The 57465-nt window shown below is 62.3% G+C and overlaps 5 protein-coding genes and 1 non-coding gene across 13 annotated transcripts; 5 read left to right on the forward strand and 1 right to left on the reverse strand.

The window, feature by feature from the left end:
* The first annotated feature begins 529 nt into the window (after positions 1-529).
* On the forward strand, positions 530-6726 carry Grin3b (glutamate ionotropic receptor NMDA type subunit 3B). Its single transcript, XM_021641850.2, has 9 exons — positions 530-1302; positions 2719-3311; positions 3707-4739; positions 5308-5453; positions 5533-5648; positions 5741-5892; positions 5994-6158; positions 6232-6296; positions 6409-6726. Exons 1-9 carry the CDS (start codon positions 604-606, stop codon positions 6707-6709), a joined length of 3270 nt encoding a protein of 1089 aa, XP_021497525.2. The 5' UTR covers positions 530-603; the 3' UTR covers positions 6710-6726.
* On the reverse strand, positions 6723-14123 carry Tmem259 (transmembrane protein 259). Of its 2 annotated transcripts, XM_021641849.2 has the most exons (11): positions 13770-14123; positions 9400-9654; positions 9222-9321; positions 9039-9149; positions 8420-8542; positions 8251-8351; positions 8111-8168; positions 7952-8035; positions 7746-7878; positions 7527-7626; positions 6723-7431 (listed from the first exon to the last, which is right to left on the reverse strand). In XM_021641849.2, the coding sequence occupies exons 1-11, from the start codon at positions 13989-13991 to the stop codon at positions 7003-7005; spliced, it is 1716 nt and encodes a 571-aa protein (XP_021497524.1). In that variant the 5' UTR covers positions 13992-14123; the 3' UTR covers positions 6723-7002. The 2 variants fall into 2 exon arrangements, with proteins under 2 accessions (XP_021497524.1, XP_060227083.1); XM_060371100.1 differs by having other exon boundaries at positions 7952-8168.
* Positions 14124-14995: 872 nt separating this feature from the next.
* On the forward strand, positions 14996-15102 carry LOC132648877 (U6 spliceosomal RNA). The gene has a single exon (XR_009587263.1). It is a non-coding gene; the product is annotated as a U6 spliceosomal RNA (small nuclear RNA).
* A 407-nt stretch (positions 15103-15509) lies between these two features.
* On the forward strand, positions 15510-21794 carry Cnn2 (calponin 2). Its single transcript, XM_021641809.2, has 7 exons — positions 15510-15664; positions 18103-18224; positions 19051-19117; positions 19211-19348; positions 19790-19906; positions 20007-20153; positions 20819-21794. Exons 1-7 carry the CDS (start codon positions 15602-15604, stop codon positions 21083-21085), a joined length of 921 nt encoding a protein of 306 aa, XP_021497484.1. The 5' UTR covers positions 15510-15601; the 3' UTR covers positions 21086-21794.
* Positions 21795-22638: 844 nt separating this feature from the next.
* Positions 22639-40908, forward strand: Abca7 (ATP binding cassette subfamily A member 7). Of its 3 annotated transcripts, none has more exons than XM_021641858.2 (47): positions 22641-22777; positions 23654-23726; positions 23809-23902; positions 24055-24196; positions 24285-24394; positions 24504-24568; positions 24831-24911; positions 25607-25817; positions 25913-26052; positions 26916-27032; positions 27138-27305; positions 27466-27695; positions 27976-28152; positions 28376-28598; positions 28701-28922; positions 28996-29197; positions 29632-29742; positions 30179-30350; positions 30551-30682; positions 30782-30921; positions 31055-31192; positions 31403-31590; positions 31666-31723; positions 31854-32131; positions 32308-32344; positions 32517-32609; positions 32689-32840; positions 33003-33127; positions 33206-33298; positions 33728-34015; positions 34119-34151; positions 34266-34443; positions 34523-34692; positions 35232-35409; positions 35505-35620; positions 36217-36361; positions 36457-36580; positions 36877-37006; positions 37080-37200; positions 37279-37341; positions 38190-38296; positions 38497-38638; positions 38729-38863; positions 39075-39178; positions 39312-39404; positions 40291-40531; positions 40648-40908. In XM_021641858.2, exons 2-47 carry the CDS (start codon positions 23661-23663, stop codon positions 40798-40800), a joined length of 6486 nt encoding a protein of 2161 aa, XP_021497533.1. In that variant the 5' UTR covers positions 22641-22777; positions 23654-23660; the 3' UTR covers positions 40801-40908. The 3 variants fall into 3 exon arrangements, with proteins under 3 accessions (XP_021497535.1, XP_021497533.1, XP_021497534.1); XM_021641859.2 differs by lacking the exon at positions 22641-22777 and adding an exon at positions 22820-23286; XM_021641860.2 differs by lacking the exon at positions 37279-37341 and having other exon boundaries at positions 22639-22777.
* A 359-nt stretch (positions 40909-41267) lies between these two features.
* Arhgap45 (Rho GTPase activating protein 45) lies at positions 41268-55529 on the forward strand. 5 transcript variants are annotated; one of them, XM_060371097.1, is made up of 23 exons: positions 41268-41420; positions 42980-43304; positions 45535-45678; positions 45787-45871; positions 45958-46030; positions 46169-46232; positions 46309-46446; positions 46530-46594; positions 46723-46833; positions 46919-46999; positions 49101-49289; positions 49997-50134; positions 50546-50736; positions 50829-50953; positions 51054-51131; positions 51225-51329; positions 51420-51592; positions 51918-52106; positions 52174-52311; positions 52781-53007; positions 53083-53293; positions 54385-54472; positions 54767-55529. In XM_060371097.1, exons 1-23 carry the CDS (start codon positions 41283-41285, stop codon positions 55081-55083), a joined length of 3393 nt encoding a protein of 1130 aa, XP_060227080.1. In that variant the 5' UTR covers positions 41268-41282; the 3' UTR covers positions 55084-55529. The 5 variants fall into 5 exon arrangements, with proteins under 5 accessions (XP_060227080.1, XP_060227081.1, XP_021497594.1 ...); XM_060371098.1 differs by lacking the exon at positions 41268-41420 and adding an exon at positions 41932-42148; XM_021641919.2 differs by lacking the exon at positions 41268-41420 and adding an exon at positions 41933-42151.
* The last annotated feature ends 1936 nt before the right edge of the window (positions 55530-57465 follow it).

Below are 57465 nucleotides of genomic sequence, written 5' to 3' on the forward strand. Positions count from 1 at the left end.
AGAGAACACAATTTTGGTTCCAAGCTGAGTGGCTTATATCCAGCTCCAATGGTCCTTGAGAGCACTGTTCTCAAACTCACGGACACACACAAAACAAACAATTTAAGCCCAGCACTCTGGAGCCAGAGGGTAGGTCTCTGCGAGTTCAAGGTCAGCCTGGTCTAATAAATAAGTTCACCAGTCAGGGCTAGGTAATGAAATCCTGTCTACAAAGAATACTACTACTGCTGCTAATAATAACAAAAATATTTAAAAAATATTTAAATAAATATTGGTTTTTTGAGGCAGGGTTTCTCTGTGTAGCCCTGGCTGTCCTGGAACTGGCTCTGTAGACCAGGCTGGCCTCCAACTCAGAGATCCATCTGCCTCTGCCTCCCTCCCAAGTGCTGGGATCAAAGGCATATGCCACCACCGCCTGTCACTAACACATATTTTAAAAGAGAATGAAAGCCAAGGAGATGGCTCAGTGGATAAAGACACTTGCTGCCAAATCCGATGACCCCATTTTGATCCTCAAGGCCCACAGGGAGAACAGATCCCCAAAAGCCGTCCTCAGGCGGGCTGTGGAACTCACCTTCCCCCACAAACACAAGACAGAAATACATGTGCTGGTTGGCTGCTTTGTTTTTTAAGTTTGTGATTCAAGATTGTTGCCAGGGCTGGAGGACAGGAGATCAGCCTTACAGATTTCCGGCAGCCTCAGTTTCTCCCTGGCTGGCTAGAGGCTGCTCTGGGAGCTCCATCCTGGCCTGGGCGGTGGAAGCATCACCCAACCCTGCCCAGCGAACCCAGGCAGCGGCCCAGCTCCTCCTTCCGTGGACGCCGGCGCCCGGGACCCACAGAGGGACTGGAGCGGGGCTGGCCTGGATGTTCCCTCCTTCCCCCAGGATGGAGCGTGTGTGGACGCTGTGGCTCGGGCTGGCGCTGGGGTTCCCGGTGGCGAGCGCCCACCCTCAGCCCTGCGGGGTCCCCGCGCCCGCCGGGGGCTCCGTGCGCCTGGCCGCGCTCCTGCCCCGCGCGCCAGCCGCCCGCGCCCGCGTCCTGGCCGCTCTGGCCACCCCTGCTCCTCGGCTGCCGAACAACTGGAGTCTGGAACTGGTGACGGTCGCGTCCCCCGAGCGGGACCCCGCGTCGCTGGCCCGGGGTCTGTGTCAGGTCCTGGCACCGCCCGGCGTGGTGGCCTCGATAGCCTTTCCCGAGGCGCGGCCGGAGCTGCGGCTGCTGCAGTTCCTGGCGGCCGCCACCGAGACCCCGGTGCTGAGCGTCCTGCGGAGGGAGGCGCGCGCGCCCCTCGGAGCCCCGGTACGCGGGAGTGCGGGGTGGGGGAGGGCCTGGGGCGCGGTGAGGCGAGCCCCACTTCTCCAACCCCGGGCCGGCGCGTTCCTCCCTGGGACGTGCGCCGCTCTCCTCTCCCCGGGCTTGGAGAGTGTGGGAAATCCTTCCAGGAGCCCAGCCAGCCTTTCCCTCCCGTCAGGCAACTCCCTTCCCACAGCTCTGTGGCGGCCTCCAGCCCTGGGGCGAGCAGGTCATCCCCACCTCCGCATGTCAGTCCCCCGGATGTCTTTTTGTTGTTGAGGATGATGTTTCAAGACAGTTGCTCACTGTGTAGACCAGGCTAGCCCTGAACACACAGAGATCCACCTGCCTCTGCGTTCCTAGTGCTGAAATTAAAGGCATGTGTCATTACACCCTATTGGGTTGTTTCCTGATACGGGGTCTCATGTATCTGCTGTTGGCCCTGGCCAACCCACCCCGTACCAAGGCAGGCCAGCAAAAGGGCCTCATCCAGAGATACCCACCTGCAGTCTGGCTCCCAGGTCCCTGGGTCACGGGGGACCTCTTGTCCTCCTCTCAGGGAGCCCCTAGCCCCTTAGGACTGTCAGTGACCCTGGTTCTCGGTAGATCTGCTGGAAGCCTCCAGACCTAACCTGACAATGACCCCTGCCTGCTTCCTGGTCTGGGAACTGCGCCTGTGTGTGCTGCAGCCTTTGAGCCAGCCCTGTCTCCTCTGGGACTGGCCTGGCCTCCCCACACAGAGCTGTGGCACGCTCAGTACCATGTCCCTGCCAGGCAGCACCCTATGGGGCTTAGGTGTCTTGGGCTGCCTTGTATTCCAAATACACAACACAACCTCCTGAGAACTTTCTGAGTGTGCTGGGCACCAAAGGACTCCTGGGGAGGTGGGGTGGGACTAGGCCAAGACGGAAGGAGAGAGGGGGTGGGAAAGAGAGAGAGAGAGAGAGAGCAACGTGGAAGAACCAGAGGAGCTGGGTTTTGAAGAATGTCTAGGAGTTGATTTACCTGCAGAGACTTGGTAGTGTAGCTGGTGAAATGCTACATGCAAACAAAAGAAGACAAGGGAGGGCTCAAGGCTCATTTGGCACAGCACAAGTCCATCCTGCCCAAGTCCTGCACCCCATCCGAGCGCATCCTACACGGGAAGCAGCTGTGCATGCTGGCCACCCCAGCACTCTGGAGGTAGAGGCAAGAGTATCACGAATTCAAGGCTGTCCAGCCTGAGCTATGCAGATCTCTCTCTCTCTCTCAAAAATAAAAAATCAAAAAGAGGGTCCTGGGGAGCTACGGAAGGACTTAGAACTGGGGTAAGCTGAAGGGGGGCAAGATAATGGCCAGCTTTCAAGACGCTCCCTTGACGGGCTCGGTGGATGGGCTGTGGATGCAAAGATGGACAGCCCTGACCGGACCACCTCTCCCCAGACCCCGTTCCATCTGCAGCTGGACTGGGCCAGCCCCCTGGAGACCATCCTGGACGTGCTGGTGTCCCTGCTACAGGCGCATGCCTGGGAAGACATCGCTCTCGTCCTCTGCCGCGTCCGGGACCCTGCTGGCCTCGTGACACTGTGGACTAGCCGTGCTGGCCAACCCCCGAAGTTTGTGTTGGACCTGGCCCGGCTGGACGGTGGGAATGGCAGTCTTCGGGCTGGCCTGGCCCTGCTGGGGGCTCCGGAGGGAAGGGAAGGCCCGGCGCCTGCGGCCGTCCTCCTGGGTTGCAGCGCTGCCCACGCTCGGGAGGTCCTAGAGGCCGCACCGCCGGGTACCCAGTGGCTGCTGGGCACACCACTCTCTGCCGAGGCCCTGCCCACAGCTGGCCTGCCGCCTGGCGTGCTGGCGCTGGGAGAAAGCGAGCGCCCCTCCCTGGAAGCCGCCGTTCGCGACACGGTGGAGCTAGTGGCTCGGGCACTCAGCCGCATGGCCCTTGTGCACCCAGAGCGCGTCCTGCTTCCAGATGGGGTCAACTGTGAGGCCCTGAAAGCCGTGGGGCCCAAGTCGCCGGGGCACACCTTGGCTGGGTGAGTAGGGCCCAGCCTGGGGGGAGGCCTCCAACCCACAGCCTCGCATTGTCCCCTGTGTGTCCGGGAATCTGAGGGCTGGGTGCCCCCGGAGGAACCTAGAGGACTGGATGGCTCTCCCCTCATCCCCAAGCCTGGCTCTCCCACGGGTTCCAGGCAGGTGCTTGCTGGGCGAGGGGCAGGTCTCTCAGAGTCAAGACAATTCTGTTTTTGCTGTTGGTTTTTTGTTTTGTTTTTCGAGGCAGGGTTTCTCTGTGTAGCCCCAGCTGTCCTCACTTTGAGGACCAGGCTGGCTTCGAAATCAACGATCCTCCCGCCTCTGCCTCCCTGAGTGCTGGGGTTGAAGGGGTGCGCCTCCTCGCTGGCTGACAGGTCTTGTCCCCTGTACTCCACAGGTTCCTGGGCAACACGTCCTTCCAGGGCCACACAGGGGCTGTGCGGGTGGCAGGATCTTCTCAGGTGCACGTGTCTCGGCATTTCCGGGTGTGGAGCCTGCGCCGGGACCCGCGGGGGGCCCCAGCCTGGGCAACGGTGGGCAGCTGGCGGGACGGACGGCTGGACTTCCGGCCGGGGGCGGCTGCCGGCCGAGTGCCGTCCCCGCCCGGTCCCCAAGCCCGGCCGAAGCTGCGGGTGGTAACCCTCGTGGAGCACCCGTTTGTATTCACCAGGGAATCCGACGAGGACGGGCAGTGCCCGGCTGGGCAGCTGTGCCTAGACCCGGGCACCAACGACTCGGCCAGGCTGGACGCGCTGTTCGCGGCGCTGGCCAACGGCTCGGCGCCCCGCCCGCTGCGGAGGTGCTGCTACGGCTACTGCATCGACCTGCTGGAGCGGCTGGCGGAGGACCTGGCCTTCGACTTTGAGCTGTATATCGTGGGCGACGGCAAGTACGGGGCACTGCGCGACGGGCGCTGGACCGGCCTGGTGGGCGACCTGCTGGCCGGCCGGGCGCAGATGGCGGTGACCAGCTTCAGCATCAACTCGGCGCGCTCGCGGGTGGTGGACTTCACCAGCCCCTTCTTCTCCACCAGCCTGGGCATCATGGTCCGTGCGCGGGACACGGCCTCGCCCATCGGGGCCTTCATGTGGCCCCTGCACTGGTCCATGTGGGTGGGCGTCTTCGCCGCCCTGCACCTCACGGCGCTCTTCCTCACCCTGTACGAGTGGCGCAGCCCCTACGGGCTCACGCCGCGCGGCCGCAACCGCGGCACGGTCTTCTCCTACTCGTCCGCGCTCAACCTGTGCTACGCCATCCTCTTCGGGCGCACGGTCTCCAGCAAGACCCCCAAGTGCCCCACCGGGCGCTTCCTCATGAACCTCTGGGCCATTTTCTGTCTCCTGGTGCTGTCCAGCTACACAGCCAACCTGGCGGCCGTTATGGTGGGCGACAAGACCTTCGAGGAGCTGTCCGGGATCCACGACCCCAAGGTGGGGGCTGGGAGAGCTCAGGCGCAGGGCCGCAGGGGGTGGGGGGGGCTGGCTCAAGGGACAGGGCCGCGGGCGGGCGTGGTGTGTGTGTGGGGTGAGCTGGCTCAGGGGACAGGGCCGCGTCCTGCGCGCTCCCTTCCCCGAAGGCTCCTACGCCAAAGCGTGGTGCTGGGAGCAGAAGCCGGGCTTAGGCATGCTGGGCGCCCCTGCCTCAGTCCTGCCCTCGCCTCCATTCCTGAGGAACTCCCTCGGCAGTCAAGGCTGCCATCCCACAGTGGTGAGGCCGGGGTCGGCCCGCCCCTGCCTCCCTGGTGCTGGGGTGACCCGCACCGCCACAGCCCCGCCTCCCGCTGCAGGGGCGACAGGCGCGCGTCTGGGTTCCCCGACTTTCAGCTTTCAGGACTGCGGCGCACCAGCCCGTTAGGAGGTGCCCCCACCCAGCCTTGCCGCTGGGCGCTGCCTGCTGTTGTGGCCCCTCGGCGGCTGCCCGGGAGGCCGGGCTGTGGGCGGGAGCGGGCGCCGCGGCGTCGGTGCGCGGTCCCCGCCGCTGAGAGCCCCCTCCCCGCAGCTGCACCACCCCTCCCAAGGCTTCCGCTTCGGCACGGTGTGGGAGAGCAGCGCCGAGGCCTACATCAAGGCCAGCTTCCCCGAGATGTACGCGCACATGCGGCGCCACAGCGCGCCCACCACGCCGCACGGGGTGGCCATGCTCACGTGAGTGCGCGCGGGGCGCCGGGGGTGGGGGCACTGGGCGCTCCGGCCCCGCTGACCGCCCAGCCGCTCGGCCCCGCAGGAGCGAGCCGCCCAAGCTCAATGCCTTCATCATGGACAAGTCGCTGCTGGACTACGAGGTGTCCATCGATGCGGACTGCAGGCTGCTCACCGTGGGCAAACCGTTCGCCATCGAGGGTGAGCGCGCGCGGTGGGGCCTGGGGCGGGGGGTGAGCGCGCGGGGTGCGGGGCCCCCGCCGCTGCAGCGGGCCGCTCGCCCTCTTCTGCAGGCTACGGCATAGGGCTGCCCCAGAACTCGCCGCTCACCTCCAACCTGTCCGAGTTCATCAGCCGGTACAAGTCCTCGGGCTTCATCGACCTGCTCCACGACAAGTGGTACAAGATGGTGCCGTGCGGGAAGCGGGCGATCGCCGTGACGGAGGTGAGCGGAGTCGCGGGCGAGGGGCGCTCGCCGTGACGGAGGTGAGCGGGCGGGGGCGCGGGCGCCCACCCCCGGCTGGGCCTGACGCCGCGGCCTCGCAGACGCTGCAGATGGGCGTGGACCACTTCTCGGGGCTCTTCGTGCTGCTGTGCCTCGGGCTGGGCAGCGCGCTCCTCAGCTCGCTGGGCGAGCACGTCTTCTTCCGCCTGGTGCTGCCGCGCATCCGCCGGGGCCACAGGCTGCAGTATTGGCTGCACACGAGCCAGGTGAGGAGGCGGGCGGCGGCGGGGAGCGGGCGGGCGCCCCCGGGCACCCCGAGACACGTGTCTGTGCCCCCAGAAGATCCACCGGGCCCTCAACACCGAGCCGCCCGCGGGGCCGCAGGAGGGAGCGGAGGAGCGCAGGTGAGCAGCGGCGGGGGGAGTGGGGAGGCTGGCAAGGGGCCGGGAGGGGGGCAGGCGGGAGATGGGAGGGGACCGGCGGGACCGACAGGCACGCACTGCCCCTCTGTCGCAGCGGCCCGGAGGAGCAGCCCCGCGCGGCCGAGGGCGCGGCACGCTGGCGGCGGGCGCGGCGCGCGCTGGAGCGGGAGCGGCGCGTGCGCTTCGGGCCGGAGCCCGGCGAGGCGGGCCCCCCGCTCTGCCCCAACGGGCCGGGGCCGCAGGCCGAGCTGCGGGAGCTGGAGCGGCGCATCGAGGCGGCGCGGGAGAGGCTGCGCAGCGCGCTGCTGCGGCGTGGGGAGCTGCGGGCCCGGCTGGGCGACGGGGCACGCCTGCGGCCGCTGCGCCTGCTGCGAGCACCGCCCGCGGGGAGCTGAGAGCCACAGGCCGCGCTGTCCACGACAGTTTATTCTATATACAAACACGACTCTGTACACTGCAATTAAATAGCGTGGACCGTGCGCCCCGCGTCCTGAGCCAGCTGCGTCCGGGCGCGGCGCTCGGCCCCGTGCGGGCGCCGTGTGAAGGCACTGGGGAACACCAGGCGGCCGGGCCTCGCCCGCCGCCCGCCCCGGCCGCCTCCAGAACCTCGGCCGCCGGCCCCCTCCCTGCAGACCACAGCTCGCCCCGGCCCCGCCGCGGTTCCGCCGGGAGCCAGGCTCGACGTGGCTCAGGACCCCGCGGGCGCGGGCGCATCCTCCGGAGGGGGTCCGGGGTCGGGGCGCGCGCTGTCGGGGGCGCCAGGGGCCGCCGGCCGCCGCTCCAGCAGGGAGGCGCTCAGCCCCGACAGGAAGGACGCGTCCGAGATGATGGCGGCAGTCTCGGCCACCCAGCCCAGGTCGCTGCCGGACACCGCGGCGGCCGCGCCCAGCGAGCCGGGCCCGGGGGCCCCGCCGGCGGGCGCGGAGCCGGGGCCCAGCGCGAGGGGTGGGCCGGGCTCGGGGGCCGTGGGGGAGCCGGAGTTGTTGTTCAGGTCGTCGGGCAGCGCCGTGGGGGTCCCGGGGCCCAGCGGCGGCGGCTGCAGCAGCATCTCCTGGATGCGGATCTGCTGCAGGATGGCGGGCAGCTCGTAGTGATGGAAGAAGTAGATCATGGAATGCTGCGGGCGGCAGGGGCGGAGGGCCCCGGTCAGGCCCGCGACTGCAGCCAGGCCCGCCCCCCGGGGACGGCGGGTGGGGGTCGGGGCGGCCTCACCTGGATGAAGAGCCACGAGGTGACCAGGGCCAGGCTGCTGTACTGCCCGTTGAAGCGGTAGTGGTAGGCGTAGAAGGCGAAGTGGTACAGGTAGAAGAACCTGCGCAGAGAAGCCACCCTGCCACACGGCCCGCCCCGCCCCTGCGGGCGTGGACCCCGCCCCTCCTCCCCGCCCCTCACTGTCCCCGGCCCTGCCTCCACCCCGCCCCTCCTCCCCACCTCAGCCAGTGCCTCTTGCTGGTGTTGGTGTGGCAGCAGATGGCGTCGTACTGGTCGGCCAGCCACACGATGAGGATGATGTAGAAGGCCGTGGTGGTGTCGTTGAAGAACTCGGACATGATGGCTTCCATCCCTGCGGGGACACGCGGGGTTGGCGCGGGCGGGGCGGGGCGGGGCGGGGGCGGGGGCGCGGTGGGGGTCCTCACCGACGAGGGCCAGGATGACGGTCAGCAGGGGCGCTGCGGGGAAGGCGATGGCCATGTTCATCTCCAGCATCTGCAGCAGGTCCACTGCGGGCACAGGGCGGCCGCCCATGAGGGCCTGGGGAGAGCCCAGCCCCCCCCCCCCGGCCGGCCGGGACTCACCGATGAAGACGAAGATCTGGTGGTGCGAGTAGCGCAGCAGCATGGACACGCTGAGGGTCTGCGGGCGGACGGGGCAGGTCAGGGCGGGGCCCGGAGCCGCCCGAAGGCCCCTCCCGAGCCGGCCCCTCCCCCTCACTCACGAAGATGACCATGATGACGAAGGCCGCCAGGTAGGAGGTGCGCGCCATCCACATGCTGACAAAGCGGTAGTGCTCCCCGGACACCACGTTCCGCAGGAAGCCTGCGGGAGGGAGCTGTGAGCGCCCAGGCCCCCGCTCCCCCCTCCCCCCTCCTCTCCCCGGGCCGCACCCTTGTTCTCCTCATTCTCCGCCAGGCCCTTCACGCTGGACATGAGGATGTCGTCGTAGCCCAGGAACTCATCCAGCAGCAGGCGGCTGAAGCGGTCCCCGAAGCACTGGTCCCGCGTGGGGTCTGACAACGGAGGACAGTCAATATGGGTCACTGTAGTGAGAGCTGTGTAACCTCGGCCTCTTTAAAACCCCCAAAAATGTCATGGAAAGACGCTTCCATTTTAATCTCAGGTACGGGGACATGAGGCTGCTTCATAGCAGCGACTGTGGTTTGCCTCTTGGTTGAGCGAGGCGTGGTTTCTGAGGAATAAATGCCAGGACCCCCGGATGCAGTCTGTCAAGTAGTATTGTGGGGAAAATGGAATAAGAAATTAGATATCCTGACTGACAGTGACGGTCAAACTCGCCCCAAGGAACTTGACGGCCCTAATCAGCAGGAAGTAGCCTAATGATAATCCGCCCCTCTCTCTCCTAGCGAGTGTGCGGGGGTCAAGGGTGGAAGAGAGAAGATGGATCCCACAGAGTAGTAAAGTACCTGACTCCCGGGCACGGGGCCAGGAAGCCCTGTGCAGCCGCCTGTTCTTAGCCCCAGACCGCCAGGGTGCGGGCTGCCTCACCTAGGGTGACCACCATGACCGGAATGCTCAGGCGCTGGCGCGTGGCCTGTGACAGCCTCAGGAAGCCGTATTCCAGCGAGTACTCCACGATGTACTCATCCTGCGGCCACACTGCAGACAGGCAGAGCGGTCAGCTGGCCCCCCCTGGCATGGCCTCGCCACCCTCCCTACCTGGCCGCACACCTTTTGTTGGTGTCTCGGGGAAAGGGAAGTCCTGGCTGTCGTTCAGGGCATCGGCGCCACCTGGTGGCTCCAACACTTTGGGCTCAATGTCCAGCTCGAACTGCAGGCAGAGAAGCAAGCTGTCAGTGAGACCCCGGGGGGCGCGTGACCCCGGCCTGGGTGCCCAGCACCCGCTCACCTTGATGGAGCTATTGGTGAACATCTCCACGGTCAGTTCCTCCTCCAGCTCCAGGCCCCCTGGCTCCAGCTCCAGGCCACTTAGGCCCCCGTCACAGAACTGCAGGATCACGGGTGCCCGGCTGGAGTTGTGGCGCACCTCCACCCGCAGGACGCCCTCACGCGGCCACCGATCTCGAACATGCTCCAAGCAATTGATGGGTGACCGGGAGAAGACAATGTGTATGTAGGCCAGCACAAAAAGCACAAACAGGGCCTGGGGGTGGGGTGGGGGCAGTCAGCAGGGCGGAGGGACTCTCCCTTCCCAGCCAGGAGAGGCTCTGGCTGCCTGAGCCTCCTTGGGAGGTAGCCGGCCTAGGGTCCTCTCTGCAAAGGAACCCTATACCTCTGCCCTCCTGCAGTCTCAGGCCCACCAGGTGCCTCAACTCAAGGCTGCCTTTGGGGACCCCGGCCTCACTGCAGCTCACTGACGGAGCCCCTGACCTCACCGGCTAAGAATAGCTACTGTCCCCAGCAAGGCACCCTCTGCCCTGCTCCTGGGACTGACAGGAGTCACAAGGACACAGCTGACCTGCCCTGGTGGGGCCCAGGCACGTCAGCAGGACCAGGCTACCCTGCCTGGAAAAGCCAATGGCTGCTTGTGCTGGTGACCCTGCACCCAGGAGCCCCTGGGCATGCTGGGAACATGGGTGGTTCACCCCTGGGGTAGCTCCTGGCATGGAAAGAATGGAGGGCAAGAGCTCCACTCAACACCCTGCAGGGTTCAGGGTGCCCTGCTGGGACTGACCCCGCTACAGATGTTCAAGTACATTTAAGAAAGGAAAAAAAAAAATACACGGGCCATCCAGACGGCTCACTGGGTGAAGGGGCTTGCCACTAAGCCTGACAACCTGGGTTTGATCCCCAGGATGGACACATAAGGTGGAAGAAGGAATCTGACAGCAGAAGCTGTCCTCTGACCTTTCCACACACACAGCGGGCGCGTACGCCCATATATATACACACTCACACACAGAATAAACGAAATGCTTTTTTTCCCCTTTGAGACAGGGTTTCTCTGTGCAGCTTTGGCTGTCCTGGACTCACGCTGTAGACCAGGCTGGCCTCGAACCCAGAGATCCACCTGGCTTTGCCTCCCTGAGTGCTGGGATTAAAGGAGTGCGTCATCACAGATTATTTAATATTACTTATTAACCTCAAATACCCCTACGCTGGAGGAGAGTGGCTCAAGGAGTCCCAGCCCCCGAGAACTCCTCCTCCTCTTTCCCTACTCAGTGTGGGGGGTGAGTTTGGTCCTTAACTCAGTAGTTCTCAACCTGTGGGTCGCAACCCCTTTCATGTGAGGGGGTCACCTAAGACCACCGGAAGACAGATATTTACATTACAATTCATGACAGTAGCGAAATCAGTTACAAGGTAGCAACAAAAATGTTGTGGTTGGGGTCACCACAACATGAGACACTGTAGCAAGTGGTCACAGCAAAGGCAGAGAACCGCTGCCCATGTCGCTGCGCCCAGGGATGTGCTCAGCACCTGCTGCACACCCCAGGGTGGCTCATGGGAAGACAGGGATTTTACATTACAGTTCATGACAGTAGCGAAATTACAGTTACAAAGTAGCAACAAAACTGTTGTGGTTGGGGTCACCACAACGTGAGGGACTGTATCAAATGGTCACAGCCTCAGGAGGGCTGAGAACCGGCTGCTCTAACCCATGTCCGGTGCAGGCCAGGGATGTTGCTGTCACCTGCTGCAAACCCAGGATGTCTCACGTGGGCTGAAGGGGACCCCAGCACTCTGTGGAGCTGCCTAGCCCACTTCCTCTCTGGCCCCACACACATAGCTCCCCACCACATACTTGCTGGCCAGCACAGGTCCTGGCAGTCTGCAGGCCCATGATAACCAGGGCCCTGGTGCTGACAAGGTGCCAGCTGCCCAACAGGGGGTAGAGGGAAGGGATCATCAGGGCCAGGATGGTCTCTGACTGCCCTGCAGGCCTAAAGTGTGCTTTCAACTTGCTATACTCTTTAGGGATGACGAGACTGGACTCCCAGACCACGCTCCTGAGAGAGCAGCCGCAGCAAGCACCACAGCACCCTCCCCACCCCGCTGTGCCTGCTGCCCAGGTGACCTCTGCTGTCTGGTGACACAGCTTGGTCACTACTAGTGACCTGGGAGGATGCAGAGCAGGCTTGGAAGGCCTGAGACCAGGCCTGGACTGAGACCAGGCTAGTCTGGAGCTGGACATTCCTGAAGCCAACACCCACCCCTGTGAGCTGGGAGGCTCCCCCTGGGCAAGAAATGGATTTCTGTATCAGGTGTAGTGAAGGCTGACCACCCCAGGCTAAGACCAGAGCAGCCACTCCTGCCAGTCAAGGCCAAGAGCAGGGAGGAGGGCTGTGTCCCAGGCTCTCCCTCTACCCATTGGGCATCTAGAATCAGAGGGAGGTGGTCACTGGACAAGAGGACATACCCTGGGTCCTCTGTCCCCAGTGTGGCTGCTTTGGCTGGTCCACAAGTCCCCCGATGTTACCCAGCATCCCACTCAAGCCCTAGGGCACTGCTCTCATCTGCCCACTAGCTGTCATAGACTCAGGGCTTAGTCACTCTGGCCTGGTGGGGGCTGCTGGAAATCAACACCTGTAGACACCTCAATGCCACGACCTCGGCTTCTCAGGTCACCCTGTACCCTGTAGGCAGGGGTGTCTCACTGTCACCCCAGCCACCTGTGCGATGAGAAGACATGCCTGCGGTGGCTGCAGATACCAGCCTCAGCCGGGAGATCCCCACCCACCCGACAGTGCCACACAGCACCCTCTGTGGGCAGCTCTCCACTCAGTGCAGGGACCTAGCTGGTGCCACCACTCCTCCTTGCTGACACCCGCCCCCGTCTTGGGGTCTAAAGAACCAGATTGTGACAACCCTCTATCACGCGGTCGCCCACTTGCTAGTTTCTTACTTAGTCCAGGCACCTGGGGACTCACACTCTAGGTCTATCTAGTTTCAATCCTCGAGGCTGCGAAGCCCGCAGAGGGGACACCAAGTCCAGCAGTTCTTCCCCAGGCTTCTGTAGGAGCGGACACGCAGGAGGGGGTGGGGACAGGGTGCACAGTGCTCCAGTCATAGCAGGGCTTGGCTGTCAGGCACAGCCCCTCTAGGAAGGTTGGGCAGAAGCTGTGCAGGCAGGATGAGCAGGAAACACAGCATAAGGGCTCCCCAAAACCTCAGCAGCCCCAGAAACCGGCTGCTGTATGGCCTGTTTGTCCTGATTAAGAAAGGGCACTGGGGTCAACTGTCATCCAGCACATCTGATCAGACACATCTGGCTCCCACAGTCGAGGGCGGCCACTCAAGACGCTAAGGGTGTGGAAGGCAGAAGGAGCACTGGCTCCTCTGCAGACCACAGACTGGAGACTGAGGGGACCCCCACATCTGTCATGCGCCCATGCCTGAGATACCTCTATGAGACCCTTAAAACCATCAGCTTTGGGGCAGTGCTAGGAGCCAGTCCCAAATTCACCCACGCCATGGGAAAAGGCAGTGTCTCCAACATCAGCACACCTGCCACCCTGCTGTACCCCAACACCAGATGGCAGCCAGCTCCTGAGAGAGCTGTCATGGGCAAGGGTCCCAGCGAGAGACAGCCTGGTGCCCATTCCTCTGGAGCAGTCTTTGTGACTGAGAACCCAGCGCCTCCCAGGAGCACAACAGCCAGGGCAAGTGCTGGCTATGGGAGCTTCTCAAAGACTTACGCAGGCATGAGGACCCTGGCCAACCTGGGCACTGGCTATGACTTTGTGGCTAACCCTTGTGAGGTGACCTCACCAAAGAGCCACAAAAGGCCTGGCAAGAGTCTGAGAACCATGAAGTGACAGAGATGGGCTTAGAGAACTGTCTGCAGGCGAGGCTCAGGGTACGGTGGTGTGGGAGTGACTAGGAGAGACTCTCCCCAGATGAGAATCAGGGTGGGATGGGAATGACAGGTGGGGGTGGGCCTCTGCTATAGGAGACTGTCTACACTGGAACCTCAGGAGGGGATGGAAGTGACCATAGTGTTTGCAGTGGAGGTGCAGGGTAAAATGAGAGTGACAGGTAGGAGGGTGGACCTGGAGTCCAGGATACTGTCCCAGGAGGATCCTGGGCTCTGGTCTCTGGTCTTCGGTGGAAAATTACGGGGCCTAGGCTCCCAGGCTGCAGAGTCAGAGGTCAAAGAACAGGAGGCGGGGCCTGAGAGTTGAGGAAGTGGGGACCAGAGGGTGCCATCAGTGAGACTGGCATCAGGGTACGCGGGCGTCAGGGACCAAGTGGTGAAGCTGTGGGAGTGGGCGGGAGGATGACAGCTGGGGTCAGAGGTCAGGGGTCAGAGGTCACCTTGAGCAGAACGAAGAACTCAAAAAGGCGGCGGAAGGCGGGTGGGAAAAGGCGCGAGTAGGTGACGGCCATCTTGAAGAACAGCGCGTGGAAGAGCCGGTCGCGCACGTTGATGAGCGGGTTAGGGTTGAGGTTGGGGCCGCGCGGGCCGCGCACGGGCGCCGCGCCGCCGCCGCCGCCCCCGTTGGGCCCCGGCCCCGGGGCCGCCGCGTGCTCCGACATCACCGCCCCGTGTCACCCCGGCGGCCGCCGGCTGCCCCCGCCGCGTCCCGGCCGCCGGATACCCCCCGCAGCCCCCGGCCGCCGCCGCCGCCGCCTGCGCCTCCGCTAGCGTCCGTCCGGCCAGCGACGCCGGCGAGAGCGCCGGGCCAGAGCGCCGCCCGTGCGCGGGGCACGCTGGGATCGCCATGGCCGCCCCAGGAGGCCGGGCTTTTGGGCCTGAGGCTGGGAACCACAAGAGGTGGGCGGAGCCTGGCCACTAATCACAAACTTCGCTCGGAGTCACGTGGAGTCCAATTTACTGCTCGGCTCATTTGCATAGGGCTTCCCACCTACTGAGGCACGGCCGGGGGGTGGAGCCGCGTGTCGCGTAAAGTCCCTTTAATTTGCGTAGGGCTCCAGGTTAGCCGCGAGCGGGCTGAGGGGCGTGGTCTCAGCACCAGGCTATTTTGCATTAAAGTTTCCCTCAGCCGTGGCAGCCCGGACTCGGGGGCTGGGCGACGTTGGCCGACATTTGCATAGCGCTTCCTATTAGCGGAAGATGAAAGGGGGCAGAGACTCAGGCCCGTAAGTCTATTTGCATAGGGCTTCCCAATGGCCACAGCCTCGCCGAGGGGCGGGGCCGATGCGGATATTAGCATAGGGCTCCCGGAAGCCCACCTTGCGCGGGAGTTCCACGGGCATAGCTTATTAGCATAGAGTTTCACCTGAGCACCGACAGCGCGGGAGTCCACGCTGAGGGGCGGAGCCTCGTGGCGCCCGTGTATTTGCATATAGCTTCCCAGAAGGCTCCGCCGGGCGCGCGCTCCTCTCAGACGGCTCTATTAATTAATCTGTGAGCGCTTACTTGCACAAATAACTACAGTCACCGCCGATTCCTAGCGTGATCTTTTCGTTTCTGGCGCCCGACGGCGTTATTTCGCATGCACAAACCGACTCCGACCCCTCTACGTGAAAAGTGGTTCGGTCCTGCCACTTTAAATACCGGCCGAGCGAGGTTGGCGTTTGTGCTCGCTTCGGCAGCACATATACTAAAATTGGAACGATACAGAGAAGATTAGCATGGCCCCTGCGCAAGGATGACACGCAAATTCGTGAAGCGTTCCATATTTTGCGCCCTCAGCCGGGAACACGCACGCCTGCCCGCCAGGAGGGGGCGCCGGGTCCCTGCGGCCGCGAGCCGCAGTGTGGACGCCGGGACCTGAACTCGGGACCTCGGCAGGGCCAGCCGTGTCTCCCGCCCCCCGGGACCGGCGTCGCGGGGACAGGGTTGGAAGGAGGCAGTCTGTCGTTGTTTGATTATTTTTCTTTTCCCACCGCTTCAGAGTTCCCGGGCTGAGCCCCGGGGCAGCCGGAGCGGGCGTCGGGCCCCCTCGGGGGCGCTGGGAGCCGGACGCGGCGGCCGGGCGGAGGCTCGGGGACCTGCCCGGCGCGCGGGCGGGGGTCCCGGGCGGCTGCGGCCGCAGGAATCCGGCGCCTCCGCGCCTTATAAGGGCATTGGCTCGGGCAGCCAATCGGCGGCGGGGGCGGCGCTCGGCCTGGCCCGGGCCGTCGCCCCCGCCGGTCCCACCGCCGGTGCCTCCGTCCGCCCGTCCCGCGCCGGCTCCCGCGCCATGAGCTGCACGCAGTTCAACAAGGGCCCTTCCTACGGGCTCTCGGCCGAGGTCAAGAACCGGGTGAGTGCGCGCAGGGCGCGGGCCTCGAACGCGCGGACCGCCGCCGAAGCGGGGCCAGGGTGGCTGGGCTGCGCCCTGACGGCGGGGGGGGGGGGCCCAGAGGGTGCTCCGGGTGCTCCGAGGAGCGGCGGGGGGCCCGGGGGTGCTCCGGGGAGCGGCGGGGTCCGGGGTGGCCCCCGCGTCCTCCGCATCCCGGGGGGCTCTCCTCCAGCCTGGTCCCTGGACCTCTCGCACCCCTTGGGGGGTCTCCCCGCGCCCTGAGCTCCCCGAGGGACGTAGGTAATACAGGCCGCGCGTAGAGTAAGCGAGCGGGCGGGCGGGCGAGCTGGGGGTGCGGGAGGACCCGGCTCCCCGGCTCCCCACCCCCCTACCCCCACCCCAGTTACCTGCCCAAACTTCCCTTTTCCCCCAGCCGCTGAGGTTGGGGACAGGAGGGGCGGGGCCGGCGGCTTCCTTCACAGGGTGTGGCCCCCTGGCAGGACTTAAACCGGCCAGGCGCCGATTTTAGGGAGATGGACATTTCTGGAGGGCCACACAGCCCTCCACAGCCTGACCCCAGACTCAGGGGAGCTCGGGCCTGACGCTCGGAAACCTTCCAGGTGGATCTGCCACCACACACACCCACCTGGCACCTGGGAATGCAGACCTCAGAGTCAGCAAGCCGGGCAACCTGCCTGGGCACGCTGAGCTGCCAGTGGCCCGAGAGGCAGAGCTGCTTCCCTGCACTCTTAGGAGTCACCAGTATTGCCCTCCTAAGTCGCTGTCTGAGTTCCCACCCGCCTTGCCCTGTGCCTGCAGGGCTGGCTGGGCGCCTCCCTGGAACAGAGAAAACAAGACACAGATAGATCTCAGGAAAGCCCCCAGGATGGAGCGGTTAGGAGCTGGGGGTGTAGCTGGGGGACAGGTCCGTGTGAGCGACACCGGGGACCAGGGCTCAGGTTCCCTCCGAGGAGCTGGGGAACGCAGAATGGCCTCGACCAGCCCGCAGGGGTCACAGAAGGCTTGCATCTTCCGCTGGGAGGGGAGACCCGGAGATCCTTCTGCCCGACCTGCGTGCCTCAGTTTACCCCCGGCTGACCCATATCCGGTGGGGGTTCGTTCAGTCCCGTTGAGGAGCCTGACCACTGGGGAACAGCTGGTCCTGATTTAGACCCGGGAGGCCACCACATTCCTGGTAGTTTGTGGCCGGGCGGGCAGGAATGCGCTGAAGGGCAGTGGGGGAGGGAGGTGGCCGCAGTGGGCAGGACTGGGCCCAGTCCTCCTCCTTGGTCCTCAGAGCTGCTAGGGATGTAGCCCAGCTGAACCAGGCACCCTGCTCTCCTCCCCCCGCCCCCCGTCCTGGCTCATTCCTGCAGGACAGGGTGGCTCCTGGGTGTGGGAGCAGCTGGCCATGGCGGCCTCCTCCTTTGTCCACCCTGCACCCAGCTAATCCTACTTCAAAGGGTTTAAAAAGACAGGAATGGGGAAGAGGGCTCCCGTCAGCAGACCCTTAGACACAAATCCCAGATGGGCCCAGGCGAGGTAGGGAAACGGGCTGGAGGTGGCGGTGCATGCCTTTAATCCCAAGCACTCGGGGTTAGGGTATAGGTTAAAAAGAAGTAATCTACAAACCCTAATAAATACAGGAGGCATAATTAAAAAAAATAATAAAAAGCCGGGTGGGGTGCACGGCTCAGCCTGTGATCCCAGCACTCAGCAGGCAGAAGCAGGTGGATCTCTGGGTTCGAGGCCAGCCTGGTCTATAGAGTGAGTTCCGGGACAGCCAGGGCTACACAGAGAAACCCTGCCTCAGGGGGTGGGGTTGGGGGACTGAGGCTTGGAGAGCTGAGAGTCGACTGTGGTTCTCCGTGTGGCAGGGGCAGCTCTCCTGGGTCCTCCTAGTCCCCCGGGAAGGATGGAGAAGGACCCATTCTCCCTATGAGAGGGTCTGCCGCAGGAGTGCTAAGGGCTCCCAGTGTGGCCTGGGATGCTGCCCGCCGCAGGGGCGGGCAGGTATGAGCCCGTGGGAAGTTAGTGAGTCGGGAGCATCTGGGGCTTTAACCCAGTCAGGTGAGGACAGGCCTCCGGGGGAGGCCCACCAGCTGGAATATTGCTCGGCCATGAAAAGGAACGAGCCTCCAGCACTACAGTGCGTGGAGAGCCTTCTGGGCGGTGTCCTCAGAGAGGAGAGAAGCCCTCCGCTTACAGAAAGTGCCCAGAGTGAGGGGTGGGGGTGGAGGAATGGGGCGAGCGCAGCAGTGGGCAGAGAGTGCTGACCCCGCATGCTCCTCACGGTGCGGTGCATGGCCTCTGCGCTGGCTGGGGAGGAGGAGGCAGGTGGTCAGGGAGCTCTTCAGCCGCCTGTTCCTCCTCTTCCGCCGTCCCTGGCCTCGAGCCTCAGAAAGCTGCTGCGGGGCCTTCAGCACCCCGTCTCAGCACTATGCTCTCTGCTCCTCCAGCTCCTGTCCAAATATGACCCCCAGAAGGAAGCCGAGCTCCGAGGCTGGATAGAGGGACTCACAGGCCTCTCCATTGGCCCCGACTTCCAGAAGGGTCTGAAAGATGGGGTCATCCTCTGCACGTGAGTGTTGACAAGCACACGGACCTCAGCCTGAGCTCTCCGCGCTGTAGAGCTGTTGTGGGTCTCTGCTTTCTGTTTTTCTTTTTCTTGCCTTTTGTTTTTCGTTCTCTCAGCTTATTGTGATGTCTCGATATTTTATTTTAGGGTTTACTTTATTTTTTATTTTTTTAAATAAGATTTATTATGGATACAGCATTCAGCCTGCACGTGTGCCTGTGTACCTGATCTCACTGTAGATGGTTGTGAGCCACCATGTATGTGGGTGCTGGGAATTGAACTCGGGACCTTTGGAAGAACAGCCAGTGCTCTTAAGCTCGGAGCCAGTTTATTTTTATTTATGTTTTTGCCTGTGTGCCCGTGTTTATGCGCACAGGAGTGCATTTCCTGCAGAGGCCAGAAGAGGGGGCTCTGATCCCCTATAGCTGGCCATGAGCCGCCTGATGTGGATGCTGGGAAATGAACCCAGGGGCCTGGAACATGCACCCTTAAGTTCTGAGCCCTCTGCTCAGCCCCTCATTGCCCTTTCTCGCCCCATGTCTCTCTGTCCCTGTCTGGTGTTTCTTTACAGTATTGTATTCTCTCTACGCCCTGGCTGTGAGCATTCTCTTTCCTTCTGGAAATTTCTCCATGTCATTTGGACACAGTTGTGCACATGAAAAAAATATAATCAAAATTCCCCAGTTTTCTTAAAACTCCATGGTTCAAGATTACATTCTTAGCATCCATGGTCAGCAGATTTGTTTGGCGGGTGAGGGGAAACTGAGGCTGGGAAGCGGCAGTGAGGTTGCCCAGGACACCAATGGGGTCATGGGTCATCTCTTCCCAGACTCATGAACAAGCTGCAGCCGGGCTCTGTCCCCAAGATCAATCGTTCTATGCAGAACTGGCACCAGGTGAGTAGCTGACAGGCGGAGGGTGGGAACAGCCCGCCCAGCCCCTGTGGGGTCTGTGGTCCCCGCTCACCACCCTGCCCCTGTCGCCCCCAGCTGGAAAACCTCTCCAACTTCATCAAGGCCATGGTCAGCTACGGCATGAACCCCGTGGACCTGTTTGAGGCCAACGACCTGTTCGAGAGTGGGAATATGACGCAGGTGCAGGTGTCTCTGCTTGCCCTGGCGGGAAAGGTGAGTTCCGGCCGGGCCGCCTAGCATCACGCAGTCCAGAGGCGCACAGCGAACCAGACACACCCAGGTCGCTCCGGCCGGGCTATGGTGCTGCACGCCTTTAATCCCAGCACTCGGGAGGCAGAGGCAGGCGGATCTCCGTGAGTTCGAGGTCAGCCTGGTCTACCGAGCGAGTTCCAGGTCAGCCAAGGCTACACAGAGAAACCCTGTCTTGAAAAAAACAAAACAAAACAAAACAAGCATCAGTGCACCTGATGCAAGAGGAGAATTTGGTGTGGAGAATCTGCTGGGGAGGCCGGGGGCCCAGCACTTAAGGCTGAAGGGCACAGCAAGGCTGCTGCATGTAAAGAGGCGTGGGCTGTTCAGGAAGAAGGGGGGACAACAGAAGTCTCTTCTGTGGACCTGGATTGAGGGCCTCGGCTCCCCTCATCCTTGACGTAGGCCAAGACCAAAGGACTGCAGAGTGGTGTGGACATCGGGGTCAAATACTCGGAGAAACAGGAGAGGAACTTTGATGACGCCACCATGAAGGCCGGCCAGTGCGTCATCGGGCTGCAGGTGGGTGCCACGGCAGCCTGGACCCTGATCCCCTGATCTCCAGGGAGGCTCCAGAGCCTGGGAGGGGGGCACACCCTAATCCCCCCACTGCTTCCCTCAGATGGGCACCAACAAATGTGCCAGCCAGTCCGGCATGACGGCCTACGGCACCAGGCGACATCTCTATGACCCCAAGAACCACATCTTACCACCCATGGACCACTGCACCATCAGCCTCCAGATGGGCACCAATAAGTGTGCCAGCCAGGTGGGTCCTGCCCCGGACACCCGGGCTGTGGCCCGAACTGTGCATGCTTGTAGAAGTGGCAGCCCTGCTCTGTACCTCAGTTTCCCCCAAATGTCAACCCCCCCCCATAGTCTCACTTTTTTATTACGTTGTGGGTATGTCCATGAGGTTTTGGGGAAGTCTCTGTTCCTGGTGAAAGAGCTTCCTAGCTGGCAAGGAGAATGTGGGACATTGAGGCTTAGAAATGGACAATATAAATCTGTTTTATTTTTGTGCAGAGGACTCCTGACTATGTAGCTCAGGGTATCTTTGAGCTAGCACCAGGCCTCCCGCCACAGCCTCCCGAGTGCCAGGGTATCTGGAGCCCCCCAGCAAGGCTCAGTGTCTAGAGCGTTCTCCTAGCGTGGGTGAGACCCTGCCTTCTGTCCTTGGCATTCACACACGTCATCCTCAGAAAGTGGGGGCAGGAGGATCAGGAGTTCAGTCACCCTCGACTACACAGAGAGTTTGAGGCTAGCCTGTGCTACACGAGAGCCCCAGACTCAAAAGAAACAAAAGAAGGTTTTCACTGAAGCTTTGGAAGCCCTTTTGGGAATTCCCTTTGGGGGGCATACTGAGGGAATGCAGGGTTCCCCTCCTGAGCCCCACTTTACCTCTCCGCGCTGATGCCCGTCTTCCGTCCCCAGGTGGGCATGACGGCTCCGGGGACCAGGAGGCACATCTACGACACCAAGCTGGGCACTGACAAGTGCGACAACTCTTCCATGTCCCTGCAGATGGGCTACGCGCAGGGCGCCACCCAGAGCGGCCAGGTCTTCGGGCTGGGGCGCCAGATCTATGACCCCAAGTACTGCCCGCAGGGCCCAGCCGCCGACGGGGCTCCGACCACCAGTGACAGCAGGGCTGAGGCCCCCGAGTACCTGGCCTACTGCCCGGAGGAGGCCGGCTACTGAGCACCCAGGGGCTAGCTCCTTGCCTCAGCATCCTGCGTGGGGTTTGGGGCTTTTGTTGTTGTCTGTTTCTGTGTTTTCATTGTGTTGTTTTTTTGAAACTGGGCCTTACTTTGTAGCCCTCTCTGGCCTGGAACTCGCTGCAATCCTCCTGCCTCAGCTTCCCGAGGGCTGGGATGACAGGCTCCCCCCTACACACACACCCATCGTGCCTTGCTTCTTTCCCAGGATTGATTCAGCAGGCAGGGAACATGGGGGTCCTTGCTGGGGTAGCCAGCAGGCTGTGGGAGAGGGTGGCCCCAAACAGTTTCCTGTTTCTTCATCTCTTCCGCATGAGCTTGTGGTTTGCGGACCCGTGGAAACTGCAGGTAGTGTCAACGAAATAAAACAAGGGGTTTTGTGTTTTGTTTGTCCCCATGCGGGGTGGGGGGAGGCATGGGTGTGCACCGGGCCTTTAACCATACCGCAGGCATACTGAGGGGCTGCATTTGCTTTCCCAAGACCCTCAGACCCCACCCCCCAGTGCCCAGTGAGGAAATTGAGGCAGGCCAGACCCAACCACACCTGCAGCCCTTCCTGGTTCCTGCTCTCGCTTCCGCTGCCCGTCCGCCTCCAAAAGTGCTGCACGTGACCCACAGGGGCCCCTGAGCTGCCAGATAATGTGAAATTCTGTGGACCAAAACCAATAAAAACCTCTGTTTCTAAGAGTAAAGGGTATTCCTGACGGTGGGGGGGGGCTGTTTAGAAGCAGGGGAAAGCTCTGCACAAAAGTCAGGGGGCAGGAGGGGCAACGGAGGCCCGGTTGGATGAGTGACCCGAGGTCAGGACTAGGGTGGAGGAAGAGGCTGAGTCTCCCTCACCAGCCTTCTTCAAATTCCTATACATACCCAAACCCCGACTCTAAAGCCCTCTTTCCAACTCTCCCCCTTCCCGGGACCTTCAGAGGTATGGATCTGCACGCCCCTTCCTCTGCGCTCACTGCAGTTTGCGCTCACTGCAGTTTCATGAAATAAATCAGACTTTTTTTTTCTTTTCCCGAGAGTTGGAAACATCCGGGAAGTCTGCTCAAAATTCGGGCAACTATTGATTCTAAGCTTAGAATATTGGGCCACCATCCGACTCTGAAATCACCTAGACCCGAGGATACTGTCAAAATGAACGAAGAAACGGACGCCGTGGGACCTCCATTCTGGGGATGGGACGGGTGGTAGAAGTCTGCCTGGCGCCTGGAAATGGGCATGAGGCCCTAGCCAGGTCCGCCCTGCCCACCTAAGGAGGCCCCACATGAAGGACGGCAAGAACAGACTCCGGGAGTCCTTGCGGGGAGGAGACGGGAATGTCCTGCCGTGCGGACCCGCCGCTCCGAGGTGTAAACTCACGGGGTGGGGATCTCCCGTTATCCCCCACGAGTCGTGACGTCCCCGTGAGCCAACGTGATGCAGCAAGAAACCGCGCGGTCCCTTTAAGGAACCCGGCTCGGCGCGCCCGGCTGTGGGCCCGCCTCCTCCAATAGCAAAGCCTCGCGAGTGGCAGCTGCACTATCCAATAGTAGCGTCAGGGGCGGGGCCTGGCGGCCCAGCACTGGGTCGCGAAGGGCGTCGTCCGCGGTTGACCCGGGCTCCTCTTAAAGGGCCCGCGTCCTCCCGCCGCTGCCGGGCGGAGCGAAGGTGGATGGAGTTGGGGGGCCTCGGAATGGTGAGGAGGACCCCGAGAGGGTGGAAGGTGGAGCTTGGAGGACTGGGGGCGCCGCGGGGTGAGGGTGGGCGGAGTCACATTCCCCGATAATTAGGGGTTTCGGGCAAGCCCCTGTCCTCCCTCACCCTTCCTTCCCACTCCCGCGAGTGTGGGAAAAAAATGGATCACCGCTTCTCCCTACCCTGAGAACCATCTGGTCGCCTCGGGGGACCCTCGCCACCCAGCACCCGAAGCTCCCCACTTTCCAAATGAGACCGGGCTCCCCCCCCAAAAAAAAATCCCCAATCCCACTGTGAAAAAGAAGGAAGGCTCCGAGTGCGCCAATTCCCGTGTGGACGGAGAGACTTCGGCAACCTGCGCTGTCAGCCTCATCGGAACCACGAGGGGGGCCACGGACAGCTCTGGGGGGATAGGCGGGCTGGCCCGCCCGGACCCCGCCGGGGGTCCTCTGACCTCTTCCTTTGGCACCGGAGGGCCGGTCCTCGGTCGCCTCCGGTTTCCTTGGGAGCGTGAGTTTGCCCCTTTCTGGGCCTCAGTTTCCCTCTCTGTAGAAATGGGGGCCTGGCGGGAGGACAGGAGACGAGGCTCGCCGCGGGTCACCGGGGGCTAACGGACCCGAGAGCGGGTCCCGGAAGAGGCCAGTGGTGCAGCCGCGGCCCCGGGGCTCAAGCCAAGCTCCGCCCCCAGAAGGCCCGCGGGGTCTCGGGGACCCCGGCCTGCAGCCTTCCGGGAGCGAGGCCGTCCCGGCCAATGAGCCGCGCGGACGGCTGCGCGCAGGGCTCCCATTGGTGGCTCCCGAGGGCGCGCCTTCAGGGCGCCCGAGCTTTGCGGGGCCCGGGCCCGCCGCAGCCCACCCCTGCCCTGTCCTCTCCGCAGAGTCACCATGGCCCTCTGCACACAGCTGATGCTCCTCCTGTGGAAAAACTACACCTACCGACGGAGACAACCGGTAACGCCCGGATGTGCAGGCGCGGGGCGGTGCCCGGCGCCCGGCACGCCCCCCCACCGTCTCTACACCCTCTGCCCCCCAGGTCCAGCTTCTAGTGGAGCTGCTGTGGCCCCTTTTCCTCTTCTTCATCCTGGTAGCGGTCCGCCACTCCCACCCGCCACTGGAGCACCACGAATGTGAGAGCCAGCGGGTGTGGTGGGAGGGGCGCGCCTGTCCTGCGCTGCCTGGAGCTGAGCCGTGGGGCGGGAGGCCTCACCCTTCCCCGGCTGATCGCGCAAGTGAGGGCGACTCCGAGCAGATGCCCTGCCCCCCCTCCCCCATCCCACAGGCCACTTTCCAAATAAGCCATTACCGTCGGCGGGCCCGATGCCTTGGCTGCAGGGCCTCGTGTGCAATGTCAACAACTCCTGCTTTCGACACCCGACGCCGGGCGAGGAGCCGGGGGTCCTGAGCAACTTTAAGGATTCCCTGTGAGTAAACGGGGCGGGGGGGGGGGCTGGCCGGCCAGGAAGGTGGGCACTCGTAAGGCCCCGCCTCCCTTCCCTCCTCTGCACCCAGGATCTCCAGGCTCCTCGCCGACGCCCGCACAGTGCTGGGGGGCCGCAGCATCCGGGACATGCTGGCTGCCCTGGGGAAACTGATGCCCCTGCTCAGCGTCGGAGGCGGAGGTTGGAGAGCCGGAAGAGGGAGCCCTTGGCTCGGCTGTGACTCGGGCAGGGGTCGGGGAGGGGCCACCCAGGCTGAGCTCCGCCCAACGTTAGCATCTTTGCCCCTCAGCCTGGCCACGGGAGAGTAACCAAACTTCGGTGACCACGAAGCTCCTGGAGAAGATCCTGCAGCGGGTGAGGAGGGGCTGGCGTGCGGAGGGCTCCCATTCCCCATTTGTGAAAGGGGGTGGGAGGGACTCGCTGGGGCCCCGTGGGTGGGGCGCTCACACACCAGGCAGAATGAAGCCGCGCCGCTCAGGTCTAGCTCCTCTGGCCTCAGCACTCAGGAGGCGAATGAAGGAGGCTCAGGCGTCCAAGGTCATCCTTAGCCTGAGGACTACTGAGCAGCCCCCCCCCCCCTCCCCGGCCTCCGCCACCCTTGCTGTCTTCTCCACAGGCGGCCCCGGAACCCGTGCTGGGTCAAGCCGAGGATCCCATGAAGAAGTTCTTGGATGCTAGCCGAGATCTTACCCAGGAGGTGAGAGGCCCCAGCCAGCCTCTACCCTGGCCAGGAAGCAATAAGTAAACGGGGAATGGGAGGGGACCCAACAGGAGCTCCTGACTGGGCCCCTGCCCTGGTTCAGACTCCAAGCTGGAAAAAGCTGTGTGTGGTGGCGCATCCCTGTCATCCCTCCGGAGGTTAGGTGGGAGAACTGGGACGGTGAGGCTAGCCTGGGCTACCGAGCGAGCCATTCTCTCAAGCGAAACAACAAAAACAAACCAAGACAACGAACAAAAGGGCTGGTTCCGTGGCTCAGTGGGCAGAGGGCTCGTGGCTAAGTTGGATCAATTGCCTAGCATGCCTAACTCCTCATAAACCAGGATGGTGACACACTCCTGTCCTTCCAATGCTTGGGGGGTAGAGGCAGGTCATCCTTGGCTACATAGCAAGTAAGGCCAGCCAGCCACCTGAAACCCTGTTTAACAAACAAAAAGACCCAAAGCCAGGTGTGGTAGTGCACGCCTGTGATCCCAGCGGTCGAGAGCAGAGGCAGGCAGATCTCTGAGTTCAAGGCCAGCCTATTCTACAAAGTGAGTCCAGGACAGCCAAGGCTACACAGAGAAACCATGTCTTGAAAAAACAAGACCAAACAAACAAACAAACAACCCCCCCAAAAAAGAAAACCCAAATAAACAAAGGGTGGTTTGCAGCCCTTGGTGACCTTTCCACAGCTCCTGACGCTGCCCAGCCTGATGGAGCTCCGGGCTTTGCTGCGGAGGTCCCGAGGGTCGGCTGGTTCTCTGGAGCTGGTTTCTGAGGTCCTCTGCGGTAGCAAGGGGCCCAGCAGACCTGGGGGCCTCTCCCTCAACTGGTACGACGTCAACCAGCTCAATGAGTTCATGGGGCCAGAGGTGGCACCTGCCTTGCCTGACAACAGCCTCAGTGAGTCAGGACAGCCGAGCTGGGTTCCCCGTGGGGCTGATGGAGGGCAGAGGGGCGCGGTGGGGCCTCATGCTGCCCCCCTCCCCTCATCCCAGGCCCTGCCTGCTCTGAGTTCATGGGCATGCTGGATGACCACCCTTTGTCTCGACTGCTTTGGAGGCGCCTGAAGCCGGTGCTCCTCGGGAAAATTCTCTTTGCACCTGACACCAACTTCACCCGGAAGCTCATGGCTCAGGTGAGATGGAGGAGCCGGTGGCGGGGGACAGCGCTCTACACTGTACCCTTAGTCAGGAGGCCAATAACAATGAATAAGCCTTAGTTGAGGGGTTAGGGTAGAATTGCCTAGCATCCCCGTGTGAGGGGCTGGGTGGGGTCAGGGGTGGAGGCTCCGCCTAGAATCCCCAGGGAAGGGCTGAGGGGCGTGGTCCTTGCCTAGGAATCCCTGGTTAGGCATTTGGGCCTTGTGACTCAGGGTTAGAGCCCTTGCCTAGAATCAATCCTCCAGTGAGAAACTCTGGGGCAGGTCTCGATGGTTATGGGGTCATGTGGTATACACCGGGCTCTGGGCTCTATCTCTAGAACTCAAAATACCAAAAAGGTCCCCTTCCCCAAGATAGGGTTTTTATGTATAACAGAGCCCTGGCTGTCCTGCACTCGCTTTATAGAACAGGACAGCCCCGAAAGGCGCCCGAGTGCTGGGACTAAAGGCATGTGCCGCCTCGCCCGGTCCCCTTAATGTGTATGTATGTAATATAGACATGGGAAAACGAGTTAAAGTGGAGGCCACACAAGCCTAGGATTCCAGCACTAAGGACGTTGAGGCAAGGGCGTCTGGAGTTCCAGCCTAAGCTACAGGGGGACGCTGATGTGGAGGTGCACACAAGCCCGGTGTTTGGGGGGCAGAGGCAAGCGGATCTGTCTGAGTTCCAGGTCAGCCAGGGTGCACAGTGAGACCTGACGATGATAAGGAGAAAAGCGGTCCTGGCGCAGGCACCAGGGCTCGGCTGGGGCCAGAGCAGATGCAGGCACCAGGGCTCGGCCGGGGGCAGAGCGGATGCGGGAACACTGCCTCGGCTGACCTCGGCTGCCCACTCACAGGTGAACCGGACCTTCGAGCGGTTGTCTCTGTTGAGGGACCTACACAAGGTCTGGGAAGCGCTGGGACCCCAGATCTTGAGCTTCATGAATGACAGTTCCAACGTGGCCTTACTTCAGGTGGGCCGGAGTGGAAGTGGCCACTTCCTGGCTGTGGTATGCAGATCAGAAAGGGTGGGTGGAGCCCTCCTCCTCCTCCTCACTCATCGTTTTCCCCTTTGCCAGAGACTGCTGGAAGTGGAGGGCACGGGGCCGAGGCAGGAGACACCCCGAGGCCAGGAGCAGTTAGAGGCTGTCAGAGACTTCCTGGACCCCAGCAGGGGTGGCTACAGCTGGCAGGAGGCCCATGCGGACATAGGACGCCTGGCAGGAATACTGGGCAAAGTCATGGAGGTGAGGGGCTGCCCTAGAGGGTGGAGGGCGTCTTTCCCCGGTGGCCTGAAAGGGACCAGCAGCAAACCCTGACCTAGAGGATGGAGCACAGAAGGCACCAGAGCTTCGTTTATGTCTGAAGAGGAGGGGCCAGGGCTGAGGGATCCGTGTCCTCCCACAGTGTGTGTCCCTGAACAAGCTGGAGGCCGTGCCCTCAGAGGCGGCTCTGGTGTCCCGCGCCCTGGAGCTGCTGGGTGAGCACCGCCTCTGGGCGGGCATCGTCTTCCTGAGCCCGGAGGACCCTCTGGAGCCATCCGAGCTGTCATCTCCAGCGTTGGGTCCTGGCCACCTGAGATTCAAGATTCGGATGGACATCGATGATGTCATGAGGACCAATAAGATCAGGGACAAGTGAGGGGGAGCTTCAGTGGTGGCACCCGGGTGCGGTGGACGGGGTCAGGACCGGGACGATTGGAGGTGATCGATGGCCAAGGCTCGGGGATGAGGCGGGAGGGCGCTAGCCAAGTGCAGCAGGAGGCTAGCCTGGCAGGAAGAGGGGCTGCCCAAGTGCGGAGACGGGGAGCTGAGAGGCCACTGCTGAATCTGGAAAGGAGAGGGCTGAGTGTGGTGGACGGGCCCCCGAGGTCGTTCACGGCCGCCTAGCCCACCTGATGAATCTGGTGTCTCCCAGGTTTTGGGACCCAGGTCCGTCAGCGGACCCCCTCATGGACCTCCGGTACGTGTGGGGCGGCTTCGTGTACCTGCAGGACCTGCTGGAGCAGGCGGCCGTGCGCGTGCTGAGCGGCAGGGACTCCCGCACGGGCCTCTATCTGCAGCAGATGCCATACCCGTGCTACGTGGACGATGTGTGAGACACCCCAGCGTTCTGTCCGGGCGCCGCGGCTCGGAGGGAGCCCGCATGGGACCCGTAGGGGGCTCAGGGGCTCCCCTTAGAGAAACAAAGTGGCTTGTGCTGGGATGTGGGAGGGGACGCCGGCTGCGGAGCCTGAGACCCCGGCGTGACCCGCGCGCCTGCGCGCCCCCCCCCCACCCCAGCAGGGGACCTCCAGCCGCACTGTCACCCACCCTAGGTTCCTGCGCGTGCTGAGCCGGTCTCTGCCGCTGTTTCTCACTCTGGCCTGGATCTATTCGGTGGCGCTCACCGTGAAGGCCGTGGTGCGCGAGAAGGAGACGTGGCTGCGGGAAACCATGCGCGCCATGGGGCTGAGCCGCGCGGTGCTCTGGCTCGGCTGGTTCCTCAGCTGCCTGGGGCCCTTCCTGGTCAGCGCGGCCCTGCTGGTGCTGGTGCTCAAGGTGACCGGTCCCCGACGGTCCCCCCGGGGGCGTGGAGCTTGGGGCGCGCCTCCCTAGCCCCCATGTCCGAACGGGGTCCTGAAAGAGCTGTGCTGGTCCCAGCTCGGGGACATCCTCCCTTACAGCCACCCGCTCGTGGTCTTCCTCTTCTTGGCGGCCTTCGCGGTGGCCACGGTGGCTCAGAGTTTTCTGCTCAGCGCCTTCTTCTCCAGGGCCAACCTGGCAGCAGCCTGTGGGGGCCTGATCTACTTCTCGCTCTACCTGCCCTACGTGCTGTGCGTCGCCTGGCGCGAGCTCCTGCCCCTGGGTGGCCGTGTAGCTGCGGTAAGGGAACCTTCCGACGGGGGAGGGGACAGACAGGTGGAGCCAGCCCTCCGACCCACCCCTCTCTCCCCAGAGCCTGCTGTCCCCCGTGGCCTTTGGCTTCGGATGCGAAAGCCTGGCTCTGCTGGAGGAGCAGGGGGACGGGGCCCAGTGGCACAATGTGGGCACAGGCCCCTCGGAGGACGTCTTCAGCCTGGCGCAGGTGTCCGCCTTCCTGCTGTTTGACGCCGCTCTCTACGGCCTTGCCCTCTGGTACCTAGAGGCTGTATGCCCAGGTGGGCCATAGGGGAAGCGGCTCCGGGTGGGCAGCAGACTGGAGGCGGAGCTGGAGCATGCCCGGCACCAGGAGAGATGCAGGGTGGTCTCTGGGATACCGGGCTCGTATTGGCCAGTGTTGGCGAGAGGGCGGGACCTTGTGGCCCCCTGCTGTCGGCGGTCTGGGAGCAGCCCGCCCCGGGCTGGGTGGAGCTTCCTGCTGCGGGGCTCCGTCGCTGGCCCAGCGCGCCAGAGCCCACGTGTTAGGGCGTCTCCGGGATAGCGGGGTCCTGGAGGTACAGCTCCTAGCTGCTGCTGCCTCTGAGGAGCGAGCAAGGAGTAGGCAGGGCTTCCTAGCCACTCTTCCCGGATGCCCTGATTTCAGGCTCGCAGCCCGGAAGTTCTCACGTCTCCTGGGTGTGATTAGTCTAACCTGAGTGTCGCTTTCCACCAGGCCAGTATGGGATCCCCGAGCCGTGGAATTTCCCCTTCCGGTGGAGCTACTGGTGTGGGCCTGGACCTCCGCAGAGTTCTGGCTTGGCCCCAGCCACGCAAGATCCCAACGGTGAGGCCCCATGGCTGTAACCCTTGATGGTTTTGACGCTCCTGTTTTCCCAAGAGAAAAACAGCCTGCAGCTCAATCCCCTGGACACTCCAGACTCCCAGGCCGCGGCTGCATCCGCTCGCGAGCCTCCCAGAGCCTTGTGCCTGCCAAGCACGCATTCTACCACCGTGTGCCATCTCTGCAGGGTCCAGGCAGGGGCTCCATCTCTGAGCCACACCCCCGCCGGACGCTTTTCATTTTGAGACAGGGTCTCACCAAAGTTGCCCACCTTAAACTCGAGCCACCTTCTTCACCTTGCAGAGCAGCTGAGTAGGCTGGTGTTCAGACCTACACCACCATGCCCATCCCCCTTAACCCTTAAAGGACCGACATTCCACTGGCCAGCTCTGAGCCCCCACCCCACCCGCCCACAGCTGACCCCGCCTTCCCTCTACAGTTCTGGTGGAGGAGCCCCCACCCGGCCTGAGCCCTGGTGTCTCCATTCGAGGCCTGAAGAAGCATTTTCGAGGCTGCCCACAGCCAGCTCTGCGAGGGCTCAGCATTGACTTCTACCAAGGCCACATCACTGCCTTCCTGGGCCATAACGGGGCTGGCAAGACAACCACGCTGTGAGCTGCCAGCGATGATGCTGTTTTTTCAGGCCTCAGTTTCCCCATCTATTCCATAGGCGCTGGGGTTGGAGGATTCCCAGGTGTACAGAGTTCCTGGGAGCCTGTCCCCCTCCCCTAAAAGGGGTACACGGCACCCTTCTCCCTGGGCCCACATGTGCCCTATGAAGGGCCCCTCCTCAGATCCCCCTCACCCACAGGTCCATCCTGAGTGGTCTCTTCCCGCCCAGTGCTGGCTCAGCGTCCATCCTGGGCCATGACGTGCAAACCAACATGGCAGCCATCAGGCCCCACCTGGGCATCTGCCCACAGCACAATGTGCTGTTTGACATGTGAGTCCTGGTGGGCTTGGAGGGAGGCGCGGAAGGGGGCTGGCGTCGTGTGAGACACCCACCAAGAGTGGAGCCGCCGCTCCTCACCCCTGGCCGCAGGCTGACCGTGAAGGAGCACGTGTGGTTCTACGGGCGCCTGAAAGGCGTGAGCGCAGCCGCCATCGGCCCCGAGCAGGAGCGCCTGATCGAGGATGTGGGGCTCAGGCCCAAGGGGGACACGCAGACACGCCACCTCTCCGGTGAGCCGGCCTAGAGAGGCCCCCTCCTTGGGGCGGGGGAATGTGGTAGGACATCCGGGGCCCAGCCAGGGCACTCGGCAGGAAGGGACACCACGGCCCTGCGCAGAGCTGGGTGGTCGCTCTCTCCACCCAGGCGGAATGCAGCGAAAACTGTCGGTGGCCATTGCCTTTGTGGGCGGCTCTCGCGTGGTCTTCCTGGATGAGCCCACCGCCGGCGTGGACCCCGCCTCCCGCCGGGGCATTTGGGAGCTGCTACTTAAGTACAGAGAAGGTAACAGCCGCAAGACGGAATGGAGTGGCCTGCGCTCCCCTCGGTCTCTGCTTGAGGGACCAAAAACGCTCCTGACGGAAGAGCTTTGTGACGATGCCGGGGATGGGGTTTGGAGTTTGCTGCGTTGGGTGTGGCGATTCCCGGGTGCTGCTGCTTAGATAAAGACCCGGTGAGCCCCGCAGTTCACATGGGTTGGGCCCCTGTGTCCAGGGAGAACGCTGATCCTCTCCACTCACCACCTGGATGAGGCAGAGCTCCTGGGAGATCGAGTCGCCATGGTGGCAGGTGGCTCTCTGTGCTGCTATGGGTCCCCGCTTTTCTTGCGCCGACACTTGGGCTGCGGTTACTATCTGACGCTGGTGAAGAGTTCTCAATCCGTTGTCACCAGTGACTTGAAGGTAAGGGCTAGAGCCAGGCCCTGACCCTGTCCCCACCTCTGTCCTGATGAGACGAACCATTCTCTTTCTCTGAAGGGAGACAGGGGGGACCCCAGACGGGAGCAGAAGCCAGAGAGCAAGGGCAACATGGCAGGTGAGACCGGGTCAGGGAACCCCCAAGGGAAGGGCCGGGGCAGCAGCCACTTAACTCAAGACCCCAGGCTGGACCTCTGTCCTGCCGTGACCCCTGGCCCCAAAGCTCTTAACCCTTACTCTGCCCACAGAGACAGCCTTCACCGGAGGAACCTTGGACAGGGGCAGCCAGGCCCCAGCTCCTGACACAACCCCGGCCAGCGCAAGTACAGCCCCCCTACTAGAGCTAGTGCGTCGTCATGTGCCCGGCGCACAGCTGGTGGAGGAGCTGCCCCATGAGCTGGTGCTGGCATTGCCATACGCGGGTGCCCTGGACGGCAGCTTTGCCATGGTCTTCCACGAGCTGGATCGACAGCTGGAGGCACTGGGGCTCACCGGCTACGGGATCTCGGACACCAGCCTGGAGGAGGTGTGGGGCCTGTTGGGATTTTGATGGATGAATGGGAGTCTGTTTGTGAATGGCAAAGGGCGACTCCAGAGCGGACGATGGGTCTTAGGGAAGGTGGGTAGAGCTTGGAGGTCCCTTGAGGTCTGGAGGGGGGAGCGTGAGCATCCCCCTGTGAGGCGCTTGCTCCTTTTCCGCAGATCTTCCTGAAGGTGGTAGAGGACGAATGCAGAAGAGGTAGGTCGGAGCTCTGTGGCCCTTCACCCTGCCCCTCACTGCAGAACCCTGAGCTGCTTCTGGCAACAAGCCATCCCTTCGAATTCTGTTGTCCATTCGCCCCGAGGCTGTGGCTTCGGTTTGCCTGGAAGCGAGACCCTGTCCTCAACCCTGAACCTCCTCGCCTCCACAGGCGGTGACTCCAGACAGCAGCTGCACCCACGCTCGGCCACTCTGCAGCCCCCCACAGGGCCAGAGGCATCATCCCAGGAGAACGGGGAGCTGGGTGAGTCTCCGCCGTGCCCACCACTCCCCCCGGCCCCCCACTCCCAAGGTCCCGGAGCTTACCCTCCCATCCCCCACAGCTAAGCTGATGCTGGGTCCCCAGACCCCACAGAGCTCTGCACCCAACATCACCCAAGTGCAGGGATGGACACTCACCTGCCAGCAGCTCCGGGCTCTGCTCCACAAGCGTTTCCTGCTCGCTCGGCGCAGCCGCAGGGGTCTGTTCGCACAGGTGCTGAGGCCCGGCGCTAAGGAGGACGGGTGGCCGTCCTGGGGGTCTGCTGTCCGTGTGTGCGCCCAGTGAGCCCTCCCTGCTGTCTGCAGGGGGTGCTGGGGAGCCACTGGGGACAGGGCCAGATGTGTGGAGGTGGACCCTGACAACACTGTCCCCCAGATCGTGCTGCCCGCCCTGTTTGTGGGCCTGTCCCTGCTCTTCAGCCTCATCGTGCCTCCTTTCCACCAGTACCCGCCCCTGAAGCTCAGCCCCGCTATGTACGGCCCCCAGGTCTCCTTCTTCAGGTGGGTGCTGGGCACAGCGGGTGGGACTGGGCGGGTGGTGGACGGCCGCTGTCACAGTGCTGACCCGTTTCCCTGCAGTGATGATGCCCCCGGGGACCCCAACCGGGTGAAACTGCTGGAGGCGCTGCTGGGGGAGGCCGGGCTGCAGGACCCCAGTGCACAGCCTGCCTGGTGAGGCCCGCCCAGCCAACTCTCCTTGGCTCTTCACCCCCTTGGCATTGCCTCAGTTTCCTCCCAGGCTCTCTCTGCTGTCTGTGGAGGGTCTCGGGGAGCCATGGGAGGTGGTAGAGCTGGAGCAGGGTACACTGTGTGGAGGTGGTGGTGCCTCCTTTCCTGGCCTTGTTAGTGCCAGGGGCTGCCTCAGTTTCCTCTCTTGATCCGCCTGCATTTCCCTGTCTGGGCTTGTCTTGATTTTCCCCTGAGCTCCAGCCTCCGTTTTCTTGCCTGGGTTCTGGCCTCAGTTTCCCTCCACAGCCTCTTGCCTCTGTGCCCCTCGGTCCCTGGTGTGGTTCCTCCCTCATCTCCCTGGGCTGTGGGATCTGCGTCTCCTAGCGCTGCCTTGGCCTTGGCCGGCACTCACGGCCCTTCCCGGCTCCACAGGGGATCCGAGTGCACACACTCCCTCCCTTGCCGCTTCTCGGTCCCTGAGGTCCCCGCAGAGGTGGCCAGAGTCCTGGCCAGCGGCAACTGGACTCCCGAGTTTCCTTCCCCAGCCTGCCAGTGCAGCCAGCCTGGAGCCCGCCACCTGTTGCCCAATTGCCCGGCTGGGGCTGGGGGCCTGCCGCCACCCCAGGCCGTGGTGGGCTTCGGGGAGGTGGTCCAGAACCTCACCGGCCGGAATGTGTCTGACTTCCTGGTGAAGACGTACCCCGGCCTGGTGCGCCGCGGGTGAGCGGCCGGGCTCCTCCGGGGAGGTTGGCTGGGTTCCCGTGCCCCACACACCCTGCCCATTTGACTGAATTACTCTGCTCCCTGTGTGTCCCGCCCACAGCCTGAAGACTAAGAAGTGGGTGGACGAGGTCAGGTGAGGAGGGACCCGGTTTGGGAAGCTGTGTCTGTTCTTCCCCGCGCCCTCCGCTCGCCTACCTGCTCCCCCGGCCCCTCACTCTCCCTGTCTTCACCCCAAACCATTTTTCAGATATGGGGGCTTTTCCCTGGGAGGCCGAGACCCAGACCTGCCCTCAGGGCATGAGGTGGTCCGCACAGTGGCAGAGATCCGAGCACTGCTGAGCCCCCAGCCTGGCAACGCCCTAGACCATGTCCTGGACAACCTCACTCAGTGGGCCCTCGGTCTTGATGCCCAGAACAACCTTAAGGTGGGGCTGGCAGCCGGGAGTGGCCGGGGGAACCCGAGGCCACACGCACTCGGGACCTCATGGCCCTTGCTCCACGCAGATCTGGTTCAACAACAAGGGCTGGCACGCCATGGTGGCCTTCGTGAACCGAGCCAACAACGCGCTTCTACACGCCCTCCTACCACGGGGCCCCGGCAGCCGTGCCCACAGCATCACGACGCTCAACCACCCCTTGAACCTGACCAAGGAGCAGCTGTCTGAGGTCGCGCTGTGAGTCCATGTATTTACGCTCAGCGGTCGTGTTGTTCAGGGTTGGAGGGGGCTGGATTAGAGCCTTGCCTGTGCCCTGGGCTGGTGACAAAATGCCCTACCACCACCAGAAAGGCCAGGCAGGGTGGTGGCACAAGCCTTTAATTCAGGCACACAAGGGGCAGAGGCAGGCAGACCTCTCGAGTTTGAGGCCAGCCTGGCTTACGCACACAGAGAGTTCTAGGTTATAGATGGACACTCTGTCTCAAGGAGGAAACAGAGACAGCAACCTGGTCTACAGAGTGAGTTCTAGGAAAGCCAGCCCTCTCTTAAAAAAAAAAAACAGAAACAAAAAAAGAAAGGAGAGAGATGCTTTCACACTGAGAAACATCAAGTCACCCAGCATCTTGTCCCACTTTTACCAAAAAACCCAGACCCCAGAGACCTCAGCATCATGACCCACAGGCTTCTGGCCCAGGCCACCATGCTTTGGACCCGACCAACGAGCAGCTGTGTGACCCATTGTTGGCTCTGAGCCCGCCCTGACCTCTCTCCCACAGGATGGCTTCCTCGGTGGATGTTCTTGTGTCCATCTGTGTGGTCTTCGCCATGTCATTTGTCCCAGCCAGCTTCATCCTGGTCCTCATAGAGGAACGTGTCACCAGAGCCAAGCACCTGCAGCTGGTCAGCGGTCTGCCCCAAACACTCTACTGGTTTGGCAACTTCCTCTGGGACATGGTATGTGTGGCTGACTGCCTGGTAGGGGTGAAGAGAGGGGAGGGGAGGCACAGCCCCTGGCCCTCTGAGCTACTGACCTCCTGTCTTGGACACAGTGTAACTACTTGGTGGCAGTTTGCATAGTGGTGCTCATCTTCCTGGCCTTTCAGCAAAGGGCCTACGTGGCCCCAGAGAATCTGCCTGCCCTCTTACTCTTGCTACTGCTGTATGGGTGAGAGCCCCTGCCCCTTTGGGTTTATTCCTCTGAGGTGGGGGGAGAAGAGGATTCATAGTAACTGAAGAAGAAAACTTGGAGGTCCAAGAGGACATCAACAATGATGAAATTCAGGGATTGGAGAGGTGGTTCCCATGGTTAAAAACACTGGGTGCTCTTTCAGAGGACGCAGGTTCAGTTTATAGAACCCACATGGCAGCACTCAGCATTCTGTAGCTTCAGTTTCAGGGGATCTGACAACCTCCTCTGACCGCCACAAGCACCCTTTGTGTACATGATGTATGTAGAAGCAGCAAATATTCATACACATAAATAAAAATAAATCTTAAAAAAAAGGCCAAAATGGTGGCTCACACTTTTAATTCCATCTCTTGGGAAGCAAAGGCAGGTCAGTCACCGTGAGTTCAAGACAACCTGGGCTACATAGTGAGAACAAGTAAGAAACAGTTATATAGTTAGAATTGTGAGCTGAGTCACTGTGGCCTTAAAAGCTCATCGCATCTGGGCTCATAACACAAATCTGAGGTGTGGCTGTCCTTGGAACCACCCAGAATGTAAAGTCACTGGTGGCACCTGTCACCCTTTCCTCCCAGCTGGTCTATCACGCCACTCATGTACCCAGCCTCCTTCTTCTTCTCCGTGCCCAGCACGGCCTATGTGGTGCTCACCTGCATCAACCTCTTCATTGGCATCAACAGCAGCATGGCCACTTTTGTGCTGGAAATGCTGTCAGATCAGGTGGGACCTCTTCACAAAACCCGGGGCTGGGGCTGAGTTAGTGGGCACTGTTGGGCTTAGCTGCTGATTTCCTAGGTTTTACCTGCCCTGAACAGGACCTGCAAGAAGTGAGCCGGATCCTGAAGCAGGTGTTTCTCATCTTCCCCCACTTCTGCCTCGGCCGCGGGCTCATTGACATGGTGCGGAACCAGGCCATGGCGGACACCTTTGAGCGCTTGGGTGAGAATGTCTGTCGGATGGGGACTGTGAACAACACCACTTCCAAACTGAGGCGTAGGGGATGGGAACACATTGCCTTTAAGTGAACAATGTTATGTGGCACAAAAAAAAAAAACGATGTCAAATTAAAGGTGAAGAAAAAGCTAATTAAAGAGTCATATCCTGAAAGATCCGTGACCACACATGAAGGAGGATTCGAGACCTAATAGTCTAAAGTTAGTTACACTCTAGCAGTACAGGTCTTCGTCACTGTTCTTGAGTCTAGGGGGGAAACTCAGTCCTTCATGTTCCCACAGGAGACAAGCAATTCCAGTCACCCCTACGCTGGGACATCATTGGCAAGAACCTCCTGGCCATGGTGGCCCAGGGGCCCCTGTTCCTGCTCATTACCCTCCTGCTCCAACACCGACACCGCCTTCTGCCACAGTCAGTGGGGTCAGGTGAGGGCGGCAGGGGCCAGCATCCTTCCCTGGGTCTATCCTCCCGTGTCCATCCTCAGACCGAAAGTGAGACTGCTGCCCCCCCTGGGGATGGAGGATGAGGACGTGGCTCGAGAGCGGGAGCGGGTGACCAAGGGGGCTACCCAGGGGGACGTGCTGGTCCTCAGGGACTTGACCAAGGTAGGCACAGGGTAGGCGAGTGCCCGGGTAGGGGTGGCGTGGGTACTCCATCCTTCTCAGGGAGCTGCACCCCTTCAGGTGTACCGTGGGCAGAAGGGCCCAGCTGTGGATCGCCTGTGCCTGGGGATCCCCGCTGGGGAGGTGAGTGCAGAGCAGAGAACCCAGTCCCGGGCCCATCGAGGTTGCAAGTACTGAGTGCTTCCTCCCTGCCCGCCCACCCGGCCCCTTGCTATGACCACACTGTGCGTTACTGAGTAAGTGCTGTACACGATCATCTTTCCATGAAGCGCCTCCTGTTGCCTAATCTCTGAACTTGTGTTCGTTTGTGTGGCACTAGAAATTGAACCCAGAGTCTCAGAAGTGCCCAGCGAGGGCTGTACAGCTAAGCCATGCCCCCAGCCCCTCACTGGGGCACTCCAGGCTGGCACTCTATCACAGAACTGTGTCCCTGCTCTTAGCTCCTTATTGAGCCATCAGCCCTCATTAGGCACCTACTGTGTGCCCACACTCTTTAGCACAATCAGTGATCACCAAAGGGCTACTGAGTACCGCTCTGGTGGGGGTCATCTTTATCACGCACCGGCAGCGTGAATCACACCCTTTCTCCATACATGCCTGTACCAAGCACGTCTCAGGTAAAACTTCGTTGGCACCTGTTTCTGCCTTCAAGCACCTACACACAGGCAGAGTCTTTTGCGGGGCTCCGGTTCACTGGCTGCCTAGGGGTCAGAACACATCTGTGAATATGGGGAGAATCATCTTTCGCTACATAGGAGCCAGCCTGGGCTACATGAGACCCCGTCTCCAAAACCACGAATAACTAAAACAGATTGTGTCTCAGATGCCCCAAACCACTCTCTGCTAGATGAGAATTCTGCCCCTCCAGACCCTCTCCCCTGGGCCCCCCCACCTTCCCATGTGTTAGCACTGGGGGGCTGTGGATTGCAGCCCCGGCCTCGGGCTGTAAAGGGTTTGTGGGTTCCTTGCAGTGTTTCGGGCTGCTGGGTGTCAACGGAGCAGGGAAGACATCCACCTTCCGCATGGTGACGGGGGACACGCTGCCCAGCAGTGGTGAAGCCGTGCTGGCAGGCCACAAGTAAGGAGCCCCTTGGAGGGGCCTGTTCACCCCGAACCCTGGTTCGTAACCTGTCGGTCCTGTGAGTGGACACGGTCGTTCACCAGCCCAGTCCCCGCGACCTGCGTCCCTCTGCGCGTGGCCCACGTGCTCTCCGCAGACACCCACGCAGTCCTGCGCGGGTGGCCTGTAAGCGCTTCAGCCTCCTGTCCCCACCCCAGCGTGGCCCGGGAGCCAGCTGCCGCGCACCGCAGCATGGGCTACTGTCCCCAGTCGGACGCCATCTTCGACCTGCTGACCGGCCGGGAACACCTGGAGCTGTTCGCGCGCCTGCGCGGGGTGCCCGATGCCCAGGTCGCCCAGGTGAACACGCCCTGTCCTTGTGCTCGAGGGGGCTCGGCCCCTCTCCGTGTGACCCCGCCCATGCTCACCCGGCCCCGCCCCGCCCCGCAGACGGCAGTCTCGGGCCTGGTGCGCCTGGGCCTCCCTAGCTATGCAGACCGACCTGCGGGGACCTACAGCGGAGGGAACAAACGGAAGCTGGCTACAGCCCTGGCTCTGGTTGGCGATCCGGCCGTGGTCTTCCTGGTGCGTGGAGGTGGTGTCTGAGTGGCACCTGAGTGAGAGGAGGTCTGAGCTTGGGGAGGGGCGGTACCAGAGCTTCGTTTGGCCTTGGCCTGAGCCGGGGAGGTCTGACTCAAGTGTGTTCTAGCTTCGAGCGGAGCTCAGGCTGGCCTTGAGCAGATCAGGGGCGGTCACGGGGGTCCTGCTTGGCTCAGAGTCCGTGTGGCCTTTGCAGGACGAGCCCACCACAGGCATGGACCCAAGTGCGCGGCGATTTCTTTGGAACAGCCTGCTGTCGGTGGTGCGTGAGGGCCGCTCCGTCGTGCTTACGTCGCACAGGTGAGCCCCAGGGCCACACTCGGAAGGGGCGACCCCGAACCTGGGAGGGTGAGAGAGAGCTGCAGGGGCGGGACAGAACACCGCCCCTGAGCGGGCAGGCCGGACCCAGCCGCCCTCACACTGTCGCCTGCAGCATGGAGGAGTGCGAAGCGCTCTGCACGCGCCTGGCCATCATGGTGAACGGGCGGTTCCGCTGTCTGGGAAGCGCTCAGCATCTCAAAGGCAGGTGAGCAAGGCGTGAGGCCCGGCAGGGGTCGGGGAGGCGGGGACTGGGGGATACAGGATCTGATTGGTGCGCCCAGTGTGTGGGCGGGGCTAGAAAGGCTAATCAGGTGTGTGGAGGTGGAGCCTGAAGAGTCGCGGAAGACTGGGCGCAGAGGAGGAGCTTGTGTGTGTCCTGGAGAGGGGCGGGGTGGAGTAGGGGCCGAAGCCCGGCGCGGTGCCCACGCCTGTAATCCCAGCACTCAGGGAGGCAGAGGCAGGCGGATCGCTGTGAGTTCCAGGCCAGCCTGTTCATTGATAGTAGTAAAGGCTACACAGAGAAACCTTGTCTCCGGAAAGAAAAAAGGATGGAGTGTGGGTGAGGTTATATTGTGTACGGACGTGGGTAGGGGCGAAAGGCCGGGCCACACACATAGAGTAATGTGAGGTTTGTAGGTGTGGCATTCTGGAGAATTTAAGGATGGTGTGGGATGTGCGCACTGAACAGAGAGCCATGGTGGCCGGCCTAGGGTATGAAGGGCAGAACCACAAGGCTAGGAGAAAGGGTCATATGTAGGGGTGGGACCAAAGAGAAGAGAGCGGTAGGTGCGCTCAGGGCTAGCTGCAAGGGGCAGAGCCTGGGAAAGTGCATGTATTCAGGGGAGGACTTTCTGGATGGAGTCCAGGGCCTCCAGGCCTGTCGGTCCTTGGAGACACAGGTTTTCTGGGGTCCTTGGGGACACGGGTTCTCTGGTTAGGCGTGGCTCTCAAACAGGGCGGGGTGAGGAGGAATTGGGTCGGGTCCCGGTGCACGTGACAGTCTACCCACAGGTCCAGTGTGTAAGGAGAGCAGCCAGGCTTCTGAAAGCAATGGGCGCCGTGGCCTGCATGCCAACCCCTGTCTCCTGCAGGTTCGGGGCTGGCCACACACTGACCCTCAGGGTCCCACCGGACCAGCCGGGAGCGGCAAAAACCTTCGTCGAGGCCACCTTCCCCGGGGCTGAGCTCCGGGAGGTGCATGGTAGCCGTCTGCGCTTCCAGCTGCCACGTGGGGCCGGATGCAGCCTGGAGCGGGTGTTCAGGGAGCTGGCAGCGCAAGGCCAGGCCCACGGGGTGGAGGACTTCTCTGTGAGCCAGACCACTCTGGAGGAGGTGATGTCGGCCACCGCAAAGGAGCCTGAAGGGGAGAGCGGAGGGCCTCACCACCCTGAGCTAACATCGCCTCCCTCCCATGCCTTTCTGTCCCCTCCATGTCTCTGCCCTGTCAGGTGTTCCTCTATTTCTCCAAAGACCAAGGGGGCGAGGAGGAGGGCAGCCGGCAGGAGACCGGAGCCGGGGAGGTTTCCGCGTCCAGCCAGCGGCACCCCAGCCGTGTCCACGGATTCCTGGAAGACCCCAGCTATGTGGAGACCATGCTCTGAGCATCCCTGCCTTGGGACGGAGTGGCGAAGCACAGACAGAGGGTCTCTGCATGCACTGGTCCCGAGAGCCCTGGGCCCTGGAGGAAATAAAGAGGAACGAGGAGACAACAGTTGTGTGTTTATGTTTTGGGAGCCCTAGCTCTGTGCAGTCTCACTAGTGCATGTGCCATCTGTGCCTGTGCCTGTGGTCTGAGAGGTGATGGTGGCCGTGACAGGCCGGTTGGACCCAGTGCCTGTGACGTGGGCACTCCAGGCGTCTTAGTCACGTGCCCTGACCTGCCTGTACCTATGTGGGTCTGGCACCCGAGGGCGGGACTTATGAGTGTTTCTGAGTGTGCAGTAGAGATGAGGTCAGGCTTGCGGAATGTCCCAGGCGGCCTCGAGGACCCTGGTGCTTTCCTGGCCAGCCCAGAAGCCCACCCCAGAGCCGGCCAGCCCTTATCCTGAGACAACCTCCCACCCCACCCACTGGCCATCCGACCATGAGTGGGAGGCACGGGACCCTGAAGGGGGTCCTTGGCTGGGTTTGTGGTTGGACCAGAGCTTGGAGAGCAGGGCTGGGCACCGCAGGCTGTGTCCTTCCTGGGCTGTGTCCTGGAGAGCCACCCAGCGTGGCCGAGGTCAGTGGGGGTCGGCATGGTTAAGGGGCGGGTGTCATCTGTGTGTCCTGAGGCCCAGCGCTGGGATGTGGAAGGCAGACTGGGAACAGGAGCCAAGCAGAGGCCACCAGGGCAGTGGGGCCCCCATCCCGGGCAGACTGCGGGGCAGACGGTCCTGGGAAATGGAGGTCACCTGTGGGTGGTGAGGGAGCCAGGGAGGTGTCCGTGGGAGGCTCCGCCTCCTCTTGTGCCGAGGACACTACCTTTCTCCACTGTACTTGGGAGGGTATGTCCCAGCAGGGGTCAGCTCATGCCTCAGTCAGATGGCTAGATGTCCTCAGGACACAGACTGCAAGCGGAAAGTGGCTTGCTGTGGGGACTTGTGTCAGAGCTGGTGAGCGACGTCCCATACAGTCTGACACCCGCGACAGTCACAGTGGGGCGGGCCTGTGGTGTCACCTCCCTCCCTCCGCTGGGGGCCTTTTCCTGTGTTGGGGACTTGCCGCCAATGAGGGCCAGGCCGATCACGTGGGTCTGACAGCTGGGGAGGGGGTGGCCCTGAACAATGTGGTCCAGAGACAGCCAGCACCAGGAGCCACAGGGCTGAGACCCCCCAGGCCTGCCTGTCCTCATCGAGGGCCAAGGGGACTGGCTCCACCATGTTCTCCAGGAAGAAACGGGAGCTTATGAAAACTCCCTCTATTTCCAAAAAGAACCGCGCGGGAAGCCCCAACCCGCAGGCGTCCTCAGTGGTGAGTGGGGCACAGAGCGGGCGGGGACCCAGGATGACACCCACAGCCTGTGGCCACTGCCGGGCGCAGGGCACGGCCACGGCACCATGCCGGGCCCGAGGTGGGGCGCTCGGGCCAGCTACAGTCCCCAGGAAGCAGGATGGCAGGCTGTAAGGAGAGGCCCGAACCTGGAAATCCGCCTTACGGTAGGGGCGGCCGCGGGCGGCCACCAAGTCTCCCCTCTTTACGAAGGGTGTCCCCGTCATGGTCGTGGGTAGTGGGTAGAGCCCGTACTGGAATCCAGGGACAGGTCTGAGATTCCCGAAGCTGGGGTTCGGGCAGTTTAAGAGTTCTGGAAGCTGGGGAGATGGTGTGGGACTGAGGTGCAGGTGTGCAGGGCGGATTCAGGGGGTCTCTGGGTTTCCCCAGAACCTGGAGGTGCCTGCTGAGTTTGGGGGGATTTGTGAAGTTTGGAGGTACCTACCAGGCTGGGGGTGTCCTGGGACCCAGGGCCTGAGGAAGCCCTCACGTCTCAGAAGTTATCCATTTACATCCATGGAAGAGTCTGGGGTGGCTAGAGGGCTGGAGAGCCATGAGGGCTCTCCCCACCCCCACCAGGAAGTGGGGTGCCCCCTCCCTCCTGTGCCCCACAGGCTCCACCCCGGCTGTGGTTTGGTTAGGGACGGTTGTTTGTGAAAGCTAAACAGAGGAGGATGTTGGGTAACAGGTGTGGGGGGGCTCCCAAATCTCTGCCCACTGACCTCTGACCCCCGTGATTAAGTTCTGGGGAAACTGAGGCAGTGTCTGGGATAAAGGATTCCCCTTGACTCTTCTTCTCCATACTCCCAGGAACTGCCCAGGAAGGAGTGTACAGAGGCTGCTGGCCTAGAGCCACCAGCCACGTCCCTGTCCGCGGGCACCAAGACCACGGGCACACTCAAAAGGCCCACCAGCCTGAGCCGCCATGCCAGCGCCGCCGGCTTCCCACTCTCAGGGGCTGCCACCTGGACCCTGGGCCGTGGGTACCGAAGCCCCCTGTCTACAGCCAGCCCCGCAGAGGTGCCCGGTGAGGGACCTTTTCCCGAGGGGGTAGAAGACATCTCCACCCTGCTGGCCGATGTGGCCCGCTTTGCCGAGGGCTTGGAAAAGCTCAAGGAGTTTGTGCTACGAGATGGTGAGAGTCCCCTTGGCCTGTGCCTTGGCTGCACGGTGAAAGCGGGAGGGGAGGAGGGGGGTGAGGTGGTGCAAGCCTTCCAGGCCGGCGCGCAGGCAGGAGGCGCTCTGTGAGTTCCAGAGCAACAGGCCTACGTCTGAGCTCCATCCAGCTCAGCCACAGAATTACACAGTGAGACCCCGACTCAAAAGAAAGACAAATAAATGAAGAAGAAGAAAAATGAAAAAGAAGGAGAAAGAAGAGAAGGGAGGGACACGAGGAGGCTGCTCTGAAGGATGTGCGGGAGCTTGATGCCCTGCAGGGGAATGTCATTTGTTCACATACATAGAACCCAAGATTGTATCCAAGGACCACTGTGTGAGGACAGATGGCTGCAGAGGCTCAAGGGCCCTGGACGCAGTCCCGGTCGCGGAAGGTGTTAAAACAGGACACTGCCCGTGCGGTACTAGGAGCCTGAGCCTGCGGCCTGAGGCATATCAGTTCCGTTTTCTCCTGCACGCGGGTTGCTGACGGCTCCCGTTTCCTCCAGAGTTATTTTCACCTCCTTCCTGTTTGTCTCCGTCAGCCCAGAGAGATAGATGGGTCGGGTCGGGCACCAGCCTCAGCACCCCCAGTGGCTGCTCCCCGGAAACCACATGTCAGAGTGGTGCCCAGAGCTCATCCCCACTCCCAGGGAGGTGGGGGCCTGAGTGTGGCCTCACCCAGGGGCCTGTGCGGGCCAGCTCCCTCCGGGCAGAGGATGGGAGCCCCGAAACTTACCTGGTCTCGGGGCGGAGGTTGCATCTGCTTTTCTGGGGAAGCCTTCATCTCAGGCCTTTCCTTCCCCGGGCGTCCTTGGAGGCCTGCCTGGCGGGCGCGGGTCACCTGCTGGCTTGCTGGGGCCCAGGCCTTACAGGTCTCACCGGCCGGTTCCGCACAACCTCTGCGCCAGGTTTTTACTAAACAAGAAGAGAATCAAAGTACGTTTTAGACTGTAGCTGGGAGTGGACACAGGCCACACAAGGCCCTTTCTCGGGAGCCTTCTCCTGCCCTGGGGCTCCAACTCCGGGCCTCAGTTTCCCTGCAAACCCAACCCTCTCTCCCAGTCAAATTCCTTCTCTGAGTTTAGGAAACAGCCCTTGCGCGGAGATCTGGGGGGTGGGGTTGTTCCCAGAGATAGGCGGGGCCTGAGGACCGGCCTAAGCCGGTTTGGCTGTTGGCCAACCCCCAAGGACCCCCAGGCGCTGAGGACCCTGGTCGCCTGACCGCGTAGTAGCTCTCTGTCCTTCCCGGCACCCTGAGCCATGTGTGTCTGTGGGACGCTGCATCGAGCGCTGGGCCACGGCCCCCAGCGCTGCCACACGGGGCCCCGAGGTGAGGAAGGTGCAGACGGGGGGGGGGGGCGAGGGTCCCCCACGCAAGGCCAGGACCCTGTACACAGGGCCTTTGCGCAGTCTCCAGGGTGGCCAGGGCCTCTGCGCTCCTCTGGGCCTCATCCCCGCTATCATTAGGCTTTGAGGTGGCCCCTGCAAGGGGCTGCAGTGGTCCCCGCGCCCCGAGGGGCGCACGCGCGCCTGAACGCCCTGAGAGGGGGCGCGGCTTCCCGGCCAGCATCCCCGGATTCCTGGAGCCAGGTCTGCCTCCGAGACTTGGTGCGCTCAGGGTCTGGCCACAAAGACGCCGAGGGAATAGCAGCCAGGGTGCCACTCCAGCAGGGCCTGGGCCTGCAGAGGCCGGAGAGCCTGTCCAGAGCCCTCTGGAGGGTCTCCGGTCTTCGCTGCCCCGTCAGCATTGCACAGGGTCTTGAGCTAGCCCACACTGCAGGACGGAAAGAGAAGCGGGCAAGAACTCAACCTCCAGCTCAGGGCACTTGTGTTCCGGAGGCAGAGGAGGAGGCCAGCTGCACAGGGGCCATGGTTAAGCCTGTTCGGCACGTAGGACTACCGTCAGCTCTGAGCCTCTCATGGCTCTCTACTGCTCAGAGGTGTGAGGGCAGGCAGGGTCCTTCCAGGGGACGCCGTGTGGCCATTGACAAACCGCTCTCCCTCTCTGTGCCTGGCGCACAGTGGCGGAGCGGGTTGGGTGGCGAAGCTTCCTCCCTCTTGGCATAAATCCAAGAGAGACTGACATTAACAGACTTGCTCAGGGAATTCCTCATTCTCTCCCACCCCTGCCTCAGTTTCCCCACCTGGCCTCTGGGCAGACTGGGGCCAGCCTCTTCCTTCTCACCCGCACTCCCTTTGCCCCGCAGACCTCCTGGAGGCCCGCCGGCCACTGGCCCACGAGTGTCTGGGAGAAGCTCTGCGCGTGATGCACCAGGTCATCTCCAAATACCCACTCCTGAACACCGTGGAGACCCTCACAGCCGCCGGCACGCTCATTGCCAAGGTCAAAGGTCAGGCTGGCCCTCCACTGTGGGAGGGCTTCCCAGAAGAGGGGGTATCTGTGATGGGGTTTTGAGGGATGCATAGGAGTTTGACAAGCACGCCCCCCCTCCTCTCAGCCTTTCATTATGAGAGCAACAACGAGGCAGATAAGAGGGAGTTTGAGAAGGCTCTGGAGACCATCGCTGTGTCCTTCAGCTGCACGTGAGCTCTGGGCAGGGGGGGAAGGGGGGGAGAATGGGGTCGAGCATCCGCGTGGACCTCTGCACTGACGCCCCCTGCTCCTGCAGCGTGTCTGAGTTTCTTCTGGGCGAAGCGGACAGCAGCACCCTCCTGGCCGTTCCCCCCGGGGACCCCAGCCAGGTGAGCAGAGGTCCCGGGTCGGGGTGTCTGTGGGAGGGGTGTGGCCGCCCCTCCTGGGGATTGCGGCCTCCACAAGCGGCCTGGAGGGGCGTAGAGCGGAGGAGGGCAGGGGGGGACCGGCGTGCTTTCCTCACGCAGGCCATGGAGAACCTCTACGGCGCCGGCGAGGGGTCCCCGCCCAGCGTGGACGAGTGCGAGGAAGGTGAGTGCCCCCGGGGTGCGGGGCGGGCCAGCGGGAGGGGGGCTGGACTGAGCCCCGCCCCGCCGCGCCCCCGCAGGCTGCCTGTCCCCCGAGGCGGTGGACATGCTCCTCCAGCGCTGCGAGGGGGGCGTGGACGCCGCGCTCCAGTACGCGAAGGACATGGCCAGGTACATGAAGGACCTCATCAGCTACCTGGAGAAGCGGACCACTCTGGGTGAGAGCCGGGAGACGCGGGGAAGGGGGTCGGGGGGGCCCTCCCGGAGACTCACCGGCACCCCGCTCTCTGCTCTCCGGCAGAGATGGAATTCGCCAAAGGCCTGCAGAAGGTTGTGCACAACTGCAGACAGAGCATCATGCACGAGGTGGGTGGGCCGGACAGGCCTGGCCGCGCCCCCTCCCCGGAGGGCGGGCCCTCGGGGGCCGGGAGTGGCTGCGGCGGGGGGAGGGGGGCCGGGGGCGCCGCCACCACTCGGCCCTTCCCGCCCCACAGCCCCACATGCCGCTGCTGTCCATCTACTCACTGGCCCTGGAACAGGACCTGGAGTTCGGCCACGGCATGGTGCAGGCGGCGGGGACGCTGCAGACCCAGACCTTCGTGCAGGTGGGCCACGCGCGCGAGCCGGGCTGGGCTGCTGGCTGGCGGGGCCGCCCGCCGGTGGGCACTCAGGGGTCCCTGTCTCCCTCAGCCCCTGACCCTGAGGCGGCTGGAGCATGAGAGACGCAGGAAGGAGATCAAAGAGTCCTGGCATCGCGCGCAGAGGAAGCTGGTAGGGGCTGCAGGGGTGAAGCCGGCACACCCCTAAAACAGTGGGTGTTCCCTGTGCTTGCCAGGACCCCTTAGAGTCCCGCAAGTGCTCAGGAGTGCGGGGGGGGGGGGGGAACTGAGGTGCGGCCTCAGCCCCGGTGCACGAGCCGTGTTCCTGCGCATTGATCTTGTCTTTCTCGAGCCGTTTAAAGGCACATAGGTGGCCTGGGGAGAGGGCTCGGGGTGAGGCACCCGTCAGGAGACCATGGGGACCTGAGCATGTGGCCAGCACCCACATAAAAGCCAGGCGCCGAACCAAGCATCTGGGACCCCAGCACTGGGGAGGAGGGACAGCAGGATCAGATCGGGGGGCCTGCTGGGCCAGAAAGCCTAACCGCATCTGGGTTCTGAGAGATGCTGTCTCACAAAGGCAGTGGTGGCGCACGCCTTTGATCCTGCTGCTTTGGAGGTCGAGGCAGGAGGATCTCTGTGAGTTTCAGTCCAGTCAGGGCTGCACACTGAGGCCCTCCCTGCTGCAAAAAGATAACATAGAAAGACGGGGGTGGGGGAGGTCCCAGCCCCGGACCGCTGGCCTCCACAGGCATGCGCACACATGAAAGACACACAGAGCTGGTGTCTTTCCTCTTGGCTCCTCAGCCATTGATCTAGCAGCCGCTGATAACAAACCCGTGCTCCCCACTTGTCTCTGACTGGGGTTCCAGAATGAATGGGCAGTTGGGGGTGTCCACCCGGCCGCCCTCCCAGCAAGAGCCGCACCGCTCAGTGTCTGTGGGTGCTCTCTGCTCAGCCTTTGCTCAGAACAGGTGAGGCTGAAGCTTGTTACTGATTTCTCAGAGCTCTGTATGTGTTATGGGAGCCCCCACGCTTTACCATTTGACACTTTAATTTTACTTTAAAAAAAAAAAAGCTATCAGGCTAGGTGTGCAGAGGCAGGCAGGCATCTCTGAGTTCAAGGCCAGCCTGGTAATCATAGTGAGTTCAGGGCAGCTAGAGGTATGTAGAGAGACAATGTCCCCCCCACCCCCCAAAAAAAAGCTGTCAGATTTTAGTGTGTGGTGTGTGTGTGTGTGTGTGTGTGTGTGTGTGTGTGTGTTGGGGATGAAAATGCCACAGCATTCATCGGGAGGTCAGGGAACAACAACCTGTGGATCCAGGGCCTGGGTTTAGGTCCCTAGGCGTGGTGGCAAGGCCTTGACCTGCTGAGACAGAGGTGCCCGATCTTCGTAATGTCGCGACCCCGTAATGCAGTCCCTCACGTTGTGGTGACCCACGACCTTGAAAGTATTTCCATGGCTGTAGTTTTGCTACTGTTATGAATCATAATGTAGGTATCTGGTGTGCAGGATGTCTGATACCCACAGACCCCTGAGAGGCTGTGCCCCACGGGTTGAGGCACAGTGCTGAGCCACCTCATCAGCAGCTCGCTTTGCTACGAGTTTGTCTGTCTTTATTTATTTAGGTGTTTTTTTTCCTTCCAAACAGTCTCTCTCTATAGCCCTGGCTGTCTCAGAACTCTCTCTGTAGACCAGGCTGCCCTCCAATTTACAGAGATCCACCTGCTTCTGCCTCCCGAGCGCTGGGATCACAGGCGTGCGCCACCACCTTCTGGCCTCAGGCTTAGTGTTTAGTTTGCCAGTGAGCCCAGGCTAAGCGTGAGCTCTCCCTCTGAGCCCCTGGACTCCCACCCAGAGCCCCTGCCTTCGTGTGCCTTCGTGTTGAGGGTTCTGCCTTTCAGGCTGGCTGTGGGGTGTGGGCTCCACCCAGGCCCGTTAGTCTGTGACTCAGTGCTTCCTGCCAGCCCGGGGTGCTTGGCTTCCTGCCTGGGCGGCTCTCTGTTTTCATCTCTAAGATAGGAAGTGAAACAGTGAAACGTCCTGAGACCTGGCCTGCAGAGCGGGGGAGATGTGTTTCAGTTTGTGTTTCTATTCAGCTCCGAGCTGTGCCTCAGTTGCCCCGTGGGGTCCCACTGCACATTCTCCCAAGTGTCTCCTGTCAAGGCCCCTCGCCTGGCTGGGTGGGAATGTGAGGTTCTTGCAGGTGACGTGGGGGCAGGAACTGAGCCTGTGTGAGGCCCACGTGGCAGCCTCGTTCTTCCCTCACAGCAAGAGGCAGAGGCCAATCTTCGCAAGGCCAAGCAGGGCTACAAACAGCGCTGTGAAGACCACGACAAGGCCCGGCTACAGGTGGCCAAAGCCGAGGAGGAACAACAGGGCGGGACGCCAGGCGCAGGGACCACTGCCTCTAAGTCGCTGGACAAGAGGCGGAGGCTGGAGGAAGAGGCCAAAAACAAGGTGCATTAGCAGAGGGACCCAGTGGACACGACCTGGTGGAGGGGCCTCCAGGGGACATGTGTGCAGCTGCCACCAGGCCTGTGCCTCTCCACCACCGATGCCCAGCTCCCGCTTACTGGTTATTTAAGTTTTGGTTTCACCAAGTTGGACCTCTGGGCCTTTCCACTTGCAAGACAGGTGCTCAACCCCTGACACGCCCACAGCCCCTCACTGGGATTCTAGGCGGGGCTCCACCCTGGCCACGCCCCCAGCCCCTCACTGGAGGAGTCTAGGCGGGGCTCCACCCTGGCCACGCCCCCAGCCCCTCGCTGGAGGAGTCTAGGCGGGACTCCGCCCTGACCACGCCTCCAGCCTCTCAATGGGAAATTCTAGGCGGGGCTCCACCCTGACCACGCCCCCGACCCCTCACTGGGGGATTCTGGGCGGGGCTCCACCCTGGTCACGCCCACAGCCCCCCTCACTGGGGGATTCTGGGCGGGCTCCGCCCTGGCCACGCCCCAGTCCCCGCGGGACTCCAGGGTGAGCCATGCCCTTGGCCCACCTCTTAACATTTTATCTCGGGACAGTCTGGTTAGCTTTCGCAGGCTGTCCCTCAGGCTCCCTGGATACTGTGGTGACAGTTCCGCCCACCATAATGGTCTCTCCTGGATTTGTGTGTCAAGACCCCCACTGACCCCCGGCCCCAACCTCCTCCTCCTCCTCCTCAGGCTGAGGAGGCCATGGCCACTTACCGCACGTGCGTGGCAGACGCAAAGACACAGAAGCAGGAGCTGGAGGACACGAAGGTGACGGCGCTGCGGCAGATCCAGGAGGTCATCAGACAGAGTGATCAGACCATCAAGTCGGTGTGTGATGGGCAGTGGGCGGGGCATGATCAGGGCAGGGCTTGCTCTGCAGGGGTGATTCCAGAGGGGTAGACCGGTGGGGAGGGAGCAGGGCAAGCGCCTTCCCTGGCACCGGAGGGTCAGAGCCAGGACTGGCCTGGTGTGTTACAGTTAGGACACGGACCTGTGCGAGGGGCGGGGACGGGATGGGGCAACCGGCCAAGCGCCCCGGGAGAGTCACGGTCTCGTGTGAGCTGTGGGGGGGTGAGGGGGCCTGGGCGAAGGACAGAAGGAGGGTCTGGTGGGGGCTGCCCCGAGGGTGTGCGCCAGTGGGGGCTGGGCTGTTGTAGCCAGGGGGCCGCGCTGGGGGAGGGGCTTGTTCTGTGGGCGTGGCCGTGGGCGTGGTCCTGACGGGCGCCTCCCCCGCCGCAGGCCACCATCTCCTACTACCAGCTGATGCACATGCAGACGGCGCCGCTGCCCGTGAACTTCCAGATGCTGTGCGAGAGCAGCAAGCTGTACGACCCGGGCCAGCAGTACGCGTCGCACGTGCGCCAGCTGCAGCGAGGCGAGGAGCCCGACGTGCGCTACGACTTCGAGCCTCACGTCTCCGCCAACGCGTGGTACCTCGGCCCGGTGCAGCCGCGCGCTGGCAGTGGGGCGTGGGTGGAAGGCCCGGGGTGGGGGGTGAGCTCTAACTGACACCTACCCCCAGGTCCCCGATCATGCGGACGCGGAAGGGCAGCTTCAACCCCGGGGATGCTCCGGCATCCGACGCCGCCGGCGGTGCCCCCGAGGAAGGTGGCGCCCCCGAGGGGGCTCCCGGCAAGGACCACCGGGGTGAGTGTGCGCGAGCGCTCGCGCGCGCGGGGCAGGTGCCGCCCTCCCGGGGCGTCCCGCCGGTGAGACACCCTTTTCTCATCCCTCCCTCGCCCCGCAGGGGGACGTGGGCACCAGGTTCATAAGTCCTGGCCCATCAGCATCGCAGACGCCGAGGTCGGCCTGGACGCCAGCGCAGGTGACGGGGACCTGCGTGTCACACGGGGGCGGGGGGGGGGATTCAGGCCGGGCCAGCCGGCTCCAGAGGCTCATAGCCCCGCTCTCCGTTCAGGGGACTTGAAGAAGTCCGAGCGAACGTCGTCCAGCGGGACCATGTCGTCCAGCGAGGAGCTGGTGGAGCGGGAGGCTGGCTTGGGGGCCCCCGCCTTCGAGTCAGGTGAGAGCAGGACAGGAAGGGGCGCGAACACGGTCCGTCCAGCCGCCCCCGTCCTGCCTCAGTGACGCCGGTCTTTCATCCTGTCCGCAGCTGACCTCAACGGCATGGACCCCGACTTACCCGTGGCCGTGCCCAGCGGGCCCTTCCGCCACGTGGGGCTGTCCAAGGCCGCCCGCACACACCGGCTCCGCAAGCTGCGCACACCCGCCAAGTGCCGGGAGTGTAACAGCTACGTGTACTTCCAGGGCGCCGAGTGCGAGGAGGTGTGTGGGGCCCGGGGTCCTCGGGGGTGGGCACTGAGGTCCGGGATCGTGCGCAGAGCTCTGGGGCCCACTCCAGCCCCACGAAGGCCAGGCCTGGGGGCGTGCCACCTCCTGGGAGGGCCAGCAAGATCACGAGGTCACAGTCATCTTGGGCTGCACAGCAGGGCCGGAGCCAGGACAGGCCGCGTCTCAAGAGGGTGGAAATGGACCGGAGGGCCGGGCAGGGTCCGGGTCTGGCAGGGTGTCCAGGGGCTGCGGAGGGAGGCTGGGAACGGCCTGGCAGTACAGTCAGTGCCTGGAAAAGTCACGGTTCCCGGTCTCCCAGTGCTGCCTGGCTTGTCACAAGAAGTGCTTGGAGACCCTGGCCATCCAGTGCGGCCACAAGAAGCTTCAGGGCCGCCTGCAGCTCTTCGGACAGGACTTCAGCCACGCGGCCCGCGGCACCCCCGACGGCGTGCCCTTCCTTGTCAGAAAGTGTGTCTGCGAGATTGAGCGGCGGGCACTGCACACCAAGGTGAGGCCCCGGGCAGGCGGGGGCCGCGGGCCGTGTCCAGACCTGAGCGTAATTGTTGGCTCCTCAGGGCATCTACCGCGTCAACGGCGTGAAAACGCGCGTGGAGAAGCTCTGCCAGGCCTTTGAGAACGGCAAAGAGCTGGTGGAGCTGTCGCAGGCCTCCCCCCACGACATCAGCAACGTCCTGAAGCTCTACCTGCGGCAGGTGCGGCCGCCCGGGTGGCCGGGCCTGGGGAGGGGCGTGGCCGGGCCTGGGAGGGGCGGGGCCCGGGGAGGGGCGGGGCCTGTTCTGGGGGGTGAGGGTGGGGCGGGGGCTGGGCGGGGCGGGGGCCCAGGGAGGGGTGAGGGCGGGGCCGGGCCTGGGGGGCGGGGTCGGGCCTGGAGAGGGGAGGGGCGGTGCCTGGGGGCGGGGCGATGGCGGGGTCTCAACGTGGTGGCGGGTGGCACCAGCCCTGGGCTAGGTTAGAAGTAATGACTGTCTGAGGCAGGGATGGGGCGGACTCAGACACTGCAGTGGCTGGGGCCCTGGCGTGGTGGGCGGGTCTGAGAGTGGACACAAGGCCTTACCGCTAGGTAGGGGATGGGCCCCCGTTTGGTGCCCGTCAAAAAGGGCACGTCAGGTGCTCACCATGGCTCGGCGCGGCCCCGCGACCTCCGCCTGTGTCGCCCTGCAGCTGCCGGAGCCGCTCATCTCCTTTCGCTTCTACCACGAGCTGGTGGGACTAGCCAAGGACAGCCTGAAGGCCGAGGCCGAGGCCAAGGCTGCGAGCCGGGGCCGGCAGGATGGGGCGGAGAGCGAGGCTGCAACCTTGACCATGGCGGGCCGCCTGCGTGAGCTCATGCGGGACCTGCCGGCTGAAAACCGGGCCACGCTGCTGTACCTGCTGAGGCACCTGCGAAGGTGAGGCCCCCCGCTGGGGCGAGAGCTGGCTGGGGTCTCTGGAGACGGCCACTCACACCTCTCTCCCGGCCCCAGGATCGTGGAGGTGGAGCAGGATAATAAGATGACCCCTGGGAATCTGGGCATCGTTTTTGGGCCCACACTGCTGCGGCCTCGGCCCACCGAGGCCACTGTGTCCCTCTCCTCCCTGGTGGACTACCCCCACCAGGCCCGTGTCATTGAAACCCTGATCGTCCACTATGGCCTGGTCTTTGGGGAGGAGCTGGAGGAGTCACCTGGCAGCCAGGTAAGGGAGGGCTGGTGGGGTGGGAGCCTCGGGCTATGGCGTAGTGACACAAGAAACGCTCAGAAGGTTTTGGTACAGCTCAGTAGCAGAGTACTGGCCTGTCACACACTAATGCCCCAGACTAATAAGCCAAGTTGCTGTGTGGGCTTCTCACCCCAGGACTCAGGTGGAGGGAGGAGGACCAGGATTTCAAGGCCAGCTTTGGCTACAGAGCAACTTTGAAGCTAGCCTGGGCTATATGGTATACCTGTATCAAAACATAAAAAAAAAAAAAAATGTCTTTATTCCTAGCACTGAGGAGGTAGAGGCAGGCAGATCTCTCTCAGAATTCCAGACTGCCCTGCTTTACCTAGAGAGTTCCGGGCCAGCCAGGGATACACACTGAGACTCTGTCTCAAAAATGTAAATTACTAATAAGTAAAAACATAATTCTGAGGGCTGGAGAGTTGACTCAGAGGTTAGGAGCACTGGCTGCTCTTCCAAAGGTCCTGAGTTCAGTTCCCAGCACCCACACGGTGGCTCACACCATCTATAGTGAGATCTGGCGCCCTCTTCCGGTGCACAGGCACACATGCAGGCAGAACACTGTAAATAATAAATAAATCTTAAAACAAACAAACAGAAACAATAATAATTCTGAGGCAGACGTTGGTGGCACACACCTTTAATTCCAGCAAGTGGGAGGCAGAGGCTCTCTTGAGTTGTGAGGCCAGCCTGGTCTACAGAGTGAGTTCTAGGACAGCCAGGGCTACACAGAGAAGTCCTGCTTCAAAAGCAAACAAGCAAGCAAGCAGATTTAACAGGGCTACATTTAAAAGGGCTGGAGGTGAGGGGTCCAGCATCTGGAAGCACCAGCTGCCGTTGCAGAGGACCTGGGGTCCATCCTCAGCACCCCTGAGGCCGACCACAGTTGCCTGCCCCTCTGATTGGGGCGGACCTGATGCCCTCTTTTGGCTTCCTGAGCGCCAAGCACACACACAGGAACACAGTGCCTACATATGTGTGCAGACCCAGGAAGTAAACATGAACGGAGTTGGGATGTTGGGGGCGTGCTGGGGTCACCCCACCCCTAACACCTTTCCACGACGCAGGAGGGGGTGCCCCCCCAGTGTGCCCAGCTGGAGACCACTGAAGGCATTGTCAGCCCCCTGCAGGAGGAGGCAGAGGATGGAGGCCAAGGTGAGTGGTGGGACCCAGACCCTGGCCAGTGACCCAGGCTGTCACCGTGGGCTGGGTGGTCCTCGTGAACTGACTTTTCCTCTACCGTGTTGGTGGGCCCCTCCTACCCCAGGGAAGGGATGGAGGGTGGAGAGGCCTGTGAATGTCTGTGGGCCCGCAACAGGGCCAGTTCAGAGGAACTGAAAGAATGGGCTGAGGACGGTGACTTGAGTCCAAGATGGCTGAGCCCTGGTCAAGGGACGAGTTTCTCTCACTGTGTCTCTCTCTGTGTCCCCTTCTCTCTCTCGACCCAAGAATCCCGAGTGGCGTCCAATGACTCGGACTCCGAGCTGGAAGAAGCCTCTGACCCCCTGTCTTCCTCCGACGCCAGCGCCCTGCACCGCTTCAGTTTCCTGGAGCAGACGGAGGCAGGCCTGGAGGAAGGTCCCCAGAGCCGCAGTGGCAGTGAGGAGCAGCTGGAGGGTGAGGAGGGAGACCCGGGCCAGCGGCTGTGCGCCTTCAACAGCAACCAGTCCAACAACACAGCACAGGCCCCTCTGCCCGCCATGCGCCTCCGAGACGGGCAGATCACGGGTGGCACCAGTCAGGAGCGACGGCCACAGTTCGTCTGACCTGGTGCTGGAGAGCATTGATGCCCACTGCCAGCCACTCTGAGGGACACTAAGGGCCCCTTGACTTGGGGATTTTCCCACAGTGCTGAGAAAGCACCTCAGGGAGCTCAGGGGCCTCGCAGGGAGTGGCCTGACTGACTGGACTTGGCTGGCGTAGGTGCAGCAGCTGGATTCCCGTGGTCCCCATCATTCCAGGGTGCCAGGCGCACCCCTGCCTAGATGTGTCTGGGGGGGTGTAGCGTTGGGGTTAGAGGCCAGTCAGGATGCCGTGTAGTGGGTGCAGCCTGGCATCTGTGTGCGGAGCTGGGGCAGCTCTGGTGTGGAGCCCTGCAGGAGGCTGGGCGGGACAGCCAGGTTGGGAGCGCCCAGTAGGCCTCTCCCAAGGTGCAGTGGAGGACTTTTACCCATGCACCGTTTTGCTTGGAATAAATTTCTTACCCGACTGAGCTACAGCCCCACTCTGTTATTTTGAGTCTCAGACAGTGTCTTGTTTTGGAGCCCTGGCTATCCTCGGGCTTCTTATGTAGACCAGGCTGGCTCAGAGCCACAGGACAGGGATCTGCTGTCTTCTGTCTCCCACCCACCGGGATGAAGGTGCACACAACACCCAGTAGCATTTCATTTTTGTAAAGATTTGTTTCAGGAGTTTGGTGTTTTGCCTGCGTGTCTGTGAGCCACGTTCACGCAGCGTCTGCAGAGAGGAGAAGGTGCAGGCTCTCAAACCTGGGTCTTGCAGGAGCAGCCACTGCTCTCCAGGTCCTGGCCTACATCTGAAACCCATCTTTCTCGGTCTGTTTCCTAAGTCTGGCTCAAGCAAGTGGTCTGAGGGTTGCACCCTGCTACAGGAACCCTGGGGTTCTTGAGCCAGGCGGTCCTGAGCACACACTTGTGTGACAACTTCTCGTCACTTGGGGCAGAGATGCCCAGAAGAATGTACAGTGTGTTTTTATTTTACTTTTTCCTTTTGGAGATGGGACCTCGGAGGCTGGCCTCGGACTTGCTGTGTAGCCAAACAAGACCATGAGCTTACAATCCTCCTGCCTCTACCTCCAGAGTGCTGGGGGACAGGCCTGCCCTTCAAGCCAGTTCATGTGATGCTAGGAATGAACCCAGTGTCCCATAGATGCTGGGCAAGTGTGACAGCCACTGAGCCCTAGGCGCCAGTGTTTGTAAATTTTTTTCTTTCCCTCTCTTTCCTTTTTTTTTTTTTTTTTTTTTTTTTTTTTGTTTTTGGACACAGGGTTTCTCTGTGTAGTCTTGGCCGTCCTGGACTCGCTTTGTAGACGAGGCTGGCCTTGAACTCATAGATCTACCTGCCTCTGCCTCCCTGAGTGCTGGGATTAAAGGCATGCGCTGCTGCCATCACAGCTTTGTATGTAATTTTTGCTGTAGTAGGTTGGGCATTGACCAGGGTTCTGGGTCCCTCTGTGACTTCCTGGCTGTGTGATCTTGGGTAGGTGTCTGTCTCTTGATCTGGTTTCTATCTTTTGTTGTGTGTGCTTGTGTGCACAGGCGCCACAGTGAGTGTGCGGAGGTCAGAGGACAGCCTGCAGGAGTCAGCTCTCGCCTTCTACCGTGTAGGTCCTGCCAGGCTGGCAGCTGGCCCTGAATTTAATGTCTTGAGGGTCAGCCTTGGCCCAGGCTAGCCTTGGTCCACAGCCGTCTCCTGCTTCAGCATTCCATCACACCCAGTCTGCCAACTACATTTGATCTTAAAGTTTTAGTTCTTAGTGGGCACACCTGCCACCCCAGCACAGTGGAGGCGAGGGGTGGAAAATCAGTCTTCCTCAGCTACATAGTGAGTTCCAGGCTCCATAGAGCCGCTGCGGGGAGAGGGGCCAGCTTGTCATTCCAGGCACGGGAGACATGGGACTCTGCTCTCCTGATACCAGCAAGAGGGGAAGGGGCCTTCCTTCCTGGGAGGGGGGGGGGTTCCTGGTGAAGGGCCAGCCAGGCGCCTGCAGCAAGCCGCAGGCACAGATAAAATGCCTGAGAGCTGGGTGACTCAGATACCGTCTGGACAAAGTCACGGTCAGCATTTCAGGGGCGGCTCTGTTCTTGGTAAACAAGATGTCTTGGCCCCTTGCCAGAACCCAGACATGACGGGAGTCTGGGCTCAGTTCCTCAAGAGAGGAACTAAGGCAGGCTGTGAGCAGACTGGTTGACCTCTACGTACGTAAGATTTGGTTTTCTGAAATCATTTGTCTTCAGACAAGGTCGTGCTATGTAGGCATAGGGGGCCTGGAACTGTGACCTCCCTGCCGCTGGGACCAGAGCTGGCAAGTGGGCCACCCTGCACCCCTTTGGGAGTCAAACATTCCCCACACTCGGATGGATCCACTGAGCCATACCCCGATCCTGATTTACATTTGTAGGAAGTCA

Source organism: Meriones unguiculatus, chromosome 17 (assembly GCF_030254825.1).
Source record: "Meriones unguiculatus strain TT.TT164.6M chromosome 17, Bangor_MerUng_6.1, whole genome shotgun sequence".
NCBI classification, from domain to species: domain Eukaryota; kingdom Metazoa; phylum Chordata; class Mammalia; order Rodentia; family Muridae; genus Meriones; species Meriones unguiculatus.

What these genes read in the sequence shown, in the direction of transcription:
- Grin3b (XM_021641850.2), top strand. Translation starts at nt 604, where the DNA reads ATGTGCTGGTTGGCTGCTTTGTTTTTTAAGTTTGTGATTCAAGATTGT. An exon ending in CCGGGATCCACGACCCCAAG is followed by an intron (nt 4,740 to 5,307) that starts GTGGGGGCTGGG and finishes CCCTCCCCGCAG; the next exon opens with CTGCACCACCCCTCCCAAGG. An exon ending in ATTGGCTGCACACGAGCCAG is followed by an intron (nt 6,159 to 6,231) that starts GTGAGGAGGCGG and finishes CTGTGCCCCCAG; the next exon opens with AAGATCCACCGGGCCCTCAA.
- Tmem259 (XM_060371100.1), bottom strand. Translation starts at nt 13,991, where the DNA reads ATGTCGGAGCACGCGGCGGCCCCGGGGCCGGGGCCCAACGGGGGCGGC. An exon ending in CCCCGAGACACCAACAAAAG is followed by an intron (nt 9,150 to 9,221) that starts GTGTGCGGCCAG and finishes GCCTGTCTGCAG; the next exon opens with TGTGGCCGCAGGATGAGTAC. An exon ending in GGAGAATGAGGAGAACAAGG is followed by an intron (nt 8,352 to 8,419) that starts GTGCGGCCCGGG and finishes TCCCTCCCGCAG; the next exon opens with GCTTCCTGCGGAACGTGGTG.
- Abca7 (XM_021641858.2), top strand. Translation starts at nt 23,661, where the DNA reads ATGGCCCTCTGCACACAGCTGATGCTCCTCCTGTGGAAAAACTACACC. An exon ending in CCTAGAGGCTGTATGCCCAG is followed by an intron (nt 29,198 to 29,631) that starts GTGGGCCATAGG and finishes GCTTTCCACCAG; the next exon opens with GCCAGTATGGGATCCCCGAG. An exon ending in ATGCCCAGAACAACCTTAAG is followed by an intron (nt 34,444 to 34,522) that starts GTGGGGCTGGCA and finishes TGCTCCACGCAG; the next exon opens with ATCTGGTTCAACAACAAGGG.
- Cnn2 (XM_021641809.2), top strand. Translation starts at nt 15,602, where the DNA reads ATGAGCTGCACGCAGTTCAACAAGGGCCCTTCCTACGGGCTCTCGGCC. An exon ending in TGCTTGCCCTGGCGGGAAAG is followed by an intron (nt 19,349 to 19,789) that starts GTGAGTTCCGGC and finishes TCCTTGACGTAG; the next exon opens with GCCAAGACCAAAGGACTGCA. An exon ending in AGTGCGTCATCGGGCTGCAG is followed by an intron (nt 19,907 to 20,006) that starts GTGGGTGCCACG and finishes TGCTTCCCTCAG; the next exon opens with ATGGGCACCAACAAATGTGC.
- Arhgap45 (XM_060371097.1), top strand. Translation starts at nt 41,283, where the DNA reads ATGAGTGGGAGGCACGGGACCCTGAAGGGGGTCCTTGGCTGGGTTTGT. An exon ending in CCCCCGGGGACCCCAGCCAG is followed by an intron (nt 46,031 to 46,168) that starts GTGAGCAGAGGT and finishes TTCCTCACGCAG; the next exon opens with GCCATGGAGAACCTCTACGG. An exon ending in CTGCTGAGGCACCTGCGAAG is followed by an intron (nt 53,008 to 53,082) that starts GTGAGGCCCCCC and finishes TCCCGGCCCCAG; the next exon opens with GATCGTGGAGGTGGAGCAGG.